Here is a 72089-nt window from a genome sequence, read left to right as displayed (position 1 = left end):
TGGTAGTAAGGGCACCGTCTGCCTACAACGCAATACTCGGCCGACCAGGCCTCAATGCCCTCCAAGCTGTGATATCGACCTACTATTTGAAGTTGAAATTTCCTACAAGCCAAGGGATCGGAAAGGTCAGAGGAGATCAAGTTCTAGCAAGACACTGCTATAGCATAGCCTTGCAAAGAAATGGTCAGTCTGACCCCTGTTCGGTTGATGGATTAGACACCCGCGACGACCTTGCTGAAGAACGAGGTGAGCCAATTGAAGATATTGTCTCAATTCCTTTGAACGATGAAAATGAAGAGCACATGGTAAAGATTGGCTCCAACCTGAGAGAGTAGCAGCTCTGAATCGCTTCATCTCGAGATCGGCCGAACGGTGCCTACCTTTCTTTCAGACTCTCAAACAGCCGAAGAACTTCTGTTGGACCACTAAATGTCAGCAAGCATTCGAAGAATTGAAAAACTACCTCGGCTCACCTCCGCTATTGGCAAAGCCCGAACCTGAAAAGGAATTATTCCTGTACCTGGCGGTCTCCCCTGTGACTCTCGCAGCAGTTTTGGTTAAGGAAGAAGCAAAAACTCAATGGTCGATCTACTACATAAGTCGAGTATTGGGAGACGCTGAAATCAGGTACACTAAGTTAGAGAAACTAACTTACGCCCTGTTGATTGCAGCCCGAAGGCTCCGACCTTACTTTTAAGGGCACACCATAACACTGCTCACCGACCAACTGATTAAGGCGGTTCTGCATCGAGCGGATGCTTCCAGAAGGATAGCGAAATGGACGGTCGAGCTCACAAAATTCGACATCAACTATCGACCTTGGCCGACGATAAAAATGAAGGTCCGGTTATTAAGAGACCGGATGGGGGAGAGGCCCTCGCAATGGTCCTTATGCACTCCCACAGCCATGTTAGGAACAGGAGGAGAACCTCGTCCTAATATGAGCAAAGTCGAAGATCCGATTATTAAGAGACCGGATGGGGGGAGAGGCCCTCGCAACGGTCTTTATGCACCCCACAGTCATGTTAGGAACAGGAGGAGAACCTCGTCCTAATATGAGCAAAGTCGAAGGCCCAGTTATTAAGAGACCGAATGGGGGGAGAGGCCCTCGCAATGGCCCTTATGCGTCCTCACAGCCATGTTAGGAATAGGAGAAGAACCTCGTCCTAACATGAGCAAAGTCGAAGACCCGATTATTAAGAGATCGGATAGGGGGAGAAGCCCTCGCAACGGTCCTTATGCACCCCCACAGCCATGTTAAGAACAGGAAGAGAACCTCATCCTAACATGAGCAAAGTCGAAGGTCCGATTATTAAGAGATCGGATGGGGGGAGAGGCCCTCGCAACGGCCCTTATGCGCCCCCACAGCCATGTTAGGAACTGAAGGAGAACCTCATCCTAACATGACTAAAGTTGAAGGTCCGGTTATTAAGAGATCGGATGGAGAGAGAGGCCCTCGCAATGGCCCTTATGCGCCCCCACAGTCATGTTAGGAATAGGAGGAGAACCTCGTCCTAACATGAGCAAAGTCGAAGACCCGATTATTAAGAGACCGGATGGGGGGAGAGGCCCTCGTAACGGCTCTTATGCGCCCCCACAGCCATGTTAGGAACAGGAGGAGAATCTCATCCTAACATGAGCAAAGTCGAAGACCCAGTTATTAAGAGATCGGATGGGGGGAGAGGCCCTCGCAATGGCCCTTATGCGCCCCCACAGCCATGTTAGAAATAGGAGGAGAATCTCATCCTAACATGAGCAAAGTCGAAGATCCGGTTATTGAGAGATCGGATGGGGGGAGAGGCCCTCGCAACGACCCTTATGCGCCCCCACAGCCATGTTAGGAATAGGAGGAGAACCTTGTCCTAACATGAGCAAAGTCGAAGATCCGGTTATTAAGAGACCGGATGGAGGGAGAGGCCCTCGCAACGGTCCTTATGCGTCCCCACAGTCATGTTAAAAATAAGAGGAGAACCTCATCCTAACATGAGCAAAATCGAAGATCCGATTATTAAGAGATCGGATGAGGGGAGAGGCCCTCGCAATGGCTCTTATGTGCCCCCACAGTCCTGTTAGGAGCAGGAGAAAAATCTCGTCCTAACATGAGCTGAAATTGACTGAGTCAGAAACAGGAGGAGAACCTCATCCTGACACAAACGAAGACCTGATCGTTTAAGACCGGATGAGAGGAAAAGCCTCCTCAACGGCTCCTCTACAACCCTACAACTCCGTTAGGAGCAGAGGAAAAACCCTCACCTAAACATAAAAAGAAGAGGGAGAGAAAAAGGAAAAGCAACGAGCTACGCCAGAGATAAGAGAAAAATGAACTTCGACTGTGAAAATTTCTCTGTACTTCCTTCATTCGAAACCCAAACTCGAAAGTAGGGAGACTAGTGTTGGGTATAAAATAACCCCAATCGAAGTTCGTAAGAGGCCAACCCTCCCAGGACTCTTTCAGCTTCTGACCTTGTGCGGCGTCGTTCTGAACTCCCCCGACCGTCTGAGCTTACATAGTACCATCTGGACTCCTCCAGCAGCCGACCTTCCACAGTATCCTCCAGATTTCTCCAACGGACGAACTTCTATCGTACCCTCCAAACTTCTCCAATAATGAGCTCCTTCAGTCGTCTATTGGACTGCTCCAAATACTCTCTAGGCTTCACTATCAGTCGATTTTCTACAGTGATCGACTACTCTCCAAATCTCTTTCAGACTTCCTCCCACGATCGACTTTACTCCGAGCTTCTTTCGGGCTTCGTCAATGTCCGGACTTCTCCAGCAGCAGAATTTCTACAGTAACCAAACTCCATCTAAGTTTCTACAGTGGTCGACCGTCTTTTGAATTTCACCCGAGCTTCTACAGTAAGGGGCCTCCTTCCGGACTTCTACAAGAACCGAACTCCGTCCGAACTTCTATAACAGAATTGGATTCCAGACGAACTTCTAAAACGGACGGGCTCCATCTCAGTTACAACTGAGTAGTGCTGGATGCCAAGGAAGGAGTTTGAATCTTCCATGGTCTCCACTATTATGACCTCCCAGTGATCAGCCCATGTGGTGGTGGTCATGGACCACAAGACAGGAAAGAATCCATTGCATGGTCCTTGTTGGGATATACTGACTGAGCCCCGTACGCCGACTTATCCTCGGACCGGTCCGACCGACGCCCGACTCTACCCACCAGACAAACAGACGACTCCGACAATGACTGCCGACAATATCCGACCGAAGGTATGCCAGCCAAACAGACCAATATTGTTTCCAACCGATCGAACGGTCGAACCCATATCACCGACTCACTATCGGGGGTAGTAGCCGACGTCCAACTTCCACAAGGCACCAGATCAGCCGACGGTGTTTTCGAGTCATCACCCGACGTCCCGATAGTCGAATACCGACATATAGTCGGCCAGCCCGTCCAAACGCCATACAACCGCTATGGACTGTTGTCCTGTCAAGGACATGCTGTACGACCATCCTGGGATATTGTCCTGTCAAGGACATGGGTTAATTATGATGACTTGACAATCCATGTCGATTTGACAGTCCTCGACGATTTGACAACTCTCTAGTTGTCTGCACCATTAATGGCGGGACCATACCGCATTCTACTATAAAACGGGGTAAGACAACAATTTCTTAAAACTTTCTCAAGCTTTCTTAAGCTCTCGAAAAGCTCTTAAGCTCTAAGCACTATCTCTAAAATCTGCTAAAATTCCATTCGAGTGTTCCATTTCTGTTGAAGCAGAGTACTGACTTGAGCATCGGAGGGTCTTGCCGGAGCACCCCCAACTCCGGTTTAGACTTTCCTTACAGGTCCCAACGGCGGCCGTGATCCCCTCGACTCCAGCTTCTCCGACATCAGCGAAATTCTACACCAACAACTATAAAGATTTATCTACAAATAAAGGAGGAAGAGAAAGTTATAAAGGTCACACTCGGTGACCAATAGATGGATAGACTTGGGCCATATGTCCAAAGGAAGGCCCAAGAAGACTGTCCAATCTTGTCGATGCGTTAGGCCCAACAGGTTAGGCCAGTCAAAAAAAATTACGAAAAATTCAGAAACAATATTTTTATTTATTTATTGATCAACTTATTTTTCTTCATGTTATAATTCTTTGGCAAACCAGGCTAGCTTGCTTTATTTATTTTTCCCAGTAAGGGTGAGGGCAACGTCGGCAAGGGAGGGGTAGGAGACTTGGTGGTGGTGGTGAAGGCGGAGGAGGAATCAAGGAGGGAGGAGGTGGTAGTGGTAGTGCGGCCGAATCTTTCGTCGTGCGTGAGATGGACACAGGGGTTTTAGTAGTCACGGAGTTTTCTATCATGAAAGTTCCGACTATTCGGTTTCTCATAGAAACAATGAAGATCCAAGACGCATCCAGGAGAAATTATTGCATGCACCAGGTGCAAGTGAAGTAGGGCAAATCCCAAAGCATATGCATGGTGGATAGTGCATATGCTTTGAGATATAATTTTTTAAAAATAATACTTAATTTTATTTATTTTTTTATTATATTTATTTTATTATTTTAAAATAATAATTATATGCCGTGTATGGCACGGGTCCTAGACTAGTATCCTAAATAAAGCATCACCAAAGTGGGATATTTAACTCCTACCTAAATTCAAAAATTAAAAACTAAATAAGATAAAAAATAAATAATTAAATAGAATAAAGATATTTATTCTATGTGGATGGAATAAAATTAGGAATAGAATTTTAGTGCAGGTAGGCCGAGGAATGACCTTCCGACGAGTTGTACCGTCTCCATTTAATAATATGCCCGTCGCTCTCCTCCACGAAAGATCCTGTTCTCCGTCCTTCTCCTCCTCCTTCCTCCTTCCTCTTCCTCCTCCTCCTCCATCTCCGGTGCTATGGGGGCCAAAAGATCATCATCTATCCATCCACTCCAATCACCAGCCTGCGATTTGATGAAGGTGCTCGACCAGTCTGTCCCCCAATCCCTCAGCTTGTTTTCAAATTCGTCATGCGTTCCAAGCAAGTGAAGCTCCTTGAGATTTGTGAGGTGTTCGATACCCGATGGAACTTGCTTCAATGCCCCGCAGTACCAGATCGACAGCTTTCCAAGAGCTGGCATTGCTCCTTTGGCCACTGTCACCAACTCCAATTCATTCAACTCGGAAAGATGTAATATCTTGAGCGGTTTGAATCCTTCGTTGCTTGAACATAGATGCCTTCCAGCGAACGCTTCAATCAGGGACAGATGCGTCAGATTCGGTAGGCATTGAAAGGCATCAAACAAGTCATCCATCAACATAGACCCCACGAGTACTATCTTCACGATGAAGAGAAGCGATTGAGCCCAATCTGGCAGCTTCCCCAGCGGCCCTGCTAGAAATAGATGCTCAAGGAGCGGAGGAAGAGGGGACAAGGATTGCAGATCGAGAGGCTCATTTGGACCCTTCGAGTGAAGGATCAGGGAGCGTAAACAGCCCATGTTTTTGATAGCAGCGCACAGCGGCTCCCCATCTTGTCCCCTGATGCATCGAACGCCCAATTTCCTCAGCTGCTTCAAATCCTGCAGCTCCTTCACCACGTCATCGTGGCCAATGTCGATCAGAGCCAGATACACCAGGCGTGTCAATCGCCCGACACCACCGGGAGCACTCACGCCCGGCTGGGATGCTAATTCGTACCATGCATGCGTAATGTCTCTCGTCTGGTCGGACAGGAGACATGTAGAGAGTGAAGACGGTGGAGATTGGTGACCTCGTCCGGCAGTGTTGTGATCTGGGTGCCTCGGAGGTCCAGCGTTTCCAGGTTGAGGAGCTTGCCCATTGACTTTGGTAGACTATCCAAATTAGTATCTCTCAGGCTCAAGTACCTGAGAAGACGGCAGGAAGCGATCTGGCCTGAAAAGCCTGCAGGCCTTGGTGCCCTCCAGATCCAACATTCTCAGCATCACGAATTTGTTAGGGAGGTCAGGAGAGGGGAATAGAATTGGAGTCTGATCTCCAATTGCAACGATGAGGGAGTGGAGGCTGGAGCTGCAGTCGTCGCATTGCAGCAGAGACGCCAGACCCTCTATTGCTGTTTGGAAGATGGACACTTGAAAATCTTGAGCGGAGATGTTGGTGCTGAAGTGACCTACAAAATAAATCCTAAACTGGAGGTTGTGACTCCGACGAGAATCCTCCGATGCTTAAATCCAAAAAGCAGAGAACAAAGAAATAACAATTGATTCTCTAAGAGGGATTCGATTGAACTTACCTAGATGCTCAGGGCTCTAGTTGTTTATGTAAATAAATATTGGATAGTTGGGTTGTTAGCTGTGAGATTGCATGATCCTGAGATTATCGGGCTCTTGGACATACCAAACTGGACGAGATAATTCAGCCCTTAATCACTCTCGCGAGATCAGAAGAGATAGTTACTCCAAATCTTATCTATTCGGGATAGACAGCTATCGCACACGTTGAAGAGATAAGTCGGCTGAGCAGCTCATATTCAGGTCAGACCTCAGGGACGTCTCAGCTCATACGACGGTCAGTGGTCATATTGATGACCTGAAAACTTGACATGTGTTGTGATATAGGGCTGATCCGAGGCACTCACAGTAACCACCATAACACTACCCTCCTATTCCTGAGTCTGAGGATCATGCGAAAGGAGTACTCCAAAAAGTACCTCGAATCCAGTGCCATATGCTTCTGCCTTCACGCTTGCTTCTGTTGCATTTAAAATAGATGACATCAGTCTAATGCAACTAATGCAGACAAGCATAACTGATGGGACTCAGATAATAGTTTCTTCGAGGTTTTAATCATTTTGCAACGACTTTTCATATTCTTCCTCCTGTAAATTTGTGCTTCGAGGGCACAGATAGCCACAGATTTGCAGAAGTAGCCACAGATCTTTTTGTGCTATTTGTCCATCACGATTTCTTGGAGCAAGATGGATTTTCAGCATGTGAAGAGATTTGAGTAAATTCTGACTCATAGGAGGCAGGTCATGGTTTCGATTGCTGAAATGGGACCCGTGGTCGAGAAAGAAGAACATGCCGCTCTTACTGTCGAACCCATGGTCCTACCATTGGAAGCCGTGATGCAAAATTCTTTAAAGGAAGTTTCGATCGGTGGGGTGCCGATGGAGACGACACCGGAGATGAGCATCGAGGGATGCTCTGAAAAAGATTTGATTGAGGAAGTACGGATGGAAGAGGCGGTCGACAATATGGAGAAAGTTCTGACCACGATGATGGAGACTAGGAGATCTCTGGAGGTGGCGACTCCTGCTGGATACTTTTTTGCATCCACTACTCATGCAGGACCCTCAGATCTTACGCCTCGTGCTCCATCCACAGGAGAGATCCTCCAATCCACGGTAAAATACTTGAGGAACCTCCTACCGCCAGCCGAAAGGTTATTCCTCAATGAACAAAGGAGGGAGAAGCAATCTGCCGATGCCTTAAGATCCGTTGCATATGTGGGTCAATGTCTGGCGAGTCTCATTAGTTCCAACCTCAATGTTCCAACGATGGAGAAAGAAGAGATCGATTTGTTGAAGTATCGGTTAGAACATCTGGAGAGGGATAATACTGAGCTAGCCAAGGAGCTCAGCCTTACAGAGGAGGCTCTTTAGGAGGCCAAGAAGTCGATTCTCCATCGGAATGAAGAATTGCGGCAGGCCGAAAGATGGATTAAGATCCTCGAACAACAGAAATCTAGGACTGATAGGAAGGTTGAAGACCTCGAGGGGAGGATTAAAATCCTTGAGAGGTAGAGGGCTGAGATTGAGAGAGACTGTCGCCGGACCCGTGACGACCTGGAGCACCTGAGAAGGTCACTTGAAGTGAGAAGAGATTCTTCTTATCTTGAAACTTACCCTCAAAGAGCCCCATTGGTGGTTCATCCAAAAGGCTAGAATCTCTAAAGGGATAAGCCGAGGAGAGAGAGCTCTTCGAGGAGACAGGCGCTCTGCTTCCAGAGGAGTTTAAACTTCCTCAAAGTCACTCTTGGGAGTTCAGGAGACTAGATCGGAGGTGGAGCACCTGAAGAAGAGGTTGAAGAGTGAAAGGTAAATCATAAGCTTCTCTGAGGTAAATTTATAGATCAAAGAATTTTACTCAAACATGCTAAAAGCAGGAGAAAGCAGTTGGAGAAAGAAGGGGCTAAGATTATAGCCCAAGCTTGCAAAGCGACATTCTTCACAGGCTTCGAGAAGTGTAAGTCCATTGCTTAGGTGCACCTTCCTCCTGACCTCATCAAGCATCTTCAAGTCAATTGCTTGGATGAAGATTTACAGACGGTGTCGTTGGATAACTGGTTGAAGTTTATAATGACATCTCACTTTTCAGATGAGGTGGACAAGATCGATGCAGTTATCTAGATCGAAGGCATCGTCAACACCAAGGAATACCATCCCATAGACTATCGCTCCGGCAATCCTCCTGAGGAGTGATTTATGTCCTCTTCTTTTTTTTTATTCTTTATGATCCGAGGCCCCTGATCTTATAATAGAATCTCTACAGGAACAGATGTATTCCCCTTCTTTTATGAATAAGAATCATGTTTTCAAATATGTAAGTCAAAGTCTTTAACACATGCTCGGCCCTTGGCTGTAACTATAAAATTTGATTAGAGTAAATAGCTCAGACGAATACTTGGCCTGTGTTGTGCTTCAAGCAAGACACGAGCCGAGCTAAAGTTAGGACGAAAATTCGAGCTAGCTCCAGCTAGCTTTAGTTGTTGTACAGATTTTGAAGAAATCAAAATTCGAATTGCATTCGCATGGGAGGAATTGGAGAACATCTGCACATATTCCTTTGAAAGTGGCGTAAAGTGTGATTCATCTGCCATTGGCATTAACCACCATATCGGCGGCAGCAATCACGTCCATTCACAGTCTCCATGTGTCGTGCATACGCCAATCTTCTGTCGATTCACGTCTTCTGCAATTAATGCACTGATGGAAGGTAGCTTTTGGAGGTCCCATTGAGGTCTGAGGTTATTTAAAATCCCCAGACAGAACAAGATGCAGACCTTGCAAAGTTCTAATTTTTTTTTTTCACTGCATGTTCTTCTCTTTTTCATCCTTTCATGATTTTTCTGCATGAGAGAGAAAGAGAGAGCCACCATGGAGCCTGACTTTGCACTGCTGGACTTCAGATCAAAGTTGACGGAGCGGGATATAATTATGCTGCATGAGCAATATCAAATACCTCCTGTGTTCCAACTTGAAGTCTCAGGACTGGATAATCGAGTCTGCCATCCACTTCAGGACATATGAACTTCTACGAGAAGTACTTCCGAGCTGGACTAAGGCTTCCTCTCCATCTCTTTTTTGTGGTGCTCCTCTAATATTTTGAAAGATCGCCACATACGGTGGTACCAAATGCATGGCAGTATATCTACGGCTTCATCGCGTTATGCGTGCTGGCTGGGATTGCACCAAATGTCACATTCTTATATTTTTTTTTCAGCCTCAAGCGACACCCAAACTCATGTGGGTGGTGGTACGTCACTCCATAGAAGAATAAAGATGGCTTCCATCTGATATTTTTGGATATGCCTTCCACCGTGCATGGTTGGAAGCTAAGGTTTCTCTTCATCTCGCAAACATCAGGTGAAGACTGAAATTTTTCCACCTGGGGCGAACCCCAGGAGGTCTTGCTAAAAGAACCTTCAATGAATAAAAGCCTGGAGCAGGAGATGGCAACTCTACAAAATTTTAGAATTTTGGAGTTGAAAGAGCTACTGTTAGCTCAGGCATTGTTTAAAGCTAGTATCAGCCAAGTCACTCCTCAAGATACGCAAGTCAGCTATTTTGGCCTTAAATCTTCTGGCTCTATTCGTCATACAATCTGATCACTATGATCACAGAGCTGGATGTTGGGAAGAACTCAAACTTACCAAAGAAGAAGAGAAAAATCCTGCGAAAAAGAGGTGCCAAGCCTGCTACCGGACGGAGCCTCCGGGCCAGAGTCGGGGATCCCGCACAACCGACTTTGAAGATCAGAGAGTCTGAATCTTCTCATCCAAAAGGCCATGAGATTATCCAAGTGAAAAGCGGCTCGCCTACCACCTTAGCTACTACGAACTTTTGGGTTAGCCCCATAAATCAAGATTTGGAGGAGGTGATTTTGAGCCTACCTGCTTCTTCCAGCTCACCGACCCAACCAGCTTCACCTGATATTGGATCCTTTTCGGATGGGGCACCAGTCGAGCGGATGGCACATTTGAAACTGTGCCAGCTGGGCTAAAACTTGAGGCCTCAATGCTGAGAGATCCCATGCTGGCGAGCGATTTACTCTCTGGACTGCTCCTCCCTGCCGACGCGAACGAGCTGCTGAGCATTCCTCGAAGGGAGATAAGGAGATGGACCGTGAATTGCCTCATCCGAATATGTTGGAGCTTTCTCATTTAGCACTTACTGTATATTAATTTATTACTTATGAGTTTTTTTCTTTACTTGTCAGCTCACCCATTATTTGAACAGGTACATTGAAAGCTCGCATGAGCTGGCCAAAGAAGTAAAGAAGTCTGGGCTCGAAGCTAAGATGCTCAAAAGAGCAAAAGAGAGAACCAAGAAAGAAGTCAAAGAAGTCTCCATGAAAGCTGACACCATCGAAAGGAGAGCCGAAGACACTAAGGTAGCATTGAAGAAAGCTGTTGAGGAGAATTCTCGGCTACTGGACAAGACAACAGAGTTCAAAGCTCAGACGAAGAGGAACATGATCGCTTGTGAGGAGAACTCTCGCCTACAAAAAGAAATAAAAGAGCTGAAGGTCTGACTAGAGATGGAGGAGAAACGAATAGTCAAGGCCACTACTAAGGCTGTGGAGGACTTTTGGACCTCAGAAAAATATGAGGAAGAAAGAGCTGAGTATTCTGTCGGCACCTATAATGCCAGAAGGCAATCTATCTGAGTTCGAGTTGCTGTCAAATATTTAGATCTGGAGTTAAATTTCTTAAATAAAATCTAGGATCCCATCGTGATGGATGTCTCAATGGCTGGCACCTCAGCTCTAGGCACCGTCTTGTAATTTTTGTATTTTCTTTTTTCATGTTTTAGGATCATTGTAAAAAAATTTTGAAAAGAATAAAATGAGTAGACTCTTTTGTCATATTTCTGCTTTGTAAACTTATGCCAATTTAAAGCAATTTAAGTGAATGATAACCTCGTTCTACTCCCATAAATGCGGATGATTATGAAAAATAGCGGTCGATGACTCATCCGATACACTTGAGAGATGACACGGGATCTATGAAGATGCACCATGTGGGCATGTTTTGTTTTGCGAAGCATCGTAGGAATTTATTTCCACTTTGGAGAAGATGCATCATGAACCCCTTGGTCATTAACTTTTGGGAAGCATCGATTGGCGATTGGTGTGGCTGCTGGTGCTCATACATAGGGAGCCAGGGAGTAAAGGGATCTCTACTCCACCTTTTGTGGCAAGTAGTCTCCTTCTCCGCCTGCTGCCATGTCATCGCCTTCGAATCTGCCACCCTTAGAATTAATTAAGAGACGGGTGAGAGAGCGGAATGCCATTGCAAGAGATGCCTGCCAGAGGTACTTAGCCCGTAAAAGGGAGAGAGCTAGACAAGTCGATGCATCCATTTCTCCTGGGCCCCCCCTCCTTTTCCTCCTGCAACCAAACTCCTCCATTAGCTTGAGCACATCCCACCTGCAGCTCGAGAGTGCTGCATTGCAGAGTTCTGAAATTCTATGGCATTCTTGAGGGAGGTGCTCGACGTTGCTTCCGTCACCTTTATCCAAGGCTTTGATAACTGTAAGGCCCGTCTACTGAGGATAATGCTGTATTTAGAACTTCACGATATTAGACTGGTGGTACCGATAAAGAGGTGGAGACCTCGACGGATGAAGATTGAATCAGCTCATCCAGATGTTGAGGAGGTGAAGTCCTCGATGGATGAAGATCGAACCAGCTCACCTGGCCGATCCGATATTCTGTCGATTGCAGTGGGACATCCCTTCTCATCTCCTCTTCTTCTTCTTCATCTTCCACTGTCCTCCTCTTCTCTTCTGCTATCCTTCTCTTCTTCCTCTTTCCTTGTTTTCTTCTCTTGTTCGCAAGGCGGTGCCTGAAGCAACCATCCTCTAAAGTATTCGAAACACCAGCTTTTCTTTATAAAGTGTTTGGAGCACTGGCTTTTTCTTTGTAAAGTGCTTGGAGCACTAGTTTTTTCTTTGTAAAGATTTTAATAAAAAGAGAATACTTTGTTCTGAAAGTCGTTGCTTATTTTCCAACTTTAAATTTGTATCTGTGGACTTTGTGAATTTTGCTCGGCTTGTAGAGAACGGCACAAATAAGCACTCAGATCAGTGTAAGAAAATATTTGGTGCTTAGCTTAGCATGAATAAGGTTTTAGGTTGCTTAGCTTTAGCATAGATATACTTGGGACAACTTCGATTGAAGTGAACATATTTAGAGCAGTGTAGCACAACTTGAATGTAATCCGATCATTCATAAATCTGAGGCATCATAACAAGTATTTCAACACTATCACCCTACTCTTGAGTCTGAGAGAATGCCTTAGGCAGAAAGAGTACTGATTGAGGTAATGCTTCTGGTCGTACGTTATCTGTCTTTTTATTCTTCTTCTAAAGAAGTTGTGCATGCCAGCGGTGAGCTTGTGCTTATAGCATCTAGGGCACTTCAATGGCATTCTGAGGGTTTGATTAGTTATCCCTCATGAGAGGTGTTGCATGCCTATAGTGATCTTGTGTCTTCGACATCTAGCACTTCTCGTCTTCGTGCGAGAGGCATCCTGAGCATCTGATTAGTTATCCCTCTAGAGGTTCCCTAAGAATCTTGCTCCACTTCTCGCATGACTTGGATTCTATCGGGGTCTGGTAAGTTAGTCCCACCTCGAAGTCATCGAGGTCTTCTCAAGGGTCTGGTAAGTCAGCCCTCATAAGTAGCATTGTGTGCCTGTGACGATCTTGTGCCTATGGCAGCCAGCACTTTTTATCTTCTTGCAAGAGGTAGTGTATGTCAGTGGTGAGCTTGTGCCTAAGGCATCTTGTATTCTTGATGGTATTCTGAGGGTCTGATTAGTTATCCCTCTGGAGGTTTTCTAAGGATCTCCTTCCATTTCTTGCACGACTTGGGCTGTGCAGGGATCTGATAAGTTAGCCTCACCTTGGAGTCATCGAGATCTTCTTGAGAGTCTGATAAATTAGCCCTCTGAAGGTTTCCTAAAAGTCTCCCTCAGCTTCTCATGCGACTCAGACTCTGCAGGATTCTGATAAGTTAGCCTCGTCTCGAAGTCATCGAGATCTTCTCGAGAGTCTGGGAAGTTAGCCCTCACGAGTGACCTTGTGTGCCTAAGGCAATCTTGTGCCTACAGCATCTAGCACTTCTCATCTTCGTATGAGAGGTAGTGTGTACCAACGATAAGCTTGTGCTTACGGCATCTTGCACTCTCAATGGCATTCTGAAGGTCTGATTAGTTATCTCTCCGGAGGCTCCCTAAGGGTCTCCCTCCGCTTCTCATATGACTCGGGCTCTGCAGGGGTCTAGTAAGTTTGCTCCACCTCAGAGTCATCAAGGTCTTCTCGAGGATCTGGTAAGTTAGCCCTCTGAAAATTTTTTAAGGATCTTCCTCCACTTCTCACGCGACTTGAGCTTTATAGGAGTCTAGTAAGTTAGCCCAACCTCAGAGTTGTCGAGGTCTTCTCAAGGGTCTAGTAAGTTAGCCTTCATGAGTGACATTGTGTACCTACAGTGATCTTGTGCCTACAGTATCTAGCACTTCTGATCTTCATGCGAGAGGCAGTGTGTGCCAACAATGAGCTTGTGCCTACAACATCTTGCACTCTCGACGGTATTCTGAGGGTCTGATTAGTTATCCCTCCGGAGATTCCTTAAGGGTCTTTCTGCTTATCACACGACTCGGGCTTTACAGAAGTCTGGTAAGTTAGCCTCATCTCGAAGTCGTTGAGGTCTTCTCGAGGGTCTGGTAGGTTAGCTCTCACATTAGTTGACCGTAGTTATAGTTCAAATTCTTGAGTAGAAGGAGGAGGCAACTCTTGAAGAACTCGGATACCAACCACAAATTAATGGCCCTGCAATTTTTTTTTTCATAGAAAATAGTTACATCATTGATAGTATATGCTGAGGCTCTCCAAATTTCATGGTCTAAAAATTGGAGTCCCGTCGAGTTGCTTTAGCCTATAAGTTCTTGGCTGTGCCACCTCATCCACTCGATAAGGACCTTTGGTTGGGCAATAGCCATCCTTCTAGCATCTACTCGGTAGGCTGTGAGACTTTGACTCACCATAGCATCAGATCATCATATCAAAGTTGGTCATTAGGCGAAAAGAATGGTATTTTCTTGCAAAAGATTAATTAGTTGGCATTTGGTTACCTCATCTAGATGTGACTCGATTTTCACCATCCGATTTGGATTCCAGATGACCCTCTAGTAATCATATGGATTTTTTCTTTGATGGGTTGCTCTCTTTCTGCCTCTTACCCTCCGACCTGCTATCGTTCCTACCGCGCTACTGCTTGCTGCGGCTGAGGCTGAGAGAGAGACTGTTGAAGCAGAGAGGATGACTGCTAAACACTCGGAGCTTGATGTTGAGGGGCCACTCTTCAGATAAAATGATTCAGCCACCCCTGCCTGACAAGCCTTTCGATCTCATCGCGAAGCTGGTAGCAGTCTTCAGTATCGTGACCATGGTCACGGTGGTAAAAGTAGTATCTGCTCGGGTCTCGATGGTGTTCCGACCTTGTTCTCATCAATCAAGGCTCAAGTAACTCAGGCCTTACTTGTAGCAACACCTCCCTCCAAGAAACATTCAGGGCGTGCAGCTATCATATTGCCTAAGAGGTGATGGTTGCCGAATCCTTCTCGGAGGACCGCGGGATCAACAATTTTGACCACCATTATTCCACCTCGGAGGTGAGGACCAAAAGTGCTAGCATCTTTTCTCTTCTCGCCTTGGATGGTACTCCTTACTAGATTCCACCACGGCTGAACCGACGGGAGTATTATCGGCAAAGGCCTATTCCATATGGGCATACTTTTCTACACGAGCAAGTATATTCAGGAGATTTCGAGGATAAATCTTAATTAATGATTTTTTTAAATCGTTCTTCAGCAGACCGCTCATCATAGCGGTCATCGTGATCGACTGGTCCAGATTTTCGATCTCCAAGGTCACCATGTTAAATCTGCTCATAAAAAAATGGATTGACTCACCTTCTTTTTGCTTGATGGTATGGAGGTAGTCAGACCGCTTCTATTATCATCGTCTGCTGATGAAGTGATCGATGAAAGAGCGGCACAAGCCTTTAAAGGAATGGATAGATGCCAGCCTCAAACTTGAAACCACTGTCGAGCGGCCCCCTTAATGGTTGGAGGGAACATTCAACGGAGGATTGCATCCGATACTCCCTAAAGGAGCATGACTACCTTGAAGGTCTTCACATGACTGACGGGGTCGGTGGTCCCATCACAGATCTTCAGCTGAGGCAGTTTGAAGTACAGGAGAAGTGGTTTCTGCATAAGTAGTACCATCGAGAAAACTGTATGACGCACCATCGTAAGAGATGCAGAGACATCTTGAGGAGACTGTGGCACCGCCTGAAAGGACGCAGAACCATCTGGACCGCTTGGACTACGGTCGTCAGATGTTGACCATGCTGGAAGAGTTGACCGAATTGATCGACTGTGACTGGCACTGGAAGGACTAGTTGAACTGGTGGAGGGACGACCGATTGAATCGACGGAGGAATTTCTGGCGCAAGCAGCTAAACTTGATTGTCAGCCTGGTTGGTCGCCTGTTGGAAAGCGACGGCATTGAAAAGCAGAAAAGATGTCCGTTTTGGAGCCATGAATGTGAATATAGTGCCCTTCCTCTATCTATTACTGCTTAAATCGGTCCGGGTCAGAAGACAGATATCTGAAAACCTCGAGCGGAGATGCTGGTGTTGGAGTGATCTACAAAACAAATCCCAAACCAGAGATTGTGGCTCCGACGAGGACCCTCCGATGCTCCAATCAGAAAAGCAGAGAATAAAGAAGCAGCAATGGATTCTCTGAGAGGAGTTCAATTGAACTTACCTGGGTTCTTAGGGCTCTGGCTGTTTATATAGATGAATATCGGACAGCTGGATTGTTAGCTGTGAGATTACATGATCTCAAAATTGTCGAACCGTTGGACATGCCAAACTGGACGAGATAATTCAGCCTTTAATCGCTTCCGTGAGATCAGAAGAGATGGTTATGCCAAATCTTATCTAGTCGAGATAGACAGCTGTTGCGCAAGTTGAAGAGATAAGTTGGCTAAGCAGCTCATACATAGGTCAGACCTCGGAGATGTCTCAGTTCAGCATGAAGATGGACTCTTCAGCTCATACGGTGGCCAACGATCGTATTGATGATTTGAAAGCTTAACATGTATTGTGATATAGCATTTATCCGAGGTGCTCGTGGTAACCATCATAACACCCTCATAAATTTGACTGCTGCCAAGAAATAACAGGCGCCGGATCTTGCGAGACGGTGGAACTGGTGGTGCCAGATCATGCTGGTTGTTGTTTGCATGGTGTCGCTCCTCAAGGAATCTGTAGGCACTCTGCTTCGTGCACTTGAATTTGAGGATGTCATGCATAAAGCCATGAACGCGGCAAGTTTTGGTGGTGCCCCCCGGCAGGTCCGACTCCGACACTGGAACCATGCTACGGTCGGTGAGCTCTTTGAGGTAGTCCCTGGCAACCTCCTCCTGTGTCTTGCCCTCAACGCTCTGGACGAATCCCTCGGCGATCCATATCCTCATCAACTTCTTCTGTTTGATCTCCTGGAAGGCGCAAAAGCACAAGATACCGGGTTTGAGATACGCTGGTAGATCACCGTAGCCAAGTGACAGGATCCTCTGCACGCTTGCGAGCTGGCTGTTGCTCTGGAGCTCTGGGATGAGGCTACCGTGAAAACTGTTCCATTCGTACGGGGCCTGAGGCTTGTTTGCCAAAAGACCACCCACTGTCTTGATGGCAAGCGGCAGCCCTGCAAAGCGCTTGACGATGCGCTCGGCTACATCTGTCAGCTCCTCCGGGCAGGCGAACTCAGGGTTGGCTCGGAAGGCCCTCCTGCGAAAGAGCTTCCACGCCTCAAGATATTTCAGATCCGGCAGCTGGTACAGACGGTTGGCATAAACACAACCGCCGATGTCGTAAGAGGCGATGTTCTGAAGCTGCGAGGTTACCATCACCCTGCTGCCATTGTTGGTATCAGGAAATGCGCCTGCGATGCGTTCCCAGATACCCTGCTGCCATTGATAAGTCGCCCCCACGTTCTTTAGGTCGAATGGCATAATCCTGTCGCAAAAAAAACCTCGATCAATAATAAAAATAATTTTCTCCTCATCCTCGTGGGCTATCCAGATTTGGTTATATCCGATGAATGCATCCATAAATGATAGGAGTTGATATCCCAAAGTTGCATCCACCAACTGATCAACGCGGGATAAAGAATAGCTATCCTTTGGGCACACGTTGTTGAGATCAATGTAGTCAATGCATGCACATCACTTTCCATTGGCTTTAGGGATGAGGATGATGTTGGCCAACCATTTTGGATAATACACTTCTCGCACAAATTCTGCTTTCAAGAGTTTGTTCACCTCTTTCTGTATTGCTTTCTGCCGATCAGAGGCAAAACTATATTTCTTTTGGCTGATCGGACGATGCTTTAAGTCTATATTGAGTCAATGCACCACTACCTCTGGATCTATGTCAGGCATATCTGAGATCGTCCAAGCAAATACGTCAGCATCGGTCCGTAGAAAGGAGATGAGGTGCTAACGATCCTCTTCACATAAATTTGAACTGGCCTGCACCACTTTACTCGGATCTTCGTCAATGAGTATTGATAATAGGTCTTCCATGGGATGCCCTCCTTGTTCAGTTTTCTTATTTCGAACATCTAACTCATCCATTAACTGTTCCATAGGTGTTGCTCCTCGCAGGGTCGTCATATAGCACTCCTTTCAGAGCTCGTCGATTTCTCCAGAGCTTGCCAACTTCATGCGGGGTAGGAAACTTCACCATCCATTACAACAAAATAGGTTATTAGCGATGAAAATTTTTTGTCGCTAATAATAGATTTTCGTTGTCAATAATATTAGCAACGAAAGTTTGGTCATTAATATTTCATCGTTAAAAATTCTGTCATTGATAATATTTTATGATGAAAAAAATTTCATCGCTAAGAAATGATGTTTGCGATGAATATTTTTTTTCGTTAAAAAAAATTGATGAAAAAATTTAATCTAAAAAAAGATATTTACGACGAAAAATTTTTGTCGCTATTATTTGCTAAAATTTTAGTGATGAAAATTTTCATCGCAAAAAACTATTTTTGTAACGAAAATAATTCGTCACTATTAATTTAATAAAAAAATTATTTTTAAAAAAAAATTGAATAATATTAGCGATGAAAAAAATTCATCATAAATAATATAATTTACGATGAATATTTTTTCATCGCTGTTAATTATATATTTATTGATAAATTAAATTATGTTAGTAAAATATTTTTAACGATGAATATTTCGTTGAAAATAATTTTATCGTTAATAATTTAGTCATATTTTTTAAAAAAATTTATAAATATATATTTTAAATTTATATGTATAATATTTTTTATAAATTAAAAAAATAAAAATAAAAAATTTACATAATAAACTAACAAATAAATTTTATTATTTTATTATATTAAATTAAAATTATAAGATATTTAAAATTTAAAAAAATATACATCAGTAAGCTGTCAAATATCGGCATCCGAAGAACAAGCTGGGGACGAGGAGCGCTCAATGGAGCTCAGATCGGTGATGGAGATCGGATCGACCTACTGCTGTCTCATCAGTCGTATCGTTTGCTTCATCTACGTCATCCACTCCATCATCTGTATCTGGAAGCACTGATAGTCGTCGACGCGTGCAGCCAACTCCCGAGCTCGCTGTCGATCCTCAACAATCTGCTGTCGGTCTTCGACAGTTTGCCTCTACACCTCCATCAGCCGAGCCTCGCACGCAGAATGGATGTCCGCCCTAGATATGTGTGAGGATAAAGGAGCAGTGATCCCATACACTAGACCCCTAACATAACAGGATCTCGTACCGAGCATCGATCACAGATCTCATCATCTGTGGATGCGATCGAGCCCTCAGGGATAGGCTGGGATCTAATCTCTGTCATACGATTCTGAAAATTAAAATTATAATTATTTTAATTTTATAATAAAAATCATATTGCGAATGAAAAATAATTAAAAAAATTTATAAAGAGCTCCTGGCTCCCCATCATCCACTCCTCTGACCGTCCTTGGTGGGTCCGCTGGTAGATATCGATCCTACCAGAAAGATCGCCACTCTCAGCATCTCTCTGTAATTTAAGAATTAATTAAAAAAATTAAATAACTAGAAAATTATATGTTAATTAGAAATTAAAAATTACCTACCATGTGCTCCATGTGACGAGCAAACAATCTCTAACCCCCATAATGCGACACGGTCTATCTCACTTGGTTCGCCACATTCTGGGCACATCGTCTCTTTAAAATTATCAGTAAAATTAGTAGATAAAAAAATTAATTTAAGAATAAATAATTAATTCATTAAACTATAAAAACAAATTTAGATGTGTAACCTGATGTGCTGGATCTTCGTACTGTCGGGGCATATAGTAGTCCAATCATCTATGGTGATGCTGTCATAGGGCTGCTGCCGTGCTGCCTCCTCCTCATGATCCTGCACCACCCGATACCAATGCTGATGCATGTGATGGCGATAGTCTCTGAAATACAATGATAACTGAATGTCGATAGCTTGCCTCACACGATCCTCCTCAAAACCAGCGATATCAAATACACCCTGCCAATAACAAATATTAAAAAATATTATATAAATTAAATAATCATAATATAATTTATTTTATCAGTAAGTGGGTGTAGAAAATCTCTCTCTAAGCCAGTAGAACATGACGTCAATCGAAGAGCGTCACGGAGGCATAACTGCGGTATATGATGCCCAGCTCAGTCCTCCATGGGTCACACCATCTCCTAATGGGTCTAGTACAGCCGATTGATATCTCGATCCAGAGATGCTATCCCAAGTGCTCGTGTCTCCAATGCTTCAGAATGAGGTTCTTTGATGGATCTTGCCCTCACCTCACCACCAATGAAGACTCACCTGAAACAAAAATAAATAAATCATTAGTATGATCCAAATAAAAAAATCAAATTTCATTATATATAAAGTATAATAGTTAATACCACTGAAACCCACCTCACTGGGACCCGCCTCACTGGGACCTATCGATGCAAGACCCTCTGACAGTGAAGCCAGTGTGACAACGGAGATCGATGGAGGTGACTCAACCTCTGAGTCATCTGCAGGGAGCTGTGAACGTGAACGTCATCGTCTGTCTCCTAGTGCCATATCTGTAGGAATTGAGATATAAATAAATATAATATTGAATAATAATAGTAGAAATCAAATAATATTCTAATGAATATAATTATATCGCATACCATTATTGAAAGACAAAATTGAATGAAGAATATAGATCTACTCATCAATATTCATTTCTTCCTCGATGTGTAGATCCTTATCCGAATCATAGTAATCGATATATATATCATCTTCTATCTCATCGTCATTTATGAACTGATCATCGTCCTCCGACTCATCAAGATTAAATACAAAATCAGCTTCAACTTCGTTGGACAGAAGATCAGCCCTATTCAAAGGTGCCGTTACAAGTTCTTCATCAATCAAAAGCTCGGCTAATGTTTGTTCTTCTTGCTGAAAAGCTTTCTCTTTATGTAAATCCAAATTTTCATCCATCTCTAATTGAGTTGGTATGTTCATATATGCCTCTAGGTATTATTTTTTATACAATATGCCAATTATCTTGATACTTTAGATCCTTCAAATATATTATTTGTTTCGCTTGAGTTGCTAATATATACGGCTCATTTTGGTACCATGTTTGTACAAGATTTATACTGATAAATTATGAATTGATATGAATATCAATCTTTTTATTACAATATCCCATCATTCATACTGAATAAAAATACAGAATTACCGGATCCATACTTCAGTTCTATGATATCTACCAGTACACCATAATAATCAATCTCTTCTTCTCTTTCATATCCTGTTGTAGCAATTCTACTATTCTGGATCCGTCGTTGCATCTCAAGCTCCCTTGTGTGAAACCTCATTCCTCCAATGATACAAGATGTATAGTGATTAACCCTTCGATCGAGACCACATGCTAAATCGTGCAACTCAACAATCGCACCCACTTCTTTATTGAAATACTTATGTTTCATCTACATCATAAGATAAAACATTATGTTGATTTAAATAATATTATTTATAAGCAAATAAATAACATATCACTAATGCAACTTACAAGATCATGAAATTATTTTATAAATTTCCTCCTATGTCGATCATCGACATCCGTATTATTCTCTCTACATAGTATACTCTTGTGCTCACTGCAAAAAATTACGATTTTTAATTTTATATCGATATAAAATTTTTTTTGAAAATTAAATAGCATGGTAAGATGATACTTACTCAATAAAATCTTTAATTTTTTCATAATTATTTAGAACGTAAAAGTGTGCTTTGGATAGCTCGTTCACGTCCATAAATTCACATCTCCTTGCACCAGTAGGTCGAACTGTTTGTTTAAATATAAACAATGTCGGTTCATTGTTATCTTATTCACGGTCTGCATTACGATCTGTACGATTGAATCTTGTTTTAATATCATCAAGATACATCGAGCAGAACGTGACACACTCAATAGCTACATATGCTTCTGCTATAGACTCTTCAGGCCTTGCTTTATTGCGCATATATTTTTTTAAAGTGCACAAGAATCTGTAAACAAAAATAAATTTAAATTTTAGAAATATATTTACATCTTATAATTGATATGATAAAGTACGTATAATTTTTTTACCTTTCAATAGCATACATCTATCGATAATGTACTGGTCCGATCAAAAGAGCTTTCTTTGAAAGATGAATAGCTAGATGTACCATAACATCAAAAAATGATGGTGAAAAATTTTTTTTTAACTTACAAAGAATGAGTACAATATCCTTCTCTGATCTCTCAAGTAAGTTAATCTTCAATTTTTGGCAACACAGTTCTCAGAAGAATGCTCCCAGCTCAATCATTGTAGTTTGACCATCACCACCCAAATAACCATGCATGACCACAAGAAGCAAATATTACATCATCATATGGGAGTCATGACTTTTTATGCTGGAGATATTACCGTCGTTGTTCCCAACACACCGCAATACGTTTGAAGCGCATGCATCAGGAAACTTTACAGTTTTGAACCATCCACAAAAATTCTTCTTTTTCTCTCCAAATAGTGAATAATATACAGGTGGTAAAAAAATCTCTCACCTTGATGAACTAAATGCAACTCCGGTTGAATTTTCATTTTCTATAAATCAAGACGAGCTTTTGTACCATCTTTTATTTTTTCTGAAATATTCAATACAGTACCGATGATATTATCATAAATATTCTTTTCAATATATATTACATCCAGATTATTATGAAGTAGTAGCTACTTCCAATACGGTAATTTAAAAAAGATGCTTCGCTTCGTCTAATTCAGCTCAGCTTCAATACGCTTCCGCTTGCGAGTACCTGATATTTTTTTCAAATTGGACATTTTCAATGACTTCAAGTTGTTCTAAAATTTTTGCTCCACTTAACTCCTTAAGTGGTGGACACCAATCGGACTCACCATCAAAATATTGATTATAACGGGTCCTCCAAGAATAATTAGTAGGAAGAAATCATCGATGACCCATGAAACATATTTTTCATCTGTGCTTTAAATGTAAAGATGATGCATCCCTATTGCATATTGGACATGCAAGATATCTTTTGATGCTCCATCTAGATAAATTTTTATATGTCAAAAAATTATTTATGGTCCATAAAATCAAAGCATGTAACTTAAAATTACTTCGACTCACAGAATCATATGTCTGTACCCTATTTTTTCATAAATTCATCAGATCATCAATTAAAGATCCTAGATATACATCAATTTTGTTACCTGATGCTTTCAGATCCGAAATCAACAGTGACATAAAAATAAATAGTTCTTTCATGCACTTCCAAAGTGACACATTATATACAACTAGCATCACAGGCCACATGCTGTAAGAGGCACTCAGATTGCCAAAGAGATTAAATCCATCTGTCACTAGACCAAGCCAGATATTGCGCGGGTCACTCACAAAGTGCGGATGCTTTGCATCGAAGTCTTTTCACACTAAAGAGTCGGTCGGGTGGCTAAGTATGTTCTTCTCTGGAAACCGCTACTCATAATGCCATCTCATTTTTTCAACTGTCTTTGTGGACATATACAACCTTTGAAGTCTTGGAATCAATGAAAAATATCTCAAAATCTTTTGAGATATCTTCTTTACTTTCCTATTATCGATTTTGTATCTAGGCTCACCGTATTTCGGACATTCAGTTGCTTGTTCGTTATCCTTATAAAATAATATGCGGTCATTTTTGTAGGCATGTATAGGAGTATAGTCAAGTCTCATTTTTCTCATGTATATTTTTGCTTTAGAATATGATTTCGAAAGTCTCTCTCCATCAGACAGAGCTGCTTTAATCAATGTTAAAATTTGGTTAAATGACTTTCGACTCCAACAGTTCATGGTTTTAATATGAAGCAATTTTATCAAAAATTTTAACTTAAAAAACTTTATATAATTTGAATAGAGTGGCTCTCGTAAATCCCTTACAAGCTTTGTAAACTGTTCAGAAGTCTCTTCTACCTCAAGCCGGATATTATGCTCATGATCAGAATTGCTTTCAGATGCAGCAGTATTCATGCATACATTTAAACAAGCATCTTGATATAAATCATCTAACAATTCTCTAATACCACTATGTTCGACAGGTCCAGCACCATCAGTACTATCATCTTCAGTATCGTCATCATCGCACACCACTTCATTCGGATCACCCTTTCCATGCCATATCCAATAAGTATACTTCTTATCCATACCATATTGTAGCAGATGCTCCTCAACAAGTGTTATGTGATGATATATCAAATTGACACATCTCTTGCATGGACACTTTATCCGACTAGCACTGTCAGCCTTATGCCGTGCAAAGTCAATGAAATCTCGAACTCCTTTTCGATATTCAGGTAAAAAAATACCTCTAGTATTCATTCAATTTTTGTTGATATTCATCTAACAACAAACACAAAATCATTAACAACCAAAATAAAGTTTAGTAGTATTCTGGATCCCAATCTGAATTTCGGACTGAATCGCATTTCGAATTCCAGCTAAAATCCCAATTCAGATCCAGATCCAGATCACTTGATACACAATGCATGATCCTATCCTTTTCAAATCATTACTAACAGGTATGGTTCTATCCTTTTCAAAAAAGTAATAATCTCATTATTGTTATTAATGGATATTTTGTCTCATTTTCATAAAAATTTTGGTAGCATCTCCCATGGTTCTCCAAGTATACGATGTGGATATGGTGCCTACATACCCTATCCACCATATACCCAGAGAACAATGGACAGATAACCACTAAATACCACATAATGAAATAAAATATCAACTATTAACAATAATAATATTATTATTTTTTCAGAAAGCCTGAATATGGGACATCCAAGTTTCGATCTCGATGAAAATCAAAACTTGAACGATAATCCATGGCTCAATATAATTTAAGTACCATCTTTGAAAGTGCATTCGAAGATAGATTTCTAATTTATCAAAAAAGAAATAACTTCGCATTGAAATTTTTTTATTAAAAATTTCAATAAATTTTTTTCTAAAATAAAAATATTTTTTTATTTATAATTTTAGCAGCATACAAAACAGCATATAAAATAATTTAATTATAACAAATAACCGCAATGTGTATTGTGTTAGAAAAAAAATAATTAGTCAAATAATTAAATAATTTCAGTAATAATACTAAAAAATAATATACAATAATTACAATAATTTCAGCATCATATTTCATCCTCATGAGACCTGACCTGACCCGCCCCATCCCAACCCCACCTGCCCTAGCCCAGCCCGACGTGGACCTGACCAGACCCGACTCGACCTGACCCGCTCCGACTCCACCTGACCCGCCCCGGCCCAACCCGACCCGACCCGGCCCGACCCGCCCCATCCTGGCCCAAACTGGAACCGAACTGGCTTGGACCCTACCATCCCCGACCCGTCCCATCCCGACCCAACCTGCCCCAACTCGATCGGACCCGACCTGGCTCCACCCGACCAGCCCCTGCCCAACTCGACCCGTCTCCACCCGATCCGACCCGACCCGGTCCAACCCGCCCCATCCCAGCCCGAACCGAAACCGACCCGGCCCGGACCCTACCATCCCCAACCCGCCCCAGCCTGACCGGACCCTACCCGGCTCAACCCGACCAGCCCCAGCCCAACCCTACCCCGCCCGCCCCGCCCTGCCCCGACTCCACCGTCTCTGGCCCCAGCCCGACTCGGCTCCACCCGACCCGCGTCAGCCCTACCGGACCCGATCCGATCAGCCCCATCCAGGCCCCACCCATCCCAACCCAGGCCAAACCCATCCAAACCCACACGTGCCCGATCCGCAGGCCACGTGTGCCCAGCCTGCTGTCCCCGGCACAGCCGCGCCTTGGCTCGCCGTTGTCGGCTCCAGCTCTGGCTTACCGGCCCCTCCCTGGCCCACCGTCGTCGGCCCGGCCTGCAGTCCTCGGCGCAGCCGCGACCCGACCCCATTTCAGCTCACCGTCACTAGCTCCAGCTCCAACCCGGTGGCACCGGCCCCTCCCCGGACCATCATCGCCGGCCCCACGTGGCCGCAGCCCACAGGCCGCACGTGGCCGCAGCCCGACGTCCTAGCCCAGGCATGCCGACCGCGGCAAGCCGGCCCGGTGCCGTTCCCCATCCCCATCCTTGGCCCGAACCCATCCTAAAAAAAAAAAGAAGAGTCAACGTCACCGGCTCCGGCTCTGGCTCGCTGGCCCCGGCATCGACCCGTCGTCGGCCCCACATCATCGTCCCCGACCCGCCTCGCGGCCCGCAAGCTCCATGTGGCCGTGGTCCGCCGTCCTGGTCCAGGTGCACCGTCCCCGGCACGCCGACCCTGGCATGTTCTCCATCCCCATCCCCGACCAAAACCCACCCCCCAAAAAAAAAATAGAGATGAAGTCGACTCACCTCGACGGCGGCGGCGGCGGCGGCAGAGGAAATTGAGATGGCGGAAGAAATCGGAGGCACACGGGACGTCGGGGGGGAGGAAGCTCGCGGGAGGGGGAGGAAGCCAGACTACCAGAGGGGAACGAGGAAGAAAAATGAGTTTCCGATGGAATTTGATGGGACGTGGGGTATTAGCGACGTGAATTTTCATCGCTAATAATAAATTTTCATCGTAAATAATTCGAATAAAAAATATTTACGATGAAAATTTAATTTTCGTCGCTAATAATTTCTGTCAAAAAAAAATTCTGCTGAAAAAATTCAGCCTCAAAAAAATATTATTGACGATGAAAATTTTCTATTTCATCGCTAATTACATAATTAGCGATGAAATTTTTTTCTATCGCTAATAATTAATAAAAAATAATTTTTTATTTAAAAATTTTTTTGAGCAAGTCTTGTTCTCCATATTATTTTTTTTTATTAATTTTTCATTCATCTCTTAGCCACAATAATGTAATAATATATGTATATATGTATGTGTGTGTGCATATATATATAGCTGATGTAGTAAATATATCAACTTTTCAGAATATTTTAGTAATGAAATGGATGAACTATGGTAAGAATAAAAGCTTGCAATAATTTTGCTGCTTCTCATCGACAGTCATCTCGACGAAGTATGGGTGATGCAGTGCAAGCATCCACTCCTCAAGGACCTATACCACCACCTATTATAGAGGACCCGTAATGATTCAACGACCTGTTTTGACAGGTCCAAGCATTGACCAATATTGTTCGGCATCTACAGCAAATCATAGAGCAATGACAACCCCCGCAACATGCTCCTCAAACTGTGCCCTCTCCATGTAGCCAGCAAAAGTGCTTCCAGAGAATCTCCCTCGAGGTGCACATCATTCTGCCCTGATCGATCGACAATCACCATCCCATTAGGGTCCAGGCATGAAGAATAATGCCAACATTTTTTGATCTCCTCCAATGGAGATTCGACCTTGCGCTACTCTCCGTGCCTCACAAAATCTCATCGGGAGGAGGACCTCGAGCAAAAGGTCCGAAAGATCGAACGTCATCTGGACGAGATTCAAATAGACAGCCAAAGGAATGACGACATCCTTAGCTTCAATTTCCAACCATCTTTCTCTTGATCCATCCTCCAAGAATTGATTTTGGATTGGTTCAAGTTGCCACAGATAGAGTCTTATAAAGATTGAGGATCAGGGATATCTTAATATTCTACATACTTTTCTTGTACACATTATTTTTTAAAAACTATCTAATATTTATTTTTATAAATATAAAAAAATTTACTATAATATATCTAAACATCCTTCAATAAAAAAAAATTTATAGCTAATAATCTATAATTAATAAATTTTAAAAAAAAATTCAAATATTAGCGATGAAAATTTTTTATCGTAAATAGTGATTATTTATGATGAAAATATACTTTTCGTCACAAATACATGTTATTTACGACAGAAAAAGATTTCTCATCACAAAAAAATTGTAATTTTTGAATTTTAAATTTTTTTTTATTTTTTTTCATTTATTAGCGAGAAAAATTTTTCATCGTAAATAATAGAGTATTTATGATAAAAATTAAATTTTATTATCAATATTTAATTATTGATGATATTAAATTTTTATCGTAAATAATTATATTTTAAAAATTTTTAAATTTTTTTATTTTTTCATGTATTAGCGATGAAAATATTACATCATAAATACTGGAGCATTTATTACAAAAAATTAATTTTCATCACAAATAGACAAGTATTTGTGATGTAACATCTTCATCATAAATAATCTGTAATTTTTAATTTTTTAAAATTTTTTATTTTTTACACATATTAAGGATGAAAAATTTTTATCGTAAATAAAAAGTATTTACGATAAAAATTTTATTTTCATCATGAATAATCCATCATTTATGATGTAATATTTTCATCACCAATAATCTATAATTTTTAAATTTTTTTAAATTTTTTACTTTTTTTAAATATTAGCGATAAAAATTTTTTATCATAAATACTTAAGTATTTATGATAGAAAATAAATTTTCATCAAAAATACGTCTGTATTTATGATGTAATAAGTTCGTCGTAAATATTCTATAATTTTAAAATTTTTAAAATTTTTTATTTTTTCACATATTAGCGATGAAAAATTTTTATTGTAAATAATATTAAATTATGATAAAAATTTAATTTTCACCATCAATACTCCATTATTTATGATGTAATATTTTCATCATAAATAATCTTTAATTATTAAATTTTTAAATTTTTTTATTTTTTTTCAAATATTAGTGATAAAAATTTTTTATCATAAATAACATATATTTATGATAAAAATTTAATTTTTGTTGTAAATACTTTCATTATTTATGATGAATCTATTTTCATCGCTAATATTTAAAAATTTAAAATTAAAATAAATATTTTATTATTTATGATGATTAATTTCATCATAAATAATATGTATTTATGCTGAAATTTTATTTTCATCATAAATATGAAGATATTTACGATGAAAAATTAGTTTCATCGTAAATAAAAAATTATTAGTGATAAATTTTTGGTTTCATCATAAATATCCTTATTTGCGATGAAATATATTTCTGTCGTAAATAAATTCATCGTAAAAAATGATATTTCTTGTAGTGATCAGATGATAAGTTGATACTATAGCTCGAAGTATATTAAATCCAGATCGGCCTAAGATAACATTATATATGGATAGGCTCTTTACCACGAAGTAATTTATTTGTACAACTACCTGTTTTGGAGCTCGTCCAGCTATAGTGGTCATAGGGATGGTTTCTTCCACTAAGATTATAGTACCTGAGAACCCAATCAAATGGGTGATCTTCTTCATCAACAACTCAGAGTTTAAGTTCATACGAACAAAGGTATTATAGAACAAGACATCAACTGAGTTTTTATTATCAACTAAGACCCGATGTACATTGTAATTAGTAATATTTAAAGAGACAACTACAGGGTCATTATGGAGACACTTTATTGGGAATTGTGTCTTAAAGCCAATCATTTGACGATTGTGCTAATCATAAATGTATATGAATTGATAAATAATAAAAGTTATTTGATATTTTTTATCACAAAGATACATCTTTCAATGAACTCTTATGTTGTGATGAAGTCCTTAGGACTACTTTAATCGATAAAAGAAGATTTATCATGTAGTCCTTAAAATTGATTCGCGACCAAACGATACGCTATTACTAGGACGATAGCGATATTAAATGTAGGTCGTTGTGTGCCATATGCGTTGGTTGTCCTCGTAACCAAATAATATAGAGATACTGGTATGGCATACAGGTGAGATATAGAAGTACATCATCACTGAACATGACCAACTACGGAGCACTCTGCTGTCAAGGGTAGCTCGCGAAAGATATGAGTATAAGTATCCCTCCGATCTAAGATCACCACGGTGACTTGCAAGCAACTCACTGTACTTTGGTGCTGGACTAACTGAGTTTTTAATTCGATAATGAAAGATTTCTAAGTATAGTCAAGTACTTGTCAAGTCGGTACGTGAGTCAAGATGGGATTAACCCCTCTAAATTACTAGAAGATATGCATTAGTATATTTCAATTTAACAAAATCTGAGTCCGGATAATCCATGTGATAGATTTAAAAAAGATTGAAATAAAATATAGATGACTTATTTAAGATTGACAGTTAAATTCTAGGCTATCCTCGAGTATTAGGGTCAAACGGATGAATTATATGGTAACCATATGCTAATAGGTTCTTGAATATTGCTTCGCCATCATTCGATCTATCCGGATGTTGGGTCATCATTGCTAGATGGTTACATCGATTGATTCAGGAAGGTGTTCCTATACTATCGACTTAGGTTCGAACCTATGGGGTCGTACTCAAAAGAAGTTTATGACTGATCATGTGGCTGATCAACGATTGAGAATCATTCAAGGGCTTAATCGTCAATTCGATTGATGGTTAACCTTATGCAAAAGTTATAATAAATTAATTCATCAAGTGTTAGTAAATTAATGAAGGATTAATTAGCAATTAGATTACTGATTAGCTCAATTTGATTGAGCAAAGAGGATTAAATAAAATCTAATTGAAATGAATTCAATTAGATTTGATCTGATTAGATTATGAGATGACCTAATCACTAAGGAAGAATTATCTCTGATTTGATCAGAACTTTGATTCAATCAATTCTTAATTTGATTAAGATTTAGTTAAAAATTTATAAATCTAATTAGATTATATTTCATATATTTTATTTAGGCTAAACCATATGTGATTTGGTTTGGATCCAAATAAAGAAAATTAAGAGTTCTTATTGGAATAGGACTCTTCTTCCTATGCCAATCCAGATTGCATGCCATATATCTCCACACAAAAAATTATTTTGTATGAGATTTTTTCACACCAAAGAGTCCTTTCTCTTTCACATCCAAATTTGATTTGGTTTAGATAAAAGGAAGGTTTTGAAATTGGATTTCAAAATATTTCTTATCTGGAGAATCTGTTCTCATCCAGATCAACCTCTCCACGCCAATAAATTTTTTTCTCCTTATATGTATCAAATTTTGAGAAGATTTTTTGTGAGAGATTAATTGGAGAACTAATTTACTGTAAAAAAATATGGAAAGAGGTGTCCCATATCTTTTTGGTATATTTTTGGATGTGGAATTGTAAAGGGAGGTAGAATCCTGTAAGAGTCTAAGATCATTAGGACTCTTCACCTCACCTCCTTACATGCCTATAAAAGAGGCTTTTATGGTTTCTTTTATGTGTGTAAGATACCAGAAAAGAGCTCTTCATGTGACAGAAGTTTGGGTATGGTTCATGGTGTGAAAGATAGAGAGGAGGGTCCTCTCTCTTAGGGTGTGTGCAAAAATCTGAATTTTATATTTTTGGTTCTAAGGGTTTGGGAGGAGGAAATAAATTAGTAAAAAATTATTTTCTTCTCCATCTTTCTTTCACCTCTTTATCTCCTTTAGAAGATCATCTTCAATCTCTGAAAAAATTTTATAGATTTGAAAAAAAGATCCAGATCAGCTAAGAAGAAGGACTTCACGCGAGCTAGCACTCCCGAGAAGATCGATCTAATCGGAGCTTCGAGTAGATTTTCTGTAGAGGCCGAACATATGTGCGGCTGCACACAACCAGCAAAGATCCTCTCCATCATATCTTTTAGAAGTGGAGATCATCGACTCATGATTAGGTATGAAGTTCTGAACTCAGATTAGAAGTAGATGTGATCTACTGCTCATATGCATGCATGCAGATTTTATCTTCGGATTATTTCAAATTTTATATGCAACATAACATATCATAGATCCTAGAGTAGGTTGATTTGATGATTAGATCATATACATGTTAGATTAATTTTATTAATCTAATTATCTTTCGCTGTAATTTTTCAAAAAAAATTGAAATATATGTATGAAATCGTCTACGCATCCCAACATACTTTATTCCATCTAAGTCGGCTTTAGAGAAAGTGACCTCATCGTCGATCTTCATCTTTTTCACCTCCTTATTGTCAGCTTGGCTTGGATCTGAGGTGTGCTAATTGAGCAGCCCTCCAGAGATCATATGAATTTTTTTATTACTAATTGATCTCTGTGGGGGTTTTCTTATCGAGGAGGCTCATCATGTTGATTCCTCGAGATCTGACGTTCACCAACATATCAACGAAGACATCCACATCGGATTAGTACCTCAATTTTCTCTCTAAGTTGCCAGCATTCTTTTGTGTTATGCCCGTGATCACGGTGGTATCTGCAGTACTTCCTCGAATCTCTATTACGTGTCGGGATGATCATCTTCTTCAGATAGGGTAGCTCTTTTTGTCACTCTATCTCTATGAAAATCTGAGCTCGCAGGATGTTGAGAAGAGTGAAGTAATGAAACCTCCTTAGAGGAGACCTAGATCAGCATGGCGGTGCAGGAGATCTAGGTCGGTTGCACCGAGGTGGGATCTGAGAATGACGAGGCTTAGATTCTGGGTGTCGGTGCTGCACTCATCGAGAGTCTTTTTTTTCTTATCCAGAGCTCTGATGTGTTGGCTAGCCAAGGTTCTCTCCTTGCTGGTCTCAAGCTTCATTAGCCTAGGCATAATTCTCAGCTCGCTCCAATATTTCAGAAAAGTCTTTTGGATAATTCAAATTGAGTGAGTAAAGGAGATCATTCTACGAGAGCCCAGCCTTAAATGCGGTCATCACCATGGACTAATCCAAATTCTGCACCTCCAAAGTTGCAGCATCGAATTGGCTTATGTAGTCTTGCAAAGATTCATTCTCCCTCTACTTGATACAGATGAGAAAGTCTGAATTACACCACTGTCCTCGGCTACTAATGAAGTACGTAATGAAGAGTCGACTCAATTGATAGAATGAATCCACAGAGCTTGATTGCATATTAGAGTACCAGTGACGAGCTGCCTTCTTCAAAGTTGACGGAAAAGCTTGGCAGAGAATTGCATCACTGGCTCTTTGCAAAAGAATCAAAGTCCAAAAATTTTTCACATGGTCCACTAGATCGGCAGTTCCATCATAAGGCTCCATCTAAGGCATCTTGAGTCAAGGTGGAAGGGGCTCGTCCATTATCCTCTGAGTGAAGGGAGGGTCAATGTTGAATACCAGATCATCCTATGGCTGCTTTGGCATTCGAAGTGCATCTAACTGTTGTTGCATTTTCTGGAGCTTCTTTTCCATCTCTTCATCCTTGGTTTGTCAGCGACGAGGAGAAGCATGATCCGAAGTTGAATCCCTTGTAGAAATAGGAGGAGGAGATCTTTTAAAATGGTAACAGAGAAGACTGGGAGGTCGGCTATGATGACTAGCCCTTGCTCTTAGGCTACTAGGAAGCCAATTCGTCGATCTTTCTCTTGTCTACTGTGGGCCTTCTAGAGCGGGGGGGCTCCATGTTTTGTTGCATCTCTCTCATCGTAGCCAAAAGTACTTGTACTTATTGGACAAGACTATTATATTGATCATGGAAGACTGTCGGCACTGCTAGTACTGCTGGTGCTGCTGGTGGGGGATTCTCCTATGCCGGTGGTGATGATTCATTGGTCGGCTGGATATTATTGACCCACCAATCGTTGGAGCGTTGTGATGCATTTGATGATCCTCTGTGCATCCTCATGGTGATCGGTGTTGAACTTCCTCTCCTCTCAGAATAGAACCTCAGGACTAGTCTTGAAATAGGACTTCGAAACTAGTTGAAGAGGATCCTTCCTCTAGCACCAAATGTTGCTACCGATTTTTCTACCTGAGGTCGAACGCCGAGGTGAGTGTGGTCAAGATGGAACCATCACTGAACCTTCATCCAAACACCTAAAAAATAAGTCCACATCGGGGTAGTGTTCTCCGACGTAGACCCTCCAACACTCAAGTTAGGAGATTGGAGAACAAGGAGAGGAGAGAGCGAGAAGTCGATTGCGTATCTTGGAGGGGCTTGGAGCCTTTAATTTATAGGAGAAGAGTTTGAGATATTTTCGTCTCAGAGTCCTGGCAGTTTTTAGATTTGTCGCACAGATAGATTTGGAGGACTTTCTTTTTACGGGAGATTTAATCACGAAAAAATCCTACCTTATCTGGATTTTTTTAATAGAGAGGAAGGATGAATCTGTTGGTGGAAGGAATAGATTGGGCATAGCCGATCTAGTAAGTCATTCAAGTCGAAGAACTAGAGTCTATGGAGCGGATGCTTGCCCTCTTGCTTGTCAAAGTAGGTTGGCGAAATAAAGTAGGTCATCCTTCAAGGTGAAATGAGATTAGATTGAGGAATAAAAATTACTGCTGACTCGATAGGTCATATTAGGCAATCACCACATCTGTGCTTTAGCCCAACAAACACCATCTCTAGTAGCTTGGCTGTGACTAGCTCGATGGTGATGAGGTTGTTTGGACTGAGGCTGAGATATGGATCTACAACAACAGCAGTTTTAGAAACTATTGCCGTATAAGTGCTGCCATAGTCTTTTTTTGTAGTAGTGAAACTCCTTTATCCATCCATCTATCGAAATTTCAAAGCAACTGATGCATGATCAAGATCATAATCCATAAATACATATATCAAAATGGCAAGTAGATAATCTATATTATTCATCCAACATCACAAATCTCAAAGTAATCACATGGATAATTTAGATTATGCATCCTTCTGCACAAATCTCAAAATGATCAGTGGATCAAGATTATTCATCCATTTGCATAGATCACAAAGCAACCACGGATCATCTAAATATTCATTCTCATGCTCAGATCTCAAAGTAGCCATAGATGATTCAAATATTCATTTGCTAGCATAAATCTCAAAACAACCAAAGATGATCCAGATATGCATCCATCTGTATAATCTCAGACCATTGCATGATTAGGATCATCCATTCACCTGCATAGATCTTAAAGTGACTAGTAGATAATCTTGATTATTCATTTACCTATACAAATCTGAGTGGATGTAAAGCCTTTTTCCCATTCGCAACTGAGTGGATGTAGAGTCTATTTTGCAAACTTTAATTACTGGTTGTTCTTGCTCTCCTACTTTACTACTTCATTGCTTCATCTGCTATTGGTGTTTAAGTTTCGAATTGATTTGTATCCACATCATTAAATAGTATATTGCAGATTTTGGCTGATGCTTCTTTAGTTTTTTCATTGCAGATTTTCAATCGGTTTTTGGTGATTGTGTCATTTAAAACTAACTTTTGGATTTATCAACAAAATATAGAGCAAACTATTTCTACAGCATTAGACTAGCTTTAGGATATTTACAACTAAATACTTTTACAACAAAAAATTGTTTTGCCCAAAATAGCTTTGGACATCAAAACATAGCTTTTACTAAAAATTACATTTTTAGTCAAAAGCTACAGCATTTCCAACCATATCCTAAATAGAGCATCACTAAAGTGTGATATTTGACTTTTACCTAATTCAAAAACCAAACTCTAATAGGATAAGGAATGAATTGTTGGGATCCGACCACATAGCAGAAAGTGATTTTTAAAAATTTTAAAATAAACAAATCAATAGCTTTATTAAATAAAACTATCGATCCAGAATTCAAATCCTAGGATCATCTTGCCGATATCAATAAAACAAAAATAAGCATGTAAAAGGGATAGAATTTTTACTTTCATAAAAAAAAAAAAGAAGTGGCATGTTGGTGTTCTTCATGAGACTCCAAAGTAGAAATCCTCCAATGATGATCCACACGAAAGTGGACCAAGGATCTTCCTAACCAGTGCGCTGCCGCAGTCTTATCTTCTCAAGAATACTGCCGGCTTCGAATTCGTGGTACGATCGTGTCAAAATTTAGTTGCTTTCGAACATGCCATTAGAATGATATCAAAAAGATACTCTTTAGATGTCTCACAATCTAAGATTTGATTTTTGACTCCAACACATAGAAAAATCAAATCTTAAGGCAAACAAGCAACACTTACTAAAAATCTCACCATCCTTCTTGCAACCTTTGCCACTCAATTTTTTTTTACTTTTTTCTCAAATTTTTTTTAAAATTTTTTTTATGATTTTCACATTCCTCCTCTCTAGTCTCAATCCAAAATCACAGCAGCTAGCCATGTGAGATATCCCATATAAATAAGGGACCAAGAGACGTGTCATGGGATGAAGGGGTGCCAACCTTTGGCGCTCCAACTTCTCACATGGTAAATAAATTCATCGTATAAAATTTTTGGTGCATGAGATACTTGCAACAGAAGGACTCTCCTTCTTCTACATGCCATAAAAATTTTACTTAATTTTGGTGACAAATCAATGGATATCTGGTTGAAAATTTAAGGCAACGTGTATTAGTTAAGAGCCTTCATGAAGGACTCTCCAACTTCACATGCTGAAAAGAGGTGGGGCGGCATTTATTTTTGGCATGGCTTTTGGTAGGTGCAGAGGAGTCCTTCTCCACTTGAAACTACTTCAAGTTGGATAAGGATCTAATTTAAATTGATCCAATCCCATTAGATCAAAGGCAACTAGTCTAGGTTAGCTCAAACACTTTGATCTAAACCAATTTAAAAAATTGGGTTAATACAATATGCTAGCATATCAAATTAATCCATGAAATTTATAGTAAACTCTAATTAGATCAGATCAAGATTAAATCTCAAAGTGTGTGATCCATTGGGTTCCAAATCTAGCCAGCAGTGGACCAAGACTTTCAACGTAACCCTAATCCGATGAGATTAGGTCACCCGAAGAGTCCCAATCAACTTAGACTCTTCCAAATTGATTCTAGAATTAAATTTTTTTAATTTTGATAAATTTATAAGTTAAGATTGACATCTAGAAATGTGTCATGACTATTCAGAAGATTTAAAATTTTGATAAAAAATTATCAAAATATCCTTTAGTGGCAATTTACCATGTAATTCAATCCTTCAGTCAAACAACATTCCAGATGAGCTGTGGGTATGCAAATATGTCAAACTCAATCACTTATCTTTATGTATCTTGATCTGAAGATGATGATTCAATTGATGATACATTAAAATTTTTTTTCTAATTATCATCCTGCTTTGGCCAAAGACTTTCGAATCATCGACCTATAAGATCACATAGGATATTCGCTTCTCTTATTAGGAGTAACTGATCTCTTATTGATCACTCACAATCTCCATACACTCTTCACCATATCTAGAATATCCCATACAAGGATCAAAGAATCAAGTTAGGAAGTGGACCAAAATATGGATCCAAGTACACAAAGTATCATGGTGATATCAGGTCAAAGGATCACTTACACAACTTTTACTAGAGAATCATCAGTTGACATATAAATAAGACTCCATCTGATATTCTCTCACAGATCAATTCAGTGAACTCATTCTCTAATGAGAACCCATATCTTTGTATTAGTGTCACCACACAAGTGGTTGTGAGATCAACCATCCTCATTTTTGAGCATACATGGGACATACTAATCTTTCCGGTATCATTGATCTCCGACTCAATGTACCAACGATTAGAAATATTTTAGATCAGGGCTATCAAAGATTTAGGTCTTACTAGCATGATCTCATCATGGTCCTAAAATCATTATCTAGACTTATGGAGTTCATTATAATCTTAAGAACAATAAGATGCAGCATATAATGAACCAAAAATATCTATTTTATTAATAATATAAATATCAATTACATGAGTTTGAAAGATAAATTACAATAAATACCCTCTCGCATCCTATATGTGATTGATTTGCAGGATATTATTCTTTCAATCTCCCACTTGCACTAAAACCAATCATCCCTATACTTGATACCATGCTATCAAGGTGGTGGTCAAACTGCTGCATTGACAAGGTCTTAGTGAATGGGTTTGCTATATTGTTCTTGATGTCAACTCACTCTACGATCACATCACATCTTTCGACATCTCCCAAACGAGATGGATCCGTCTTAGGATGTGCTTGGATTTATGATGAGACCTTGGTTCTTTGGCTTAAGCAACTGCCCAGTATTATCATAATAAAAAGACATTGTTTGTTCAACCCTTGGAACCACATCCAACTCTGTGATGAATTTTTTCATCCAGATAGCCTCCTTAGCAGCCTCACTAACAACAATATACTCAGCCTCAGTGATGAGTCAGCAACAGTTTGCTATTTGAAACTTTTCCAACTTACTGCACTACTATACAGAGTGAACACATATTCAGATATAGATTTGCTATCATCCGGATCAGATTGAAAATTAAAATCTGTATAACCTTCTAGTTTTAAATCAGATCCACCATATATCAGAAAAATATCTCTAGTCCTTCTCAAGTATTTGAGTATGTTTTTCACAGTTTTTCAATGATCCTCCTCGGGATCAGCTTGAAATCTACTTATAATACCTAAGATATAAATCACATCAGGTCTGGTACATAACATAGCATACATAATCGATCCTACAGTCGAAGCTTAAGGAATAGAACTCATTCTATTTCTCTCTTCAGGTGTCTTAGGAGATATCTTCTTAGAGAGTTGTATGCCATGATCTATGGGCAAGTAACCTCTTTTACTTTCCTCCATGTTGAACCTCTTTAACACAAGATCAATATACCTAGACTGGGACAAGCCTAGCATCCTTTTTGATCTATCCCTATAGATCTTTATACCTAGTATATAGGATGCCTCACCCAAGTCTTTCATAAAAAACTTTTATGATAGTCAAGTCTTGACCAATTGCAACATCGAGATATCATTCTCAATGAGCAGTATGTCGTCCACATACAGGACCAAGAAAATACTAGCACTCTCACTATTCTTTTTGTACACACAAGGTTCATCCATATTTTTGATGAAGCCAAATGATTTGACTGTCTCATCAAGATAGATGTTTCAGCTCCTCGATGCTTGTTTTAATTCATAAATGGTTCTATTCAGCTTGCATACTTAATTTGCTCTCCTATTTGAGACAAATCCCTCTGGCTGAATCATATAGACTTCTTCCTCAAGTTTTTCATTGAGGAAGGCAGTCTTGATGTCCATCTGTCAGATCTCATAGTCATGGTATGCTGCAATAGCAAGTATTATTCGAATAAACTTGAGCATGGCTACCGACGAAAAAGTTTTTTCATAATCAACACCTTAGCTTTGTCTAAAATCTTTTGCCACTAGCCTGGCCTTATAGATCTCTACTTGGCCATCTGCTCCAATCTTCTTTTTGAAGATCTATTTACAGTCTATTAGGGTCACACCCTCAGGCATATCAACCAAAGTCCAAACTTGGTTGATATACATGGAGTCCATTTCAGATTTCATGGTATTGAGCCACTTGTCAGAGTCACTACTCATGACAGCTTTTGAATAGATCCTTGGATCATCATTCTCAATGACAAATCCATACATGAGTGGTACATTATGCACTCTACTTGATCTTCAGAGAGGAGATGTGTGTAGTGGCTGTGCTTTAATAATGGGTACATCTGATTGAGAACCCTTTTGTAAATTTTGGATGGATTGTAGGTTTTAAACTTCGTCAAGTTCACCAGACCTCCCACTGCCACCTTTTTGGATAAACTCTTTCTTCAAAAAAATAGTATGCCTACCAACAAACACCTTTTATTAAGTAGGATGGTAGAAGTAGTATCCTATATTCTCCTTGGGATAACCTACAAACTTATATTTTTCTGATCTAGCATCCAGCTTATGTCCATCAATATTTTTCACATAAGTCGGACAATCCCAAATCTTAAGATGCTTAAGATTAGGTCTTTTTTCTTTTCATATTTCATATGGAGTGCTAGAAACAGATTTCAAAGATATTTTATTTAAGATATACGCTGCAGCCTCGAGGGCATATCTCCAAAAGAATATCGAAAGATCCATGAAATACATCATGGACCGCACCATATCTAATAAGGTGTGATTCTTTCTCTCCGTAATTTATTTAATTATGGAGTATAAGGAGGTGTCCATTGAGAAAGTATTCTATTTTATTTTAAATAATTAAAAAACTCACTAGACAAGTATTCTCCTCCTCGATCCGATCGAAGAGTTTTAATACTTTTACCAGTTTGTTTCTCAACCATTCTTTGATACTCTTTAAATTTGTCAAAGGCTTCGGATTTATATTTCATTAAATATATATATCCAAACCTAGATCTATCATTAGTAAATATGATGAAATAAAAGTATCCACGTCTGACTTGAGTCAACATTGGACCACATACATCAGTATGTACAAGGTCCAAAATGTCACTCGCCTTTTTTTCATATCTAGTAAATGGAGTCTTGGTCATTTTTTTCATGAGGTAAGATTCACAAGTTTCATATGATTCATAATCATAAGGATCAAAAAAATTATCTTTAAATAACTTGTTAATCCTTGACTTATTTATATGGCCAAGTCGGCAGTACCAGAGGTATGTGACATTCACATCCTCTTTCTTTTCTTCTTATTATCAATATGAAATATATTATCATTAAGTGAAAGAAATAAAAGATCATTATCAATAAAAGTACTTCCATAATATTCATTAAAAAAATATATAGAACGATCATAGTTCTTTACATTTATTTCAAAATTTTATTCCAATAACAATGGTATAGAAATAATATTTCTAACGATATTTGAAATATAATAATAGGTCTTTAGTTTCAAAACTTTGCCCGAAGACAACTCCAAAATTTTGGTTCTTACGGCTTCAGTCTGAATAGACTCTCTACTAGCACCGAATAGCTCGAAGTCACTTTTATTCAGACTTTTTATTTCCTATAGATCCTGCAAAGATTTGCAAAGGTATGAGCCACAAGCGGTATCCAATACCCAAGAATCTGACATTGAAGTATGTAATGATAAATTAGTTTGTATCACATACAAACATTTAGCAACGTTTGTCGATTTCACGGTTGCAAGGTACTCCTTGTAATTTCTCTTCTAGTGGCCCTCCTTGCCACAGTAATAGGAAATACCTTTGATGGAGACCTTCTTCATTTTCTTCTTAGAGATGCCAACCTTAGGGTTCATCTTTTTCTTAGAATTCTTCTTGCCTTTCTTCTTGTTGATCTTATCAACATGAAGGATCTGAGCCTTTTCATCCTTGAAATGGCTCTCTGCTGTTTCAACATGTTCAGTAGTTCTGGCAGGCTGATGTTTAGTTTGTTTATATGATAATTTATAACAAACTGAGAAAAGAAGTCAAGAAGAGACTACAGGATCAAATCCTGGCTTAGTTCACCATCTATGGTAAAATCTAGTTGTCTCAAACGAGTGATCAAATCAATCATCTTCAAGACATCCATTTGCACAGAGGTACCTTCAGTCATGCAGGCACGGAACAACTACTTTGATATCTCATATCAAGCAGTTCGACTTTGTTCCTCATATAACTTCTTAAGATTAAGGAGTATTGAGGGAACATCCATGTCTTCATGCTGTCTCTGAAGCTCGTTGCTCATGGAGGTAAGCATGATGCATTTGACAGTCACACTGTCATCTTTTCACATCTTATATATGGCCCTTTTCTCCTCGAAAGCATCTTCTCTAAAGAAATCTGGTGCAGGTGTATCCAGAATATAGGAGACTTTCTCCTGAGTAAGAATAATTCTCAGATTCTTTAACCTGTCAACATAGTTAAGTTTGATCAACTTGTTTGCATCTAGTATGCCTCTAAATGACAGTGAGGATGCCATGTGTGTAGTTAATCTACAATAACAAGAACACAATATAAGCAGACGACTCATGATGATATTCACAACTAGACTGGGACTTTTATCTAATTGTATCTTCCACTATTTTATCAAACTTTATAGTCCTCAAATATAAAAATCGAGAAACATACTAATGTTTCTTAGTGGGGTTGAGATCCTTATTCCTCATAAACACCTTGTGGATAGTACAATAAGTATTCATAAGTTCAAAAGTAGATAACTCTTTATCAATTGTACCTCTATAATTCTCAATATTTTTCTCTCTGGCCTCTAGATCAGATATAGCCTTGTGAATAGCACAACAAACTATAGTATTCTAGTTAAGTTGACCCTTCAATCCCATATGGTTATACTTAAACAATGCTGTCCTTGTGGATAGCACAACAAAGCAATACTATTCAAAATATGCCATAAGCGTCAATATGCACTCGATTAACATAATGTCAATTTCTATAGTAAGCCTTATGGATAGCACAACAAGCTCACTAAGATCTTGACATACTTTATTGATCAAGTTCGAAGAAAGGCCCTTGTAATATCAACATCACTAATCAATTTAAGTTCGAAATTCAATAAAATCAAATTAGCTAGGTCAGTAGATGGGAGGCACCCCGTAGCTATTCTTAGACACCAACAGAGTTGGCCAGGCCAGCATACGGACCTAATTAGAAAATCACCTTTTATATTTTTTTTGATACTAATTGATCTAAAGAATTCGACTTTTGAATTGAAAGTAAATCCCGACATTACAACTTAATATAATTTTTAAGAGGGACTTTGAACTGGTCTCGGCACATCCTAACTACATCTACATAAAATATACTCTACATATTATATAATATGGCATGTAAATATAAATCACAATAGCAATCATATAATCATGCCAAAAATTTAAATAAGGGTGCATTAGAAGTCATAACATATGACAAGCATATTCAAAAATAAAGCAACCCCTAATCATATTAGGCATGCATAACACTCTTAACCATACATCGATTTAAGCATGAAGCTACCATAATAAAATAAATTTCAAATTATCAAAAATTTATAATTTTAATAATTAAAATTTAAAATCATAGTACATATAAAGTCAAAAATATTTTAATGCTAAAAATCAATATAACATATTTGGCAATATATGATCAATAACAATTCTATGCAACTATTTTGCACTTGTTTGATCGAATCAGACAAGGATGGCTCTGATACCACTATTGCAATCCGACCATGCAGTGAAAAGTAATTTTTAAAAATTTTAAAATAAATAAATCAATAGCTTTATCAAATAAAACTATCAAGTCAGAATCCAAATCCTAGGATCACCTTACTGATATCGATAAAATAAAAACAAGTATGCAAAAGAGATAAAATTTTTACTTTCATCAAAAAAGAAGAACTGGTATGTTGGTGTTCTCCATGAGACTCCAAAGTAGAAGTCCTTCAATGATGATACACATGAAAGTTGGCTAGGATCCTTTCTAACTGGTGCGCTGCCGTAGCCTTATCTTTTCAAGAACACTATCTGCTTCAAACTCATGGTACGATCGTGTTAAAATTCAGTTGCTTCCGAACTTACCACCAAAATGACATCAAGAAGATACTCTTCAGATATCTCATAATCTAAAATTTGATTTTTGACTCTAACACATGAAAAAATCAAACCCTAAGGCATACAAGCAACACTTGCTAAAAATCTCACCATCCTTCTTGCAAATTTTACCACTCAATTTTCTCTTATCTTTTTCTCAAATTTTTTTTCAAAATTTTTTCTATGATTTTCACATCCCTCCTCTCTAGTTTCAACATAAAATCACAATAGCTAACCATTTGGGACGTCCCATATAAATAAGGGACCAAGAGACATGTTATGGGATGAAGGGGCGCCAACCTTTGGCGCTCCAACTTCTCATGTGGTGAATAAATTCACCGTGTGAAATTTTTGGTGCATGAGATACTTGCAATAGAAGGACTCTCTTTCTTCTGTATAAAAATTCTACTTAATTTTGATGACAAATCAATAGATATCTAGTTGAGAATTTAAGGCAATGCGTATTAGTTAAGAGCCTTCATGAAGAAGGACTCTCCAACTTCACATGCTGAAAAGAGATGGGGCAGCATTTATTTTTGGCGTGGCTTCTAGTTGGCACAGAGGAGTCCTTCTCCATTTGAAACTATTTCAAGTTGGATAAGGATCCAATTTAAATTGATCCAATCCCATTAGATCAAAGGCAACTAGTCTAGGTTAGCTCAAACACTTTGATCTAAACCAATTTAGGAATTTGGGTTAATACAATGTGCTAGCATATCAAATTAACTCATAGAATGTATATTAAACTCTAATTAGAACAGATCAAGATCAAATCTCAAAGTGTGTAACCCATTGGGTTTCAAATCTAAACAGCAGTGAACCAAAATTTTCAACGTACTCTAATCTGATGAGATTAGATCGTCCGAAGAGTCTCAATCAACTTAGACTCTTTCAAATTGATTTTAAAATTAAATTTTTTTAATTCTGACGAATCTATAAGTCAAGATTGACGTCTAGTAATGTATCATGACTATCCAAAAAATTTAAAATTTTGATAAAAAATTATCAAAATATCCTTCAGTGGCAAGTTATCATGTAATTTAATCCTTTAGTCAAACAACATCCCAGATGAGCTGTGGACATGAAAATATATCAAATCCAATCACTTATCTTTATATATTTTGATCTAAAGATGATGATTCAGTTAATGATACATTAAAAAAAATTTCTAATTATCATCCTACTTTAGTCAAAGACTTTCGAATTATCGACCTATAAGATCACATAGGATGTTCGCTCCCCTTATTAGGAGTGACTGATCTCTTATTGATCACTCACAACCTTCATGCACTCTTCACCATATCCAGACACCCCATGCAAGGATCAAAGAACCAAGTTAAGAAGTAGACCAAAATATGGATCCAAGCACACAAGGTACCATGGTGATCTCAGATCCAAGGATCACTCACACAACTCCCACCAGAGAATCATCAATTGACATATAAATAAAATTCTATTTGATATTCTCTCGCAGGTCAATTCAATAAACTCATTCTCTAATGAGCTCCTATATCGTTGTATTAGTAGCACCACATAAGTGGTTGTGAGATCAACTATCCTCATTTCTGAGCATACATAGGACATGCTAGTCTTTTCCGTATCATTGATCTCTGAATGTACCAACGACTAAGAATATTTTAGATCAGAGCTATCAAGGATTTAGATCTCATTGGCGTGATCTCATCATGATCCTAAAACCATTACCTAGACCTATGGGGTTCATTATAATCTTAAGAACAATAAGATGCAGCATATAATGAATCAAAAATTCTATTTTATTAATAATATAAATATCAATTACATGAGTTTGAAAGATAAATTATAATAAATACCCTATTGCATCCCATATACGATTGGTTTGTAGAGTATTATTCTTTCATGAATAACTTAGTAGAATAAAGATATTTATTCTATGAGAATAGAATAAAATTAAGAATAGAATCCTAGTCCAAGTACTTCGAGGAACGACCTTTCCATTAGTTATACGTGATCCATGGATGTCAAGAACAGGCTTACCCACGCAGCTGATCAAATTGGCAGGCCTGAGTCCATTGTTGGTGTGACTTCACCGTATCATTTTAGGTGCACCTCAATGGAGTATTATCTCCGGTCAGCGAATCTCTGTTGCAACAGTACTCTTTTATTTTATATCTAAATAATTTTAAAATTATTTTAGATATCTATTCTTTTTAGTGATTGTGTTATTTAAAAATAATTTTTAAATTTGTCAACCAAACATACAACAAACTATTCCTATATCTTTAGAAGAGCTTTAGGATATTTACGGTCAAACACTTTTATAATAAAAACCTATCTTGCTCAAAATAGCTTGGGACATCAAACTTAGCTTTTACTATAGATTACATTTTTGGTCAAAAGCTACAGCATTTTCAAACATATTCTAAATAAAGCATCACCAAAGTGGGATATTTAACTCCTACTTAAATTCAAAAATCAAAATCAAAATAGGATAAGAAATAAATAATTAAATAGAATAAAGATACTTATTCCATGGGGATGGAATAAAATTAGGAATAGAATTTTAGTCCAGGTAGGTTGAGGAATGACCTTCCGACGAGTTGTACCTTCTCCATTTTATAGTATCCCCGTCGCGCTCCTCCACGAAAGATCCTGTTCTCCGTCCTTCTTCTCCTCCTTCCTCTTCCTCCTCCTCCTCCATCTCCAGTGCTATGGGGGCCAAAAGATCTTCATCTATCCATCCACTCCAATCACCAGCCTGCGATTTGATGTAGGTTCTTGATCTGATGATCGGGATGTGTGCGACCTTCCCACGCTCTGTCCCTCCAACCCTCAGCCTGCAGACAAATTCCTCCTGCATTCCAAGCAAGTGAAGCTCCTTCAGACCTGTGAGGTGTTCAATACCCGATGGAACTTGCTGTAATGCCCCGCAGTACCAGATTGACAGCGTCCCAAGAGCTGGCATTGCTCCCTTCGCCACTGTCACCGACACCAACTCATTCAAATTGGAAAGATGTAATATCTTGAGCTGTTTGAATCCTGATCCGTTGCTTGAACATAGATGCGTTCCAGCAAACGCTTCAATCAGGGAGAGATGCGTCAGATTCGGTAGGCCTTGAAAGGCATCAAACAGGTCATCCTTCAACCTAGACCCCACGAGGACTATCTTCACGATGAAGCGAAGCGATTTAGCCCACGTTGGCAGCTTCTCCAGCGGCCCTGCCAGAAATAGATGCTCGAGGAGCGGAGGAGGAGAGGACAAGGATTGCAGATCGAGAAGCTCATCGGTACCCACCGAGTGAAGGACCAGGGAGCGTAAACAGCTCATTTGTTGGATAGCATCACACACATCCTTCCCATTTCCTCTCCTGATGCATCGAACGCCCAATTTCCTCAGCTGCGTCAAATCCTGCAGCTCCTTCAGCACGTCATCGTGGCCAACGTCGAACAGAGCCAGCTTCACCAGGCGTGTCAATCGCCTGACACCACGGGGAGCACTCACGCCCTGCAGGGCCGCTAATTCGTACCATGCTGCATGCGTGATGTCTCTCGATGTCCGACCAGGCGGGGTCGGACAGGAGACATGTAGAGAGTGAAGACGGTGGAGATTGGTGACCTCGTCCGGCAGTGTTGTGATCTGGGTGCCTCGGAGGTCCAGCGTTTCCAGGTTGAGGAGCTTGCCCATTGACTTTGGTAGACTATCCAGATTAGTGTCTCTCAGGCTCAGGTACCTGAGAAGACGGCAGGAATCGATCTGGCCTGAAAGCCTGCTGACCTTGGTGCCCTCCAGATCCAACATTCTCAGCATCACGAATTTGTTAGGGAGGTCAAGAGAGGGGAATAGAATTGGAGTCTGATCTCCAATTGCAATGATGAGGGAGCGGAGGCTGGAGCCGCAGTCGTCGCGCTGCAGCAGAGACGCCATACCCTCATATATTTGACTGCTGCCACGAAGTGACAGGCGCCGGATCTTGCGAGACGGTGGCACTGGTGATGCCAGATCATGCTGGTTGTTGTTTCCATCGTGCCGCTCCTCAAGGAGTCTGTAGGCGCTCTGCTCCGTACACTTGAATTTGAGGATCTCATGCATGAAGCCATGAACGCGACAAATTTTGGTGGTGCCTCCGGGCGGATCCGACTCCGACACTTGAACCATGCTCCGGTCGGCGAGCTCTTTGAGGTAGTCCCTGGCAACCTCCTCCTGCGTCTTGCCCTCAACGCTCTGGACGAATCCCTCGGCGATCCATATCCTCATCAGCCTCTTCTGTTTGATCACCTGGAAGGCGCAAAAGCACAAGATACAGGGTTTGAGATGCGCTGGTAGATCATCGTAGCCAAGTGACAGGATCCTCTGCACGCTTGCGAGCCGGCTGTTGCTCTGGAGCTCCGGGATGAGGCTACAGTGAAATCTGTTCCATTCGTACGGGATCTGAGGTTTGTTTTTCAAAAGACCACCCACCGTCTCGATGGCAAGCGGCAGCCCCGCACAGCGCTTGACGATGCGCTCGGCTACGTCCGTCAGCTCCTCCGGGCAGGCGAACTCAGGGTTGGCTCGGAAGGCCCTCCTGCGAAAGAGCTTCCACGCCTCATGATATTCCAGATCCGGCAGCTGATACAGATGGTTGGCGTAAACACAACCGCCGATGTCGTAAGAGGCGATGTTCTGAAGCTGCGAGGTTACCATCACCCTGCTGCCATTGTTGGTATTCGGAAATGCGCCTGCGATGCGTTCCCAGACACTCGGCTCCCTGACATCGTCGAGAATTATCATGTACTTCTTGTCGCGGAGGAATCGTTTGAGCTGGTTCGCCAGCTGCAGCTCGGCCATGGACCCCAGCCCTTGGGGAAGGTCCTTCCGGTCATGCTGGAGCTGGCGTATGAGGTTGCGGAGGAGCACCCAGTAATCGGACTGCTGGGGGACGTCGATCCAAGCGCGGTATTTGAACGTCTCCTTCACCCCTTCGTCCTCGAACAGGTTCCAGGCCACGGTGGTCTTACCCGAGCCACCCAGGCCGACCACAGAGATGACAGTGAGCTGGCCGTCGCCTCCAAGCAGCAACTGCATCAGCTTGCTCCTCCTCTCTTCCATGCCAACGAGCTGGTCCTCGTCGACGCAGGGAGCGGCCGATCGGGCATCATTTCTCCCGTGCAAAGATTCTTGCCGGGTCGATGAGCCCGGCAGCGTCTGGTACCTTGACCTTATCTGGTGCAGACGCTCCGCCTTGGCTTTGATCTTCTTGATCTCCTTGGCAATTTGATAGCGCCGCAGTAGCGTCTTCAGGTAGTGGATACCTTCATCCAAGAAACAGATGCACCCGTCTTCCTTCTTTGGGCGAGACTCCTTGGCAATGTGGAGCCTGAAGCTATCGATGCAGTCCTCAGTGTCGTAAGCCAGCTCTCTCACCTCGTCCACGCAGTTCTTGACTATGCTTGCTTCGCCCGTCGTCAGGAAGTTCTGCATGCCAATCAGCTCATGCTCGATGTCCTCTACTTCTGCCCGCAAGCCTCCCAGCAGATCAGCTTCTTCTGATAGCATTGTCGCCACCTTCCGGAGAAGCAAGTTCATTGCTATATCTGCCATCCTCCTCTTCTTTTTCTCCTCTCTTTCTCTTTCTCTTTCTCTCACTCTCCCTCTTCCCCCCTAGCTCTAGATCTGCAATAATGCTTCATAAAAAAGGCTGGCCCGGTAGCTTTGTCCTGTCCACTTTTTTTTTTAATTTTTTTCTTGACTCTACTGTTGACCCCCAAGCGAGGTTAATCACGTCGGCTTAAAATATTTATGCACGTGAATGAGCATCGACAAATGGTTCGTACATATTTGTTACCGGATGCAACAAGATCAAATTGATAAACAAAAAAAATATTTGTATAGATCTCTATGATCTATGATCGTAGAGGAGCCCTCTTTGTCATCCATAATTGTATAGAAATGGTAGAGGAGTGTATTTAACTTTTTTTTTTTCATCCATTGACTCTCAGTTCTTCAACATAAAGTAGAGTAGTTTGGTAGCTCACAAGTTTCATAACCTCAAGATCACAAGTTCAAATTCTATTTTTTATAATTTTTTTATTAAAAAATTATATTTTTAGGTGTAATTCTATTACTTAGTAATTAATGATCATTTTTTTTCTTTATTAGGGGTAGGCAAAGAAGGGGAAAGATAAAACTACTATACTAACTACTAAAATTTGATTTTCTCAATTGGATGCAATGGGTTCGGGCTGTATCCTCCATGCGAAAGAATGATGGATCTTGTTTTGCAACTTCGCCCATCGGATCACGCTTCGTACAGCTCTTAAAACAATTCAAACCTTCCATTCATCATCCACACAGATCTTGAAGCAATATTTGCGAGATGCAACAGTTGATTCGCACAGAACGGTGAACCACCGGCCTATTTTTTTGGTAGAGATGAAATTTTGGGAAGACTTTATCCATCATGGAGCGCTGGCAGAAAATGAAGGATAACCGTTGTCAGAAAAAATTTTTGTATAGGCTCAGTCTATAATAAATATTATAAATTAAAAATTATATTTTGATTGATAGATGGTTGAGAGTTGAGTTGAGATTATAATTAATAAAATAATTAATAAAATTAATGAGATAATCAATGAAATGTAATTTAACTTCTAACCATCTATCAACCATAACTCTAATCTTTATTTTTATTAGCTTAATTTACAATATTTACTGTAGACTGGGCCTACACAAAAATTTCTCCCATGGCTTCCACACAAGGCTGGACCCCGGTTAGACCAGTCAATAGCACAGCCAACCAAAAGAGACAAGTCATGGATCATCCTAACCATTTTTTATTTTTTTGGACGGCATAATTAGACGGCTTTTGCATACATACGACCACTAATGCCAGTATAAATTACAGCATTTACTTGAGAGGAAACTGTCGGAACCGACCCTTAAACAATAAAGCCTAAATGATTTCCCACGTCGAAGTAGAAGGCTATTCAGTCCAAATAATTGAGAGGAAACCGCCGTACTGTTCACTTTTTTAAACATATGCTTGGCCTTAGTCCAACATAGAAATCATGCTTTGGATGTCCTATACGGTGGAATCCGCCCAAGTGGATGAATGGATTCGATAATCAACTGGTCATAGGTCTCGAATTTTACTTTAAAACAACGCAGGAAGACTTGAGGGCCTTGACTGGACAAATAAGAATCTTCAAAGCTCCCCCTCACTTTCGCTCTGGAAACAGTGACATCATAGAGGTGACACCCTTTTTTTTTTTTTCCAGTAAGCAATGAAACTGTGAGCTATATTAAACTGAAAAACCTGGGATCGTGTGATGCACCCTGCATGCATTATTAGACCACTTCCAGTCCTCTTTTTTCTCTTTTTTTTTTTTCTTTTTTCCCGTGACTCTACAGTTGATTTCTTGACTCTACTGTTGACCCTGACGCGAGGTTAATTGCGTCGGCTCAAAATATCAATACACGTGGATGAATATCCTCCAAATGGGTTCGGTTGTATCTTTCGCGCGAAAGAACGGTGGATCTTCCTTCGCGACGCAGCCCACGGGATCACGCTTCACACAGCTCTCAAAGCAGTCCGAATCTTCCATTAATTATCCACGTAGATCACGAAGTAACCGTTGCGCCATCCAACGGTCGGTTCGTGCGGAGGAGGGTGAATCCTTTTGCACAAAAGATACAACCCAGCCCTTGATCCAATTGCTTCAGTCCACGCGGAACCTCGGCCTATTTTTTGGTGGCGCGTGCGGGCGAAGGTGGCAATAAGTCATCGTCGCCACGACAAGACCTTACCCACCACTAATAATTCACAGAAAAAAGACGAAATCTTAGGAAGGCTTGGCCCATCACCGAGTGCCGGCAGAAAAGGAAGCATGGCGTTTGTAAGGCGTCCCCATGCGCCGGGCTGGACCCCGCTGGACTATTCACTGCCACAGCCAGCCAGGAGACAAGTCATGATTGTTACGGAGATTATCCGATATCCAATCCAAACTCTTCTTCGCGTGACGTCGTCGAGCATCCGTTGATGGTCCAATAAGATCTGATCATCTTTTTTCTACCAAAAAAAGATCACATCATCTTTCGAGGTAAGATGATACTACGAGATCAATTTCTATCCGATATTCATCTCGGTCGATTGTCAATCTCGAATCAGAACCTAACCGACAATGCCCGGCAACTCATATGGGTGTTCCCAGAAGGAACCTCACCTCAAGTTTCTAGCTCACTCAATCGTCCACACAATCTCTAAGATTCTCCAACAATCTCAGTAGCGTAGGCACAACTCATGATCAACACCCACGACAAACAATTCAAATCATAGGATAATGGATTGTTGGGATAAATTTTTGGCTCACAACTGACTAAGTTCGGCCAACTAAATTCAACATGCAATCGAGGATCTTGAATACTATTTGACTGACGACTTCCTCGGTGTTTTACAGACTATCTTGATTCAGAAAAAATAGAGATCGAACAATAATTATTTGGTACGGGTATTAACTACCCACAATCATAGGGTCGTGGGATGAAATAATCGCCAACTAATGATCTACACTCGGTTGTAACAATGATTAATGAAGTAACTGCCCACTAAAGGTAATAACTTCCACATCTTGAATCCTAAGAGGCAGAAGTTATACAGTAATAGTATTCTCTACCCTATATAAAGTGGTAAGCAAAAGGATTTGAGTAAGATTTTTCTGACTACTAAATTCTTTGTTCTCGTGTTTTGGTCCTCTACACTATTTTCTATCTTCGGCTGACTTTAGCATCGGAAAATCCTCCATTGGACAATTTCTAGTAAGTGAACTTAATTTTATAGATTTTTCGCTATCCAACAACTAGGCACAACACTTCGGCTCACAGCCGACCATCTTGTTGGAGATTTGTGACAACAGTTTGACGTGCCAGAAAGAAAGAGAGAAAATCCCTTAGAAGGAAGAACCATGGCCAAAACAAGAGCTCATAACACATCCACAAGCTCTGCTAGATGCTCTTTATGTCATCGTGGAGAACCTCCGATACAACATGCAGAGCCAGTGCTTAACAATCGATGGTCACAGTAGACCAACAGCAGTTCACCACCCTAGTGCAGCAGATCAAGACTTTGACAGAGGCTGTCCACAGTCTATAGCAAATTATAGAAAAGTGACCACAATAGCAGCAACCTCCATCACCGCAATGCCAACCCACCTGGCATCCACATCGTGCCATCTTCGAGGAGCGACGATCTTCTCGATAAAATTTGAGGAAGGAAAAGCAATATCGCTCTCCCTTAGCTCATTCAGGGAAGACTCCACTTTTGGATATTTTCGATATCATGATGAGTCCTGACGATGATTAGATGACTATGATCAAAATTTTGGATGGTACTGAAATTCTTCGAATTTGGAACGTCAAGAATCTATGCATACATTATTAGTAGGTCCCCGTAACAAATCATATTATGCAAATACTTTATATTTTATAGTATTGTTCCAATAGGTTGTCAGCAATGAATATTGACTAATAGAAAATCAACTATTCGGTAATTGATCGAATAACATGACCGACTGACACCCGATCACAAAAGTATTATCGGCTGACACCTGATAAAATAATGGTTGGCTTGCACCCGATCGGCAAGAGACCCAATATAGCTAATAAAAGTTACAAAAAAAAAAGTACGGCTCAAAATATTTCAACATCCGACTTTGTTATACCAACAAGATTACTTGGTCAAGTTTCAACTATCTACCGATGAAGGGGCTAATCTTTCGAAGACGCCACATGGCCATATGGCAAGCCGAAAACAACAACAATGACGGGACTAACCCTTCAGAGATCCTATATGGCCACTTGATACTCCTCATCCATAAATGAGTCAAATAGAGGCCGATGATGAAGATATTGAATTGGCAAGATTTACTATCGAGGTTCGACTTCCAATCTACTTCGGATCTTCTTTGGATGCTTTGATTTTTAATTTATTTTAGATATTTCAAATATTTTGACTTCTTATTAATTACTTTTATTCGGAGGATGAAACAGCTTCAGAAGTGGGGGGCATATGATATGATATATAAATCAGCCTCTCTATTATTGATCGATACGTGGCTAACTTAAATGCTTCGTGAATCATTATTCTGCTGGCATAATCTTCCGTAATTATTATAAAAGGTCACTTTGAGCACCCACAGTAATAACTTCGGTACATTCTACGAAATGATGGAGCTTCCACACATCCTGTAATACGACAAAATGATTTCATGCTCCACAAGATGACAAAATTGCCAAGCATCTTTCTTCGAGATAGCAATAAATAAAGTTTGCCAAAGGAAGGAACTCGAAATTAGGCACAAAGTTCAAAATTTTGATTAACTCCCTCCATCTAATATCGTTTTCGCATTGGACTCGGGAGTTGGGGGACAAGTGGTGGGATAAATCTTCGGCTTACAATCGACTAAATTCAGCCGACTAAGTTTAGCTGATTAAGATCAGCCAACTAAGTTCAACAAGCAGCCAATGATCCTAAATAATATTTAGCTGATGACTTCCTCGGTGTCTCGATATTTTACCAACTATCTTAATCTCGAAAAAATAGAGGTCGAGCAATAGTTATTCGGCACAGATGTTAACTACCCACGATTATGGGATCGTGGGATGTAATACGCCCACTAATGATCCACTACTTGATTTTAACGACAGTTAATGAAGTAACTGCCCACTAAAGGCAATAACTCCCATATCCCGAATTCTAAGGGGCAGAAATTACATAGGAATAACATTCTCTTCTCTATAAAAAGTGATAAGCAGGGGGATTAGAGTAAGATTTTTCTGACTACTAAACACTCTGCTCTTATGTTTTGGTCCTCTATATTGTTTCTTATCTACAGCTAACTTTAGCATGGAAGGATCCTTCGTCGGACAACTTCCAGCAAACAGACTTGATTTTGTAGGTTTTTCACTATCCAACAACTAGGCGCAATACCTCAGCTCGCAGTCGACCATCTCGCCGAAGATTTGCGGCAACATGGACAAATCTCAATGGCCTATCATGTCGTGGTCTTGTAGATCCTGACAACCTACCAAGTTTCTATGTAACAACCTACAGCATCATCTTAATATAAAAGACGTAAGTAGGGAACCCTCAGGTAAGACTTGACTCCTGATAGAAAAGGTTAGTGCTCTCACCCTCATACACCTTTCTTCCTCCTTCAACTATTCTCTAGGCTCCAACTGACTTAGGCATTGAAGAATCTCCTACTGGACACACTCCGGCAAGTGGGTTTTCTTATAGGTCCCCAGTGTGGAGGGCAGCTCGCATCCCCAAGCACACCCGACTGACCTCCCGATGTGGCACCATCGAAGCTCAGTGCCAACAGACTGGTGTGTCGGGAAGAAAAAGATAGCAAATCCACTTTGAATAAGAAAATAACGAGAATGAGAGTGCAGAATGCTTTGGCCAACTCTAATCAGCATTCCATCTGATTGTGGTGGTGGACTAGCAGCAATTCGCCACACTGCTACGATAAGTTCAAACCTTGACGACCATCATCCAAGGCCTCCAGCAGATGGCAAAGCAACAATCATAGCTTGAGGAGCAAGCCCTTTCTACCATCCATCCCACCACAACTGTCGATCTCAGTCTACTCGATGGTCTCATCACCCAGATCCTCTGGCCTGACGAGCCTCTCCTCGGCATCAAAGTTTCAAGTGAGAGAAGCATCAATGGTCCCCATTCGGATCGTCTGACGTAGACTTAACTCCGGATATGATATTATAGTGATTCTCATCAACTGGCACTACAACAAAAATAGTTTATAGCGATAAAATTATTTTAGTAATAGTCAAAAAAGAGTGTTACTATAAATACTCTTTAATGATGATTTTAAAAATATCATAAAAGATATATATTATTGTAGCACTTGATTAGGAATGTTAATAAAAGTTATTATATAGCGACATAATCTTATAAATATCATAAAAAAATATATTCTATTTTAATAATTTAAAAATTATAATAAAAATCTATAATATTATAATAATTATTTATAGATATTTTTAAAATTTATAATGTTATGATATTATCATGTAAAAATAATATTTTATAGTTAAATAAAATCAAATTGATAATATTTTTAATTCTATTATTGAATATTAATTATTTATCATAATATTATAAAAATAATATTCTATAGTTAAATTAAATCTAATTAGTAACATTTATGATTATATTATTGGATATTAATTATTTATCAATGAAATAAATTTTATGCTCTATATATCATTATATAGCTAATAAATTTTATTATTAATTATTTATGAATTATTTTTATGATAAATTAGCATCATTGCAAATTAATTGGTATTTTTATTGATGATAATATTTAATTATTAAATAGATATTTAAATTTTATAAAAAATATTTATATATTTAATAAATTTTAAAATTAATATAATTTTAACTATATGAGGTAAGATAGTTTAATAATTAAAATAAAATAAATCTTGATATGAAATCTACTATCAATATTGAGTGCACAATATTACAACCAAGTAATGATCTATGATGTAATTACTAAAAAATTTATATAAAAATAAATTTAACAAAAAATTGAATATAATCTAATCTAATTTATATTAAAATATATATATATATATAATTTATGAATAACTTATATAAATTATATAATATAAAGTTTAAAAGATTATATATTAAATATCATTATTTTTTTAGTTACAATATAAATAGAAGATTCATGAATTATCTATTTTTAAAGAATATTAAAAAAATATTTATGATTATAGAAATATGTTAAAATTATCTATTTTTAAAATATTTTAACATATGCATCACCATTCCACCTCCCGAACCGATATTATTTATTGAATTTTTCTTATTAATCAACTTTTTCCCCTCAACAATTACTCCAGAAGCGTTATCAAGTATTGGTTGCCCAATCCATAATCACAACTTATGAGTATAGAATTTATTAACAATATTAAAAATAATGCTACCAAAAAAAATAATATTAAAAATTAAAGATGATGACATTCCGGTGAGATTGAGGTGAGGTTCACACTCTGGCAACAATGAAAAAAATATTTGATATTATTGGGCTAAGTGATAGGATATAATTCAACATCATTATCATCTATGATCTTTTTTTTGTTATTTTTAGTTAAGACTATACTATCATTTTAGGATTTGAACTTCTAAGCAATGTTCATTTTAGAACATTAACTCTTCGAAATATAAAAAATAATAAATTTTTTTTAAAAAAATTTAGATAAGAATGGAGCGTTAACAGTGTTAGGATTCATTAACAGAATAGATCACGGAGCATTCAGATTACTCTCTTTATATCTGATGTAGCATATCTTATTCTTAATTTTTTTCAATCTTTTTGCTGATTTTTTAATATTTTTTTAATTTTTTTAATTTTTTTTATTTTTTACGTTCCTAGGAGTCGCAATCAGATGGGAGGTTTGGGACAGCCAAAAAAAAAAAACAAGAGGCGGGGTTTTGCCTTTATTTTTTAATATTTTTTTTATCTTTTATTTTTTTCGTTTTCAAGAGCCGCAATCTAAGAGTTGAGATTTTATATTAATTTTTTTAAAATTTTTTTATTTATTTTTATTTTTTCTATCCTCATGATCTTCAATCGGGAGGGAGGCCTGGAGTGGCCGAATACGGAAGCCAAGACAATGGCTTTGGTTTTATATTGGGACTCGTATGCAAGTCATGTAACCCAGTTAGCGCTCTCGAGGAATCTGACTTTTTTTTATCTATGGCAACTTACGTGAAAGTGTAGTGCTGTGGCAAATCTCAGACAGAAATGTAAAAATCTAATCTCTAACTTTTCAGTTCATCATTTCATCAATAGTTACTATCCTATCAAGTACAAGTTGTCAATGAGAGGATAAATGGAAAAGTTAAATATTATCGATGCGTTATTTTGCACGATATTTTTTTTTAATTTATTTTTTTTGAATAATATTCAAACATAATCTTGTATAATTTTGTGTCTTATGGTAGCTACTTCATGCGTATGGAAAATAAAAGATGGGGGAAATATTTTATTCAATAGAGGCCATCATTTATTTTAAGAAGTATAAGGGGTTTTCTGTTAAACATGCCACCCATTAACCGCCATCGCATAGGTATAGCTGCTAGGTAAAGGCTTGTGTCACAGGACTGAAGCCTTGGACACGGACGCAGGCGGCACCGTGCCATGCCTTGCTGCGCTGTGGGGCTCGGCGCAGCATTGTGCGCAGGGAGGGCGCATATCTTCGGGACGGCACACCGAAGGAGCACGCGACATGGCGATGATGCACGGCATGGGCGCGCAGGCTAGGCGCACCTCGGCTTGGGTTCGGCCGGAAGGACTCGGCTCTGTCTGCGGGCATGGGCGTGGCATAGCTCGGGCACGGGCGCGGCACAGCTCGGGCACAGGCGCGGCACTGCATGGACGCAGGCGCAGCACTACTTGCGGGCGCGGATGTGATTGCTCGGGCAGGACACAGCTCAGCGCGGGGGCACGTGCACAGGAGCCATGTGCGTAGAAAGCGGAGTGCGCGCGGAAATAGCGGAGTCCAGCTGGGGCACGGCGCGGGCGACGTGCGCAGGAGACGTGCGCGCGCAGAAAGCGGAGGCGTGCGCGCGCAAGTCGGAGGTGCGCGCGGTCGGCACACGCGCACGCCAGGCTGCGGTTGCTGGCGGTTCCTTGCAGTTCCGGGACGTGGCTGACCGGGACTCGCAGTTGCTGGTGGTTGGGCGGTTCGGCCAACTACCCAGTAAAGTGGGCGCGCTACCAGGGAGTGGGCGCACGCTGCCAGGAAAGTGGACGAGTGGCCCACGACCAGAGATGCTATATAGGCCTGTCGGCCAAGGCTGAGGGAGAGAGCCGAGAGAGGAAAAATCAGCCAAGGAAGGGTGTTTCCATAGGCTGTGAGAGAGCATTCTGTGTAACCTGGGAGGGTTTTGAGTGCTTTGTACACCAAGGTGAGAGGGTGAGAGACCTCTTGCATGAGGCAGGTGTGTCCTTTGTACTTTTGAGAAGAAAAGTAAGAAAAGGTTGGGGGTTTTTCCCTGTAAACACTTGTGTCTCATACCTTGGGGTGTTGGCTGGCTAGTGGAGTTAGCGCCATCACGGAAGCAATTTTGGAAGCTGAAAGTTGCCCCGTGACAGTTGGTATCAGAGCAGGTTGCCTGAACAATGGCTGGTGGATCCGGTTTGGATGCTGTTCGAGACCGGGTAACAATCATCGAGCAGGTACTCGGTGAAGTCTCAGAGGAGTTGGAACGCCCGGTGATATCCAAATTGGATGAGCTCGAGGAAAGGCTGAGCGCACTTAAATCTCGGTTCGAAGAAGTAAGTGCCGTTCTAGCCTCTCGTGTTAGCATTGCAGAGAGCGAAATGGGAGTGCTCAAGACAGCATTCTGCAGCCCGGGTGCCATTGCTGCAGAACCATCCCGCTCAATGAAGGCACCGGAGCCAAAGGCCTTCGAGGGGGAGCGCGATGCTAAGGCCATCGAGAATTTTCTATGGGACATGGAGCAGTACTTCGTTGCTGCAAGAGTCCCTGATAAAGAGAAGGTAACTCTTACTAGCATGTATCTAACCAAAGATGCAAAGTTATGGTGGCACACCAGGTTAGACGATGATGCTAGTGCGGGCAAACCGAAGATCGAGGCTTGGGAGACCCTTAAGAAAGAACTGAAGGACCAGTTCCTACCCTGCAATACTTCATGGTTGGCACGGGAATCCTTGAAAAAGCTGCAACATGTGGGCTCGGTGAGGAGCTATGTCAAAGAATTCAGCTCGTTGATGCTAGACATCCGCAACATGTCGGACGAGGACAGACTATTTAATTTCCTGTCTGGCTTGCAACCGTGGGCGCAGATGGAACTCCGGAGGCAAGACGTGATAGACTTGCCCTCGGCCATGGCTGCAGCGGATGGCTTGGTTGATTTTCGCATCAGTCGGCCTGTAGAGGATACAGAAGGGACTAGCAAGCCCAAGTCCAAAGGCAGGAAGCCAGCTGCCCAGAAGAAATCCAAAGGCCGAGAGGATGGCCAAAGCATTGGCAAGGCTAGCGCACAAGAGAAAGGTAAAACCAGTACTTTCTCTGGTTGTTTTATATGTGGTGGACCTCACAGGGCAAAGGACTGCCCGAAGAAGGAAAGACTCAATGCCGTGGTAGAGGAGGGTGGCCGAGGTGATGAAGCCAGCCCCTCACGCATCAATCCACTCCAACTCGTCAACGCCATGCGAGCGGAGAGGAGCATACCATCCGGCCTGATGTACATGAAGGTCAGGCTTGGCGGAAAGGAGATGTTGGCCATGGCGGACACAGGTGCAACACACAACTTCATGATCGAGCGGATTGCGCATGTACTCGGGCTGAAGGTGACCAAGAGCAGCAGCAAGATCAAAGCTGTGAACTCTGCGGCTCGTGATGTTGCTGGGATAGCTGCTAGCATCCAGGTATCCCTTGGGTCTTGGACTAGTATCTTCGGTTTCACCATTGTTACATTGGATGATTTTGATATCATCCTGGGTCTTGAGTTCTTTGTGCAAGCAAAGGCAGCTTTGCTGCCTCATCTGGGTGGGCTCATGTTGCTGCACGAAGAATACCCTTGCTTCATCTCGAGTGTGGCTAACCCTCCAGCAAAGAATAGAGGAACATCTGGTGCGATGTTGTCAGCCTTGCAGGTAAAGCATGGGCTGAGACGAGGTGAAGCTACCTTCCTGGTGGCCTTGGTAGAAATGAAGGAAGGAGTCATGGCGGAAGTTTCCAATGAAGTGGCTGACCTGCTGCAGAAGTATGCAGACCTCATGCCAGCCGAACTGCCAAAGGAACTTCCACCAAGGAGAACAACTGACCACAAGATTGAGTTGGTGCCGGGAGTGAAGGCACCAGCCCAAGCGCCCTATCGCATGAGTCCTTTGGAGCTGGGGGAGCTGCGCAAGCAATTGACTGAGTTGCTGGATGCCGGCATGATCCAGCCTTCCAAAGCACCTTATGGAGCCCCGGTGCTGTTTCAAAGGAAGAAGGACGGTTCGCTGCGCATGTGCATAGATTATAGGGCCCTGAACAAGGTAACGGTGAAGAATAAATACCCAATCCCCCTTGCGGCTGACCTCTTTGACAGATTGGCCAAGGCAACATTCTTCACCAAGCTGGACCTGCGCTCCGGATATTGGCAGGTTCGCATCGAGGAAGGCGTGGTCGGGAGTTCCAGGTTGGGGATCAGGTATTGCTGAAGCTGACTCCCCAGATTTGGAAGAAAATCAGTAGCAAGACGGTGCATCAGGGTCTAGTTCCCAAGTACGATGGGCCATTTGAGATCGTCAAGAAGGTTGGTGCAGTGGCATACCGATTACAGCTGCCCGCCAGATTGAAGATTCATCCGACTTTCCATGTGAGCTTCTTGAAGCCATTTTACCAAGACGGTGGTGAAGGAGTGCCTTCACGGCGACAAATGAAGCGTGCCCCTCCGACAGTCAGAACGGAGTACACACGCGAGGTGGAGAAAATACTTGATCGCCGGGTCTTGGGGCAAAGCAAGAAGAATAGGAGGGTGGAGTACTTGGTGAAGTGGAGCGGAGTTCCAGACAATGAGACCAGCTGGGAGAAGGAGACTTCCCTCTGGCAATTCGAGCAGCAGGTACATGAGTTTTTAGCTTCCCGGCCAACAGGGACGTTGGCTTCATCAAGTGGGGGAGGTTTGTCACAGGGCTGAAGCCTTGGACACGGGCTTGGCACGGGCGCAGGCGGCACCGTGCCATGCCTTGCTGCGCGGTGGGGCTCGGCGCAGCATTGTGCACAGGGAGGGCGCACATCTTCGGGATGGCACACCGAAGGAGTGCGCGACATGGCGATGATGCGCGGCATGGGCGTGCAGGCTAGGCGCACCTCGGCCTGGGTTCGGTCGGAAGGACTTGGCTCTGTCTGCAGGCATGGGCGTGGCACAGCTCGGGCACAGGCGCGGCACTGCATGGACGCAGGCGCGGCACTGCTTGCGGGCGCGGATATGATTGCTCGAGCAGGGCACAGCTCAGTGCGGGGGCACTTGCGCAGGAGCCATGCGTGCAGAAAGCGGAGTGCGCACGGAAATAGCGGAGTCCAGCTGGGGCACTGCGCGGGCGACGTGCACAGGAGACGTGCGCCGCAGAAAGCGGAGGCGTGCGCGCGCAAGTCGGAGGTGCGCGTGGTCGGCACGCGCGCACGCCAGGCTACGGTTGCTGGCGGTTCCTTGCAGTTCTGGGGCGTGGCTGACCGGGACTCGCAGTTGCTGGTGGTTGGGCGGTTCGGCCAACTACCCAGCAAAGTGGGCGCGCTACCAGGGAGTGGGCGCGCGCTGCCAGGAAAGTGGGCGAGTGGCCCACGGCCAGAGATGCTATATAGGCCTGTCGGCCAAGGCTGAGGGAGGGAGCCGAGAGAGGGAAAATCAGCCAAGGAAGGGTGTTTCCATAGGCTGTGAGAGAGCATTCTGTGTAACCTGGGAGGATTTTGAGTGCTTTGTACACCAAGGTGAGAGGGTGAGAGACCTCTTGCATGAGGCAGGTGTGTCCTTTGTACTTTTGAGAAGAAAAGTAAGAAAAGGTTGGAGGTTTTTCCCTGTAAACACTTGTGTCTCATACCTTGGAGTGTTGGCTGGCTAGTGGAGTTAGCGCCATCACGGAAGCAATTTTGGAAGCTGAAAATTGCCCCGTGACAGTTTGCATTAGAGGTCCTGCACGTCAAAAAATCCCAACCAAGTCCCGAGCAAATGGATTCGATTTAAACCCCAACAAAGTCCCCAGCAAAACCCTAATGGAGGAGGAAGCGGCGATCCTGGGGAGCGATCTGGAGGAACTCTCCGCCTCCGCCGTACTTGAGAGGAAACTGTCGGAACCGACCCTTAAACAACAAAGCCTAAATGATTTCCCACGTAGAAGTAGAAGGCTATTCAGTCCAAATAATTGAGAGGAAACCGCCGTACTGTTCACTTTTTTAAACATATGCTTGGCCTTAGTCCAACATAGAAATCATGCTTTGGATATCCTATACGGTGGAATCCGCCCAAGTGGATGAATGGATTCGATAATCAACTGGTCATAGGTCTCGAATTTTACTTTAAAACAACGCAGGAAGACTTGAGGGCCTTGACTGGACAAATAAGAATCTTCAAAGCTCCCCCTCACTTTCGCTCTGGAAACAGTGACATCATAGAGGTGACACCCTTTTTTTTTTTTTCCAGTAAGCAATGAAACTGTGAGCTATATTAAACTGAAAAACCTGGGATCGTGTGATGCACCCTGCATGCATTATTAGACCACTTCCAGTCCTCTTTTTTCTCTTTTTTTTTTTTCTTTTTTCCCGTGACTCTACAGTTGATTTCTTGACTCTACTGTTGACCCTGACGCGAGGTTAATTGCGTCGGCTCAAAATATCAATACACGTGGATGAATATCCTCCAAATGGGTTCGGTTGTATCTTTCGCGCGAAAGAACGGTGGATCTTCCTTCGCGACGCAGCCCACGGGATCACGCTTCACACAGCTCTCAAAGCAGTCCGAATCTTCCATTAATTATCCACGTAGATCACGAAGTAACCGTTGCGCCATCCAACGGTCGGTTCGTGCGGAGGAGGGTGAATCCTTTTGCACAAAAGATACAACCCAGCCCTTGATCCAATTGCTTCAGTCCACGCGGAACCTCGGCCTATTTTTTGGTGGCGCGTGCGGGCGAAGGTGGCAATAAGTCATCGTCGCCACGACAAGACCTTACCCACCACTAATAATTCACAGAAAAAAGACGAAATCTTAGGAAGGCTTGGCCCATCACCGAGTGCCGGCAGAAAAGGAAGCATGGCGTTTGTAAGGCGTCCACACGCGCCGGGCTGGACCCCGCTGGACTATTCAATGCCACGGCCAGCCAAGAGACGAGTCATGATTGTTACGGAGATTATCCGATATCCAATCCAAACTCTGCTTCGCATGACGTCGTCGAGCATCCGTTGATGGTCCAATAAGATCAGATCATCTTTTTTCTACCAAAAAAAGATCACATCATCTTTCGAGATAAGATGATACTACGAGATCAATCTCTATCTGATATTCATCTCGAATCAGAACCTAACCGATAATGCCCGGCAACTCATATGGGTGTTCCCAGAAGGAACCTCACCTCAAGTTTCTAGCTCACTCAATCATCCACGCAATCTCTGAGATTCTCCAACAATCTCAGTAGCACAGGCACAACCCATGATCAACACCCATGATAAATAATTCAAATCATAAGATAATGGATTGTTGGGATAAATTTTTGACTCACGATCGACTAAGTTCAGCCAACTAAATTCCATATGCAATCGAGGATCTTGAATACTATTTGACTGACGATTTTCTCGGTGTTTTACCGACTATCTTGATTCAAAAAAAATAGAGATCGAACAATAGTTATTTGGTGCAGGTATTAACTACCCACAATCATAGGATCGTGGGATGAAATAATCGCCAACTAATGATCCACACTCGGTTGTAACAATGATTAATGAAGTAACTGTCCACTAAAGGTAATAATTTCCACATCTTGAATCCTAAGAGGCAGAAGTTATACAGTAATGATATTCTCTACCCTATATAAAGTGGTAAGCAAAAAGATTAGAGTAAGATTTTTCTGACTACTAAATACTTTGTTCTCGTGTTTTGGTCCTCTACATTGTTTTCTATCTTCGGCTGACTTTAGCATCGGAAAATTTTCTATTGGACAATTTCTAGTAAGTGAACTTAATTTTATAGATTTTTCGCTATCCAACAATTAAGCACAATACTTTGGCTCACAGCCGACCATCTTACTGGATATTTGTGACAACAGTTTAACGTGCCAGAAAAGAAAAGAGAAAATCCCTTAGAAGAAAGAACCATGGCCAAAACAAGAGCTCATAACACATCCACAAGCTCTGCTAGATGCTCTTTATGTCATCGTGGAGAACCTCCGATACAACATGCAGAGCCAGTGCTTAACAATCGATGGTCACAGCAAACCAACAGCAGTTCACCACCCTAGTGCAGCAGATCAAGACTTTGACAGAGGCTGTCCACAGTCTATAGCAAATTATAGAAAAATGACCACAATAGCAGCAACCTCCATCACCGCAATGCCAACCCACCTAGCACCCACATCGTGCCATTTTCGAGGAGCGACGATCTTCTCAATAAAATTTGAGGAAGGAAAAGCGATATCGCTCTCCCTTAGCTCATTTGGGGAAGACTCCACTTTTGGATATTTTCGATATCATGATGAGTCCTGACGATGATTAGATGACTATGATCGAAAATTTAGATGGTACTGAAATTCTTCGAATTTGGAACGTCGAGAATCTACGCATACCTTATTAGTAAGTCCCCATAATAAATCATATTATGCAAATACTTTATATTTTGTAGTATTGTTCCAATAAGTTGTCAGCAATGAATATCGACTAATAAAAAATCAACTATTGGGTAATTGACCGAATAACATGACCGACTGACATCCGATAAAATAATAGTTGGCTTGCACTCGATCGGCAAGAGACCCAATATAGCTAATAAAAGTTACAAAAAAAAAAAGTATGACTCGAAATATTTCAACATCCGACTTTGTTATACCAACAAGATTACTTGGTCAAGTTTCAACTATCTACCGACGAAGGGGCTAATCTTTCGAAGACCCCACATGGCCATATGGCAAGCCGAAAACAACAACAATAACGGGACTAACCCTTTGGAGATCCTATATGGCCACTTGACACTCCTCATCCATAAATGAGTCAAATAGAGGCCGATGATGAAGACATTGAATTGGTAAGATTTACTATCGAGGTTCGACTTCCGATCTACTTCGGATCTTCTTTGGATACTTCGATTTTTAATTTATTTTAGATATTTCAGATATTTTGACTTCTTATTGATTATTTTTATCCGAAGCATGAAATAGCTTCAGAAGTGGGGGGCATATGATATGACATATAAATCAGTCTCTCTATCATTGATCGATACGTGGCTGACTTAGACGCTTCGTAAATCATTATTCTGCTGGCATGATCTTCCATAATTATTATAAAAGGTCACTTCAAGCACCCACAGCAATAACTGCGGTACATTATACGAAATGATGGAGCTGCCGCACATCCTGTAATACGACAAAATAGTTGCATGCTCCACAAGATGACAAAATTGCCAAGTATCTTTCTTCGAGATAGCAATAAATAAAGTTTGCCAAAAGAAGGAACTCAAAATTAGGCACCAAGTTCAAAATTTCGATTAACTCCCTCCATCTAATATCGTTATCGCATTGGACTCGAGAGTTGGGGGACAAGTGTTGGTATAAATCTTCGGCTTACAACCGACTAAGTTCAGCTGACTAAGTTTAGCTGATTAAGATTAGCCGACTAAGTTCAACAAGCAGCCAATGATCCTAAATAATATTTAGCTGATGACTTCCTTGGTGTCTCAGTATTTTACCAACTATCTTGATCCCGAAAAAATAGGAGTCGAGCAATAGTTATTCGGCACAGATGTTAACTACCCACGATTATGGGATTGTGGGATGTAATACGCCCACTAATGATCCACTACTCGATTTTAACGACAGTTAATGAAGTAACTACCCACTAAAGGCAATAATTCCCAAATCCTGAATTCTAAGAGGCAGAAATTACATAGGAATAACATTCTCTACTCTATAAAAAGTGATAAGCAAGAGGATTGGAGTAAGATTTTTCTGACTACTAAACACTCTGCTCTTATGTTTTGGTCCTCTATATTGTTTCTTATCTACAGCTAACTTTAGCATGGAATGATCCTTCGTCGGACAACTTCCAGCAAGCAGACTTGATTTTGTAGGTTTTTCACTATCCAACAACTAGGCGCAATACCTCAGCTCGCAGCCGACCATCTCGCCGAAGATTTGCGGCAACATGGACAAATCTCAATGGCCTATCATGTCATGGTCTTGTAGATCTTGACAACCTACCAAGTTTCTATGTAACAACCTACAGCATCATCTTAATATAAAAGACGTAAGTAGAGAACCCTCAAGTAAGACTTGACTCCTGATAGAAAAGGTTAGTGCTCTCACCCTCATACACCTTTCTTCCTCCTTCAACTATTCCCTAGGCTCCAACTGACTTAGGCATTGGAGAATCTCCCACTGGACACACTCCAGCAAGTGGATTTTCTAATAGGTCCCTAGTGTGGAGGGCAGCTTGCATCCCCAGGCACACCCGACTGACCTCCTGATGTAGCGCCATCGAAGCTCAATGCCAACAGACTGGTGTGTCAGGAAGAAAAAGATAACAAATCCAATTTGAATAAGGAAATGACGAGAATGATAGTGCAGAATGCTTCGACCAACTCTAATCAGCATTCCATCTGATTGGGGTGGTGGACTAGTAGCAATTCGCCACACTGCTACGACAAGTTCAAACCTTGACGACCATCATCCAAGGCCTCCAGCAGATGGCAAAGCAACAATCATAGCTTGAGGAGCAAGCCCTTTCCACTATCCATCCCACCACAACTGACGATCTCAGCCTACTCGATGGTCTCATCACCCAGATCCTCTGGCCTGACGAGCCTCTCCTCGGCATCAAAGTTCCAAGTGAGAGAAGCATCAATGGTCCCCATTCGGATCATATGACGTGGACTTAACTTCGGATATGATATCATAGTGATTCTCATCAACTGGCACTACAACAAAAATAGTTTATAGCGATGGAATTATTTTAGTAATAATCAAAAAAGAGTAATACTATAAATACTCTCTAATGATGATTTTAAAAATATCATAAAAGATATATATTATTATAGTATTTGATTAGGAATGTTAATAAAAGTTATTATATAGCGACATAATCTTATAAATATCATAAAAAATTATATTCTATTGTAATAATTTTAAAAATCATAATAAAAAATCTATAATATTATAATAATTATTTATAGATATTTTTAAAGTTTATAATGTTATGATATTATCATGTAAAAATAATATTTTATAGTTAAATAGAATCAAATTGATAATATTTTTAATTCTATTATTGAATATTAATTATTTATCATAATATTATAAAAATAATATTCTATAGTTAAATTAAATCTAATTAGTAATATTTATGATTATATTATTGGATATTAATTATTTATCAATGAAATAAATTTTATGCTCTATATATCATTATATAGCTAATAAATTTTATTATTAATTATTTATGAATTATTTTTATGATAAATTAGCATCATTGCAAATTAATTGATATTTTTATTGATGATAATATTTAATCATTAAATAGATATTTAAATTTTATAAAAAATATTTTATATATTTAATAAATTTTAAAATTAATATAATTTTAACTATATAAGGTAAGATAGTTTAATAATTAAAATAAAATAAATCTTGATATGAAATCCACTATCAATATTGAATGCACAATATTACAACCAAGTAATGATCTATGATGTAATTACTAAAAAAATTATATAAAAATAAATTTAACAAAAATTTGAATATAATCCAATCTAATTTATATTAAAATATATATAAAAAATTTATGAATAACTTATATAAATTATATAATATAAAGTTTAAAAGATTATATATTAAATATCATTATTTTTTTAGTTACAATATAAATAAGAAGATTCATGAATTATCTATTTTCAAAGAATATTAAAAAAATATTTATGATTATAGAAATATGTTAAAATTATCTATTTTTAAAATATTTTAAATAATAATATTTTTAAAATATTATAAAGAATAAAATAAAATAATTTTTTTAATTTTTTTTAAAAAAATAATTGATTTTTTATGAAAATAATTAATTATTAAAATTTAAATATCATAATATATTTGAAATAAATATACTTTATAATATGAATGAGATTTGAATAAGTATAATAAACTATAACTCTATATCATAAGTTAATATTATCATGATGGCTAAGTACTAGATAATTATCCAATAAATTTTACATTCAATTTCCTATAAAAGTGATTAATTAAAATTAATTGTAAGTCTTATCAAATATAAGAGTATCATATGATTCTCTTCGATCAAGCACAAGAGTACCATAGTCAAATTTTACTTTAAGAGGATAATAATTGATTATAAATATTTATTATTAATTTATAAAATATATGTGATTATAAAAATAATTTATTTTTAAAAAATATTTAATTTTGATTGTATCTATAGCGATAATTATAATGGCATTAGCATAGACTTGCTTATACCAATGCTCATCAAAATCATGATAATAGGTGGTAATAGTTTTTAGCGATGTCATCTATTATAGCGGTTTACCAATCATTGGTATAAGTTTTATCAATATTTTTTTTATATTTTTTATGATGATTTTGATCATTATTATAGACCTCTTTTGTTATAGTGTGAACTATGATTGAAAGCTACAAGAGCTTGATCTACAACTTGCTGAGGTATAAGAAGGTCACAAAGGTTGGATGCATGGCCTTGAGTTCAACACCTATGCTCCTTTCTCCAACAGAATCATGGAAGAATGGATATCTCCTCAATTCAAGATACCATAGTTGGAGCCCTTCGATGACTCCTCTGACCCACTCAATCATTTCGAGGGCTATAAGACTCTCATGATGATTCAAGGGGTAATGGATGTCCTCCTTTATCTTGTTTCTCCAATGACTCTCAAAAAATCTGCTTGAGTATGATACTTGGGTCTACAGCCGAATATGATCCATTCTTTTGAATAATTAGAGTAGTTCATGATGCACTTCTACAGCAATAGAAGGCAACCATGGAACTCCATAGCCTCTTTTTGATCTAGTAGTGGAAAGGGGAGTCCCTGAAGGACTACAAGGCATGCTTCAACGTTGCCACCTTAGAAATCCACAATCTAAATGTAGTAGCCATGTTGGCCATGAAGTGAGGTCTATGAAGATCCAGCTGATTTTTTTTTGGACAAAAAGTTTATGAGGATCTACACCGAGCTCCTCACCTGAGCACTGAAATATGCTCAAATGGAGGATGGAGTGATCAATCAGTGAGAAGCTGAGAGAAGAAGGTCCCCTAGAAAGAAGCAAGCTTAGGAGGCGACGAGCAAAATCTGTACTGGGAAGGAAGCCTCCCGGTGATGACTAAGCCCTAGGCTGAAGAGCCCGGCCCACAAAATCAATAAGTTCGATAGCTACACCCCTCTTTCGGCCTCTACAAATAGATCCTTATGGAGATTGAGGGGCAGAAGTATTTTCAAAGGCCTCGATCGATAAAAATCCCTCTCACCACGTATGACTGTAAAAAGTACTATCTATTCTATCGAGACATTGATCAAGACATAGAGGACTGCATCCCGCTAAAGAATGAGATAGAAGCCCTGATAAGGTGCGACTATCTCAAAAAATTCGTCTGTGATCATAAGGCTTACATAGCGATTGACCAGCCAACTCGACCTTCGATCGATGAAGGGATAAGCAAGCAATCGATGGCTGGTGTAAACCACATGATCGTGAGAGCCAAAGATCCGAGAGAGCCAGGGAGCCTGAAGCACACCCTCAAGAGGCAAGGGGGCAATAATGTTATTTCTTTTTATGATGATAATATATGGAGAATTTAAACTCTCCATGATGATATTGTTATCATTTCAATGATAATAGTAAACTACTATGTAAAAAGAGTCTTGGTTGATAATGAAAGCTCCACCGATGTATTATTCTATGATGTATTCTCCTAAATGAAATTATTAATGGATCAACTAAAAAGGATGAATAGCCCCTTGGTAAGGTTCTCCGACGATTCGATGAAGATAGAGGGGGAGATAGTCCTCCTGGTCACTGCAGGATGAGACCCCACCAGGCAACTATGTGCTTGACTTTTCTCATCATCTATGTACCTTTGGCCTATAATGTGATATTGGGCCGATCTGAATTGAACATGCTAAAAGCTGTTGTGTCAACCTATCACCTACTCGTTCATTTCTTGATAAGTAATAGGGTAGGAGAAATGCAAGAAAATCAACAACTTGCTCGGTAATGATTCATGATGATGATCAAAACAAAAACAGTAAGAAACTCTACCAATCTATGGGCTAGATCTTCAAGATCTGAAAAATTGAGGTGGGCCTACCAAGCAACTAGTCTCGCTCCAGCTCTAGAGCAACAATCCCAAAAAGACTGTTCAGATCGGATTGCTCCTGACCATCGAATTCTACAATCAACTTGAGTTTTCTATGCAAGAATGCGCATATCTTTGCCACATCGGCCTTAAACATGCCATGAATCCTTACTGAGGTAATCATACATAGGCTGAACGTGGGTCCAACCTGCAAACTTGTTCGATAGAAGAAGAAGAACTTTACCTCAAAAAGACAACAAGCCATCGATGAAGAAGTGAATAAACTGTGGTCGCCAGTTGTTGGAAAATATATCCTAAAGTCAATCATTTAGGTTGTAGATGATTGTGCTACATACATGTATATGAATTATAAAATGATAAATATTATCTGGTAGATTCATTAAAAGAAATACATATTCTTAAATAGAACTCATATATTATAATGAAGTCCTTAGAATTACTTCTAAAATAATAAAAGAGGATTTATTGTGTAGTTCTTAAATCCTACTCATGACTAAATGATACAGTTATTACAAGGACCATAGTTATATCAAGTGCAGATCATTATGTGCCATATTAGTTGGTTGCTCTCATAACCAAGGCATGAGGAGACACGATATGGCATATAGATGAAATATAAGAGTACGTTTCACTGAGTGTGACCAACTTCAGAGTACTCTACTATCAAGAGTTACTCTAATGGGATATGGATATAAGTATCCCTCTGATCTAAAACTGCCTCGATGACTTATAAGCAACTCACTACACTTTGATATCGAACTATCTAAATTTTTAATTCGATGATGGAAGATTTTTGAATACGGTCAAGTACTTGTGAAGTCTGAGTGCGGTCAAGATGGGATTGACCGTTTCGAATAAAATTGAAGATGATGCATCACTGTATTTCAATTCAGTAAAACTTTGGTCAGAGTAGTCCTAGTGAGAAGTCACAAGATTTTTGAGATTGAGACATAATGTAGACTACTCATCTAGGATTAACAGTTTAATCTTAAGTCATCCTTGAGCATCGAAAGTCAAAGGAATAAATTATGCAATAACTATATCCACATAGATTCTAGAGTGTTGCTGAGCATACATTCGGCCTATCCGGATATCGGATCCTATTGCTAGATGGTTATATCGATTGGCACAAAAATTATTCTTATACTACTAGCTTAGGTTCGAACCTATGGGGTCACACACATAGAAGTACCTATCGATCAAATGGCTAATCGATGATTATGAATCATTGAAGGATCTAATTATCAACGTGATTGATAGATAATCTTATGCAAAGATTGTAATAAATTATTTACTAATGACTGATAAATTAAAAAAATAATTAATTAATAATTTAATTATTAATTAGCTCAATTTGATAGAGCAATAGAGATTGGATCAGATCTAATTAAATTAGATTCAATTAGATTTGCTTTGGATTGATTTGATCCAGTTCTAATGGATGATAGGGCTTGTTTCAATTGATCTTAAGAATGCAAATCAAATTTTGAGTTGAATAGTATTCAATTTAATTTAATTTAAATTTAATTGGATCAAATCCTATTGGATGATAGGCTTGATCGGATCAAGCCTTATTAATCAAAAGCTTCCCTGATATCCAATAAGATGAGATAAAAAAATATTTTTCAAAGATGGAGTTTTAATCTAACTAATTTTTTAATTAGATTAGGGTCTAATTAATTTTTTAATTAGACTAGGACCTAATTAGTTAGTTTATTATAACTAATTTCTAAGTTACTTAAGATTGGATCCAAGAATTAGTTAGAGTTTGATCAAAAATTATGAGTCCTATTTAGATTAGGACTTAACCAACTAACAAACCCTATATGCTATTAATTCTCCATGCCTCCACTCCTTTCACCATGAGAACCCATGCCCCAATGAAGAAATGCATTCCTCTTCTCTCTTCCGTGAAAAATGATGGTGCCCCCCTTTTTCCAAGTTGCCTAAAA

General features: G+C 40.2%; 1 protein-coding gene across 3 annotated transcripts; it reads right to left on the bottom strand.

The window, feature by feature from the left end:
- Positions 1-18809: 18809 nt before the first annotated feature.
- LOC105056670 (disease resistance protein RPM1) lies at positions 18810-48670 on the bottom strand. Of its 3 annotated transcripts, none has more exons than XM_073248055.1 (5): positions 45620-48670; positions 20288-20442; positions 19650-20191; positions 19462-19554; positions 18810-19385 (listed from the first exon to the last, which is right to left on the bottom strand). In XM_073248055.1, the coding sequence occupies exons 1-2, from the start codon at positions 48592-48594 to the stop codon at positions 20388-20390; spliced, it is 3030 nt and encodes a 1009-aa protein (XP_073104156.1). In that variant the 5' UTR covers positions 48595-48670; the 3' UTR covers positions 18810-19385; positions 19462-19554; positions 19650-20191; positions 20288-20387. The 3 variants fall into 3 exon arrangements, with proteins under 3 accessions (XP_073104156.1, XP_073104157.1, XP_073104158.1); XM_073248056.1 differs by having other exon boundaries at positions 18811-19385; positions 45603-48670; XM_073248057.1 differs by lacking the exons at positions 18810-19385; positions 19462-19554; positions 19650-20191; positions 20288-20442 and having other exon boundaries at positions 45663-45867; positions 45950-48669.
- Between the last annotated feature and the right edge of the window lie 23419 nt (positions 48671-72089).

This window comes from Elaeis guineensis, chromosome 13 (genome assembly GCF_000442705.2).
Source record: "Elaeis guineensis isolate ETL-2024a chromosome 13, EG11, whole genome shotgun sequence".
NCBI classification, from domain to species: domain Eukaryota; kingdom Viridiplantae; phylum Streptophyta; class Magnoliopsida; order Arecales; family Arecaceae; genus Elaeis; species Elaeis guineensis.
The sequence above is the reverse complement of the archived record's forward strand: the minus strand, read 5'-3'. Positions and strand labels throughout refer to the sequence as shown.

What these genes read in the sequence shown, in the direction of transcription:
- LOC105056670 (XM_073248055.1), bottom strand. Translation starts at nt 48,594, where the DNA reads ATGGCAGATATAGCAATGAACTTGCTTCTCCGGAAGGTGGCGACAATG. An exon ending in GATACTATAAAATGGAGAAG is followed by an intron (nt 20,443 to 45,619) that starts GTACAACTCGTC and finishes CAATTCCTACAG; the next exon opens with ATATGGCACTAGGAGACAGA.